This window comes from Mauremys reevesii, linkage group 6, assembly GCF_016161935.1.
Source record: "Mauremys reevesii isolate NIE-2019 linkage group 6, ASM1616193v1, whole genome shotgun sequence".
Classification (NCBI taxonomy): domain Eukaryota; kingdom Metazoa; phylum Chordata; order Testudines; family Geoemydidae; genus Mauremys; species Mauremys reevesii.
The window spans coordinates 60403326-60475414 of NC_052628.1; the positions used below are offsets into that span (position 1 = coordinate 60403326).

At 44.7% G+C, this 72089-nt stretch overlaps 1 long non-coding RNA gene across 1 annotated transcript; it reads left to right on the forward strand.

Annotated features, from left to right (window-relative positions):
- Positions 1-10400: 10400 nt before the first annotated feature.
- Positions 10401-57114, forward strand: LOC120407252. Its single transcript, XR_005599862.1, has 3 exons — positions 10401-10528; positions 25288-25381; positions 56993-57114. It is a non-coding gene; the product is annotated as an uncharacterized LOC120407252 (long non-coding RNA).
- The last annotated feature ends 14975 nt before the right edge of the window (positions 57115-72089 follow it).

The window sequence follows — 72089 nt, forward strand, 5'->3', positions numbered from 1 at the left end:
AACTAAGTGATTGGGCAACAAAATGGCAAATGAAATTTAATGTGGATAAATGTAAAGTAATGCACATTGGAAAAAATAACCCCAACTATACATACAACATGATGGGGGCTAATTTAGCTACAACGAGTCAGGAAAAAGATCTTGGAGTTATCGTGGATAGTTCTCTGAAGATGTCCACGCAGTGTGCAGAGGCGGTCAAAAAAGCAAACAGGATGTTAGGAATCATTAAAAAGGGGATAGAGAATAAGACTGAGAATATATTATTGCCCTTATATAAATCCATGGTACGCCCACATCTCGAATACTGTGTACAGATGTGGTCTCCTCACCTCAAAAAAGATATTCTAGCACTAGAAAAGGTTCAGAAAAGAGCAACTAAAATGATTAGGGGTTTAGAGAAGGTCCCATATGAGGAAAGATTAAAGAGGCTAGGACTCTTCAGTTTGGAAAAGAGAAGACTAAGGGGGGACATGATAGAGGTATATAAAATCATGAGTGATGTTGAGAAAGTGGATAAGGGAAAGTTATTTACTTATTCACATAATACAAGAACTAGGGGTCACCAAATGAAATTAATAGGCAGCAGGTTTAAAACAAATAAAAGGAAGTTCTTCTTCACGCAGCGCACAGTCAACTTGTGGAACTCCTTACCTGAGGAGGTTGTGAAGGCTAGGACTATAACAATGTTTAAAAGGGGACTGGATAAATTCATGGTGGCTAAGTCCATAAATGGCTATTAGCCAGGATGGGTAAGAATGGTGTCCCTAGCCTCCGTTCGTCAGAGGATGGAGATGGATGGCAGGAGAGAGATCATTTGATCATTGCCTGTTAGGTTCACTCCCTCAGGGGCACCTGGCATTGGCCACTGTCGGTAGACAGATACTGGGCTAGATGGACCTTTGGTCTGACCCGGTACGGCCTTTCTTATGTTCTTATGTTATGTTCTTATGTTCTTATGAACAACTACAGTATTCCTGTATCTTCATTTGTCCTGATGGGATAGTTGGCTCCTTTAATTTATCTTCCTTTTCTAATCTGAACCCCTGGAGGTATTTTAGCAGCTAAGAAGAATAACTTGTGCTGTCATTTATAAGCCTTTATGAAATTTTCTTTAGTCATGGCTTTTTTACTTTCATCTGAAGTTTCCTGGGTGGAATGGAAATTGCTCATACAATATTTTTATGAAAATTGCACTTGACAATATTTGTAACTTGACCAGTATTTGAGTGGTGCAGAACATGCATATATCTGCACTTGTTTTGAAACATCCTAGGCATCTTATTAAATAAATGAATGCATATTCAGCCTCCAGTGTTTCAATGTGTAATGAGAAGCTGTTTTCAAAAGTTACCTCAAAGTGTGTAACAATACATTTTAACAGTCTAATACAAAGATGTATAATGTAGTAATAATAATAGTGAGCATTATTACCAGCATGGGTGCGTTTTTGTTCTGTGCTTGTTTGAATTGAAGTTAAACAATGCAAACACTGCCCTATCAGAATAAACATTGCAACTGGCCTCCATCTGCTCTTGATTACTCCAGTTGGTTAAATAGAGTTATAGGGCCAGAGTGTACCCTCCTGCAGAAAAACTGATTAAAATGGGCCAGACTAGTAGTAAGCTCTACAACAAAAACCAAACAAACCTGTATACGTGGAGCAGAAACTATTCTACAAGAGGAGAGAGAATACTTTAGGACCCAATTGGGACTTTGCCATGCAACCTAATTTATCTGGGAAATGATTGGCTATTAGAGGGTTAGGCACTACTGAAAGTCCCTAAGAATCTTAGTTAACTTTGTCAGGGAAGGAAGGGAGGGAACCAAGTGGGTTTCCTTGCCAAGAACAGGAGGATCATGAGCATCCACTTGAGGCACAAGCCATTCACACTAGTTCTCGGGCCCTCCATCAAAACCGCACTAATCTGTCTGTGGTTGCCCCTGGAAGCACCCAGAAGGAGATTGCAAATTGTGGGAGAAACTCTTCAGGAAAATTTAATACATGCCCAGAATATTGTTCTTCCTAAGTATTCTCCACAGCTAATGAGGAGATGATGCATGACTCCCCACTGGTGGGAGCCACCTGGCCTGCTTGGGGGTCTCTGGCTCTCCGTTCTGTGGGAGCAGGGCACTGGCTCCCTGAGCTGGCCACCTCTGCATGACCAGGCATTCTCCAGGCAGGGTGAATGACACAGCTCTAAGCTGCACCTCTGACACACTTTTGCCTCTGCCCTGAAGGACCCTGGCATTGGCCAGCGACATACCTTAGAGCTGATATGAGATGCTCCCCAAGGTGTTCCCTGCACTACTCATCTGCCTTGGGCACCTGCTTCTCAGCAGCCCAGTCACATGTTGGTTGCTGCCTGGGGATCTTCTATTGCAACCTGGCCACTCTCTCCACACTCCCTGTGTGCAGAGCAGAACCATTTCTTACTCCCCTGGATGCCCTGTCCCAGCCCCACAGTTGCCAGGTTCAGGGTTCTACATCCTGGGTGAGTATTCTGCTATTTGGTTAAAGGGGGACAAAGCAGCACCAGTTCCTCATTTTTTCTGTGAGAAAGGCTGCTAAGCCAGCTCAGCCTAACTACAGGTTGCTGGGTTCAGCCAGAAGACAGAAGCTGCATTGCCGCGGACAGCTGAACATAGAAGCTGCCACCAAATTGCTGCCGCTGCGGAAGCGCGTGTGCCGCCCTAACAGCGCACAGACTGCCCCGGCTGTCCGCGGCAGCAATTCGGCACACTGCTTGGGGGCAAAACACACAGACTGCCGCCCCTTGCAGATTGCCACCCCAAGCACCTGCTTGGAATGCTGGTGCCTGGAGCTGACCCTGACAATTACGCAGTCCGTGCTCTGAGCTCAACCATGTGAGCACAGTGCCCAGCCCAGGCACTGGGATAGGTGGCTGCTGTCAGGGTGGACACGTGCCTGCCAGCTCTGGAAACCAAGGCTGTGAGAACAGAGTAACCCCTAGGGTTACCAGATTTAAAATTCCCAAATAGAGGACACTGCCAGAGGAGGAGCTGGCGGAGCTATTTTGGGGGCTGGGGAGGGTGTCTGTGTACTGGGAGGGATATTTTGTGGGTATTGGAGGGTGCTGGAGGGGGGTACCTGCAGCAGGGGCACCCCCTAGAGGTGGGCTACCAGTGCTGGGGAAGGGGGTGGCCTGGCTTAATGGGGGAGCCCCAGCTCCTGCTGTTGAGGGAATGTTGCATGTGGGGCTCCTGCTACCCCCCTTGCCTCTGCATTCCCCTATCCTCTTATCTTCTCCCTGCCCTATCACATCCCCCATCCTTCCCCACTGCCTCTACCCTCCCCCCCACCCCCCACACACACTTTCATACCTTCCTTATCCTGCCCCCTCCATGGGCACTCACCATTGTACATAAAACAGGATGATGTGCATACAGGGTTCCCAGCACACTAGAAGGGGAAGTTGACCAGCACTAGGACCCAGGAGGCGGTGTCCCACTGCAGAGGCACAGAGAACCCAGCAGGAGAAGCTGCTCCACACCATCCCTTCAGCTCCTAGTCCAGGCCTCTGTTAGACTCCAGCTGATGCTGCTGGGCCCCATCCTGCACTGTCCCATTTTTGTGCCCTCGCTGACTCTACACCTTTGTCAGCTACCTCTCGCACCCCAGCATCTTTATGGCCCTGTTAGTGACTAAAGACAAGCACTGAGAAGGGAGCTTATAACCTACAGTACCCAACAGTACAGCAATCCCAAATGAAAAACGAGTGGCAAATATGTGCATTCTGAAACTCATTTTCTGTTCTACAGTGAATTAACTTTTCACAGCCAATTAGAAATTCCTCTTCTCAGTCAATATCCAATTTTCTTTCTGTGATATTCTCAGAAGCATTATTTGTTTTTCATTACGTTGACTGGTATGTGTTTCTAGTAGAGCTGAAATAAGCAAGATGCATACATCTGGTATGCAGGCAGAAGTGTGGCTTTTATGACGAATGAGATTACATCAAGCACATGTAATTCTATTTATCTGAGAGGAAGAAAGACTTACTGGGTGAGATTCTGTGCAGCAGCTACATGAGATTCAGCAGAGAACTCTCAGTCCAGGGGAAGAAGGGGACTATGGTGGCTTTAAGACACCTTTGCATCCTCCTGATCCTAGGTTGCTCAAGGGGCTGAAAAGACCAGTGTAACTTTAGACAGGCTCTCAGGACTGTCCTATGGGCTGCAGCACAGCCGAGAACCTCTGTAGTATCACGTGTCCTGCCCCGATACCTCCCTCTGTCTGGCATGCCATGGCTTGCAAGATAATCTTTGGAACGCAGTCTTATTGCTATCTTCTGGAGTGGAGAATTTTCCCCTGGCTGGAACTGGGGCTTTTAGAGCCCTCTATGACAATCTGGTCCCTTTACCTGGCATAAAGGTGTCAGAAGGGGTGAGGATCTCACCAATTTTTATACCAGGATTATTGCCTTGCTCTGAAATGACATGTCACTGCTTAAATGACTTCAGGTGTGCAAAGCTAAATTTTGTAGCTGAAAGAAAGTAATCAAAGTCCTGATAAAGTTGGCTTATTTTACCTTCTTCACTGATTTTTAATTAACACCACAAAAGAGCAGGATGCTTTGAATATAACTAATCTTTCTACCAGGGAATACTACTACTCAATATATGAGAAACATTATCATATAACACACATAGAAGCAGGTAAGCATACCAGGCCAGATTCTGTGCATACATCTATATCACAAATGAAGTTGTGACTGCAGTGGAGGTAGGCTTACCCATGCTAGCTTTAATCTAGCTGTCAGGACCAGGTGGTGGGCAGTCTGACTTTCTGGTCAGAGAAGGGGTGGTTAGAGCCAGAGTGCAAGACAGGGTTTCAGAGCCAGAATCAGAAACCAGGGATCAGGAAAAGCCAATTTCAGTGCTGCACCAGTCAGGCAATGCCTCCTTCTGGTTTAAACAGCCTGATCTGGCCAATCGGTAGGGACTGTAGTCCTCCCCCAATCAGTATCCTCCTCTGCAGTAGCTCCAAGAGGGATCAGAATGCCACTAGCCCTTCACTTTTAGGCAGTCTAGCAGTGGTGGCCAGGCTGTGAAGGCTTCCTGGGAAAACAGGGTTCTGGGTTTGAGACCCTGTGGACCCTTACAGCAGTAAAGACAAGGCAGCGTGATCAGCAACCCCACTACATATCCATATCCTCCAGTGGACTTGTACTGAGTTAGCAAACCTGTACTGAAGCCACCGTGTCCTCATTACCACTGTTACCCAAGCTAGCCACATTAAAGCCTACCTGTGCTGCACTTATGCCTTCCTTTGTAGTGTAAATGTACCTGCTCAGGCCCCTTTGCACCACTTCAGTGTGATTAAACTCTGGCTTTAATTTTTGGTCAGAGGAGAAACTGTGGAATAAAGCAAGGACCTGTAATCCAGTTCCCACCACATAATAGGGAGTGTTCTGGGGAAGAGAGTTGACACTGAAAAGGCATGGTCTAGCTCTACTGTGCCATTCCTCCACTTGCAAGGGGACCTTACCTTAGAGGCACATGTTAGACTAGCCTCACTGCTGATCTAAATCATTCCACAGTGGGCCTGGTGCATAACAGGTACCTTCTTCTGCTGATTTATCTTACACTCACCCTGAGTAGGAGCTCTGAAATGGGATAATGAAGCCCACCATGTACATTAAGGTCAATTTATTTTGTTTCAGTTTAACGTATAAAAATAGTTACAATATAGAATCATAGAATATCAGGGTTGGAAGGGACCTCAGGAGGTCATCTAGTCCAACCCCTGCTCAAAGCAGGACCAATTCCCAACTAAATCATCCCATCTGTACTACTTTTGTTCTGAGTACATTCAAGTACTCAGAAAAAACAATTTATGCAAAACATAACTCCCCTGAGCACAGAAGCTAGACAAAGCGGTGAAATAAACTCCAGTATGTAAATTCCAGAAATAGTGCATCAGGGTTTCCCCCTTCGCCAGCCCACCCCCCTCAAGCACCATATCAAATCAAAAACAAATTTAACTTAATTTCAAAAGTAAATGTCTCTCCCATTTCTCAGGGAGAAGGGCCCAATCTTCACTGATTGATTGCCCCAAAGTGAGTTATTTACTCAGAGGCCATCATGTTGAACATTCATCCAACTCTAGATGACTAACAGGAGTGTTATAACATCTTCAATTATCCTTCAAATCTTCTGCCTAAAAAGTCACTTTTATTTGTTTAATTACTCAGTATAGGGTCCCCACTTTCCCTTTCTGCCCTGTTTGGTTTACTGTTTCCCTGGGGCTATAGAAACCATAACAATCATTCTTCAGGGAAAGAGGATACTAAGAATTATGATTAGTGGAAAAAAACAGGCCACAAATGACAGACATGCATTAATGCTAGAAATAACTACACTCATCATGATAGCCTGCAACGAAGCTAGACAAGAAACATTCAGGTAGCCAGACAACACTGCAACAGTAATCCAAGCCAAACCCTGGTTTCTAAGCTTTATAGCTGCCAACTACTTTGTGATTCTATGATATTGGCTATGTAGTAGTATTAACGGTGGTTATTGAACAGTGATAGGAATCATGAATATCTAGGCCAAGAAAAAGCGAGTTTCTTTTAAAGACTAAAACTGCATCAAGAAAGACTTAATTAGTGTTTGGAATACTGAGGTACTAGGACTACCCTCAATCTTCCTCTTTCCTTGTGACAAAAAAAGGCAGTGATTTCCTCCAAGGAATCTAATCCCTGATTTACACAACAATTTACCTTAGGCTGCAGAACATAGATGTAGTGATGCACCAGTATTTTTTCTGCAAGAAGTACAACTCCATCCAGTCCTGACAGTAGTGATGTATTTCATCACCACAATGAGGTAAAGAACAGTGTGCAGCTGCAGTTTTTTGACCAGATGAGCATTTTTTAGTCTCTGTGCTGTAGGAAATGAAAGTGGAGAAGTTGTCAACCGAGCATCTCCCTGAGATCTTGGACCTGCTCTGCCGACGGAGCTTCAGTAGTGATTCTGCCATTGGGGAAGTTCACCTGGGAACTCTGCCCATTCCAGAAAAAATGAGAAAATAAAGTCAGAAAAAAATAAATTCAGCATCATTCCAATCCTATGCTTCATTCACTGCTGTTAGTCAATCAGAATAGCAGTCCAGGTGCAGGGGCAGCAGACTCAATCACCTAGACCACATCGGACCCAGAGCTTAGTCCTGCACAGTGATGAGAGTTTTGGCCCCAGTCAAAAATTGAGGCACTCATTTAACTTTAACACTTTAGTTGTCCCACTGAAGTTAATGGGACTTGAAGGCATTCAGCAGTTTTCAGGAGATGCCCAGCACCTGCCAAGATTAAGCACTTAAACCAATGGGAAGCAATGAATACTGGGCAGGTCCATTACTGTGGAATTTTTAACCTTGACAGAACTTGGATGCATTTAAAAATCTCATGGGAGAGCTTGTTCTTGAGATATTGCCATGCTGCTTTCCAATCTAAGTAAGCTTTGGAGAAGCCACCAAACTGTCTTTACTTATCCAAATGTTCTGTTTCATCCATACCTGCTTATGATTCTCTGACAGAGTTCTTCTCCCGGCTGGCATGTGGCAAACTCTGTAGTTAGCTTCTAATCAGCAGACATATTGATCAACTGGCATCATGGAGTTCTAGCACATATCGGCTAGCTGGCCAAACAGCAACCAGGTCTTTTAGTCACTCATGACTATTTCATGGAAAGAGAGTCAATTGCCCACTGTCATTAATTGTCCTCCATAACCACAAACTCATTTTCTACCCAAAGCTACTACGCTCACTTTCTCAGCTGAATGTCTTATGGAAAATTCTTTACTTGTTAGATTTACTGAAAATTCAGCTCTTTGCCTTTTATCACTGTCCTGTGTCAAACAGGAAGAAGGAAGTAGTGGGGGGTTAGGGGGAGAAGCATTTGTTCCTGATCGTCAACGTTAATGGTTTGTCTCAAATTTGTGATCAGCAGCATATTTCCATGGATGTACTAGCCACACATGGTGCTGAGTGCGAACATAGAATCACAGCTTTTGGGTGCTCTGCCTTTTTGTGCAAGGACAGCAAATAACCTCACACTTAGCTGTCATAGTGAAGTAGAAAAATCCACTCATCAGGTAATGGTCACATACGGTTGGAACTTTTTGGCATAAGTGGTCTTATTCAGAACACACAGGAGCCCACTTCTGCTTTCTTCCACATTTGAATTGTGGAGGGAAAAAATATTCCATCCTTCTTAATGTATCACTCTTCAGATTCACAAGTATTGCATTATCCGTATGTGGACCTTCTGTGCAACATTTTGTCATCAGCAGCTGGATTTAGTAATGTCTTCGTATTAAATCCTCAGGAGCACATTTCACAGTACAATATTTAACTGCTAAAGTTTAGTTATGGCCAGTGTTGCTGGTGCTATTGCATGTGAGTTTGTAGTAAGAAATAGCAAATCAAGTGTAGGGATGGGTGAACTTGTTCTGCCTGATTTTAAACCTGCTTTCAGATTATGGAATTAAAAGATGCCCTCAAAGTTGAACATTATCAGGTTTGCACTCCACTGAAGATAAGCTGTAAGGAAAACTATGGGGTTAAAAATCTAGCAGGGATAATAAAGAACACATGTAGAAGGCCAAAAAAAGAAAAAACTGAGACAGGAAGAGAGAAATTTTAAATAAATAGTAACCATCATATTTATACCATATAGAGGCCACACACTTTTGCCATTCTCACTGTTGGGAGAGTGTTTTTCTATCCCAAATACATAATATAGGCTTTGTCTTTAGTTAGAAAAACAGTTGTTTTAACCTGAATCTCCATCGGAAGGGGAGGGGGGCTAGGGGGAATTACAAACCCAAAAAAGTCTGATATAAGTTTCTAGTGTAGACCATGCCTGAAAGTTTTACAAAAACCTAGTACTTCAGGAAGGTCACCTGTTCCAAACTTTAGCTTTTATTATCTCTACTGAACTCTGCTTGGTCTGTTCACTCAGTGGCAAGGAAAGGGACAGGCTGTTATTGTTGATGCCCAAAGTTCATTATGCTTTTTTAATGGGCAATACTCCAGCGGCAATGTTTAGAGCCGCAAACGCAGGAAGGGTAGGAACGGTGTTTCTATTTCAACTTTGGTTTATGAACCAGAAGACCTAGCCAGTCATAGGACACTGGGACTCATACTTATGTCAATTAATTTCAAGTTCGATTTCCCTGGTGACTGGGCAGAGCCTATCTCAACAGGTCAGTTATGAGTAAAAGTTACTATCTGATGGCTCTTCAAGAGCTTTCATGAAATAACAGTTATGGTTTCAGAGCATAATGAAAACCACCATCAAACTTGGCAGCTCACTTGGTAGTCTCAGTAAAGAGACCCGGGATTCAGCAGGCTTTAGAAAATGAACCGTCTTTCCTATAAATGGCCCCTCTAGCTCAGATCTGAAGTACATTAACAAAAGCAGCATGGGGAAAGCTAGTATTTGTGCTGTCTATTTTGTACCTGGTTTATGTGTAAAGGATTTAAGTCTCTACAGCTGTCAATCTTGAACCTTTCACATGCAAATAATCCACTCAGATGATGATAAAGGAAAGGAAGCACTTGTAAGAGGTTGAGCCATTTCCAGTTGAGACAAACTTATTGGTCACTGTTCCTAGCATATTCAATCCCTGGGGACTTGCAGCATTAGCATTTTTGTTTGGTTCTCTTTTATGAAATGGGCTTTTTTTTAGGCAAATGGAAGGAGTGCTCGCAGACCTCTGTTTGCCGGCAAAAGGGATAGCTGTTAGAAAAGACCAAATGCCACCCTGAGAATATGAAGCCTTTTTACATTGAAATGATCTCAAATGTAGTTGAACTATCAAAGTGCACAGCAATAGGAAAAACCTGTCCCTAGTGACTGTATATCTGACCAAGCTGAAGACAGTTTCATTGATCTTGCCATGTCATTCCTGAATCTGTCATGAACGTGGCTATTCACCACTGCTAGTAGAAATGCCAGGGATATTTCAGCTGCTCCTGTCATTCAATATGAAGTCAGATTGCTTTTAGTGATTTGCTGCATATACAATGTATGGAATTATACTTCTCCCCTCATATTTATTTTCTATCTTCCCTCTTGTGTTTAAGCCTATCTTTGCTTTAGGTAAAAATCAAATGCTGTCTGTACCCACTGATTAGAAGACTAAGCTTTTGTATAAAATAAAAGCCTGTGGAAAAATATATTTTATTATGTAGACTGCAATAGTGCTCAACATATGCTAGATACTTTAGACACAGAGAAAGGCACAATCCTTGCCCCAAACTATACTTCTAAGACATTTTATCTAAATGTAGAATGAAAAATAGACATGTGTATTAGTCACAGCCATCCAGTGTTTATTTTTTATTTCATAAACTCTTCCTCGCAGGAAAAGACTCCAGCAGTGGGGAAAGATTTTGACAGGGAGGAGGCAGTGAGGAAAGCCTCTGCCAGCTCCTTGCTGCTGGAACCATTCGCTGCCACAGGTAAAGACTACGACAGTGGAGAAAGGACCCTGCTGCAGGTAAAGGGCAAACTTTAAATTAAAGGAGTTAGTTAGGGAAGTGGACTGGACTGAAGAACTCGAGGATCTGAATGTGGAGGAGGCTTGGGATTACATTGCCAGAGTTCCAGGAACTATCTGCAGCCTGCATCCCAAGCCAGGGAATAAATTCGTAGGGAAGGGTTCCAGACCGAGCATCTCAAACAGGTGATTAAGAGAAAGCAGAAAGCCTACAAGGAATGGAAGGTAGAATGGATCATGAAGAGAAACTACTTATTGGAGGTCAGAAAGTGTAGGGATCAAATGAGAACTACCAAAAGCCAAGCAGAGTTGGACCTTGCAAAGGAAATTAAAACCAGTAGTAAAAGGTTCTATAGCCATAAAAATAAGGAAAGAAGAAGTGGTATCACTGAGGATGGGATTGAGATTAAAGAGAATCTAGGTATGACCCAACACTTTGCCTCAGTTTCTAATTAGGCTAATGAAGAGTTTAAGGGTAGTGGCAGGGTGGCTAATGAGGATATGGAAGTAGAAATTACCAGATCTGAGCTGGAAATCAAACTAAGTTTAATGGGACTAAATTGGGGGGCCTCAATAATCTCCATTGAAGAATACTAAAGGAACTGGTACATAAGAACAGCCATACTAGGTCAGACCAAAGGTCCATCCTGTCCTCTGACAGTGGCCAATGGCAGGTGCCCCAAAGGGAATGAACAGACAGGTTATCATCAAGTGATCCATGCCCAGTCACGCAATCCCAGCTTCTGGCAAACAGAGGCTAGGGACACAATCTCTGCCCATCCTGGCTAATAGCCATTGATAGACCTATCTTCCATGAATCTATCTAGCTCCCCTTTGAACTCCATTGTAATATTGGCCTTCACAACACCCTTTGGCAAGGAGTTCCAGAGGTTGACAGTGCATTGCATGAAAAAACACTTTCTTGTGTTTGTTTTAAACCTGCTACCTATCAATTTCATTTGGTGGCCCCTAGTTCTTGTATTATGAGAGAGTAAACAACACTTCCTTATTTACTTTCTCTATACCAGCGGTTCTCAAACTTGGGGTCGGGACCCCTCAGGGGGTCGCAAGCTGTCAATCTCCACCCCCAGTCCCGCTTTGCCTCCAGCAGTTATAATGGTGTTAAATATATAAAAGTGTTTTTAATTTATAAGGCGGGGGGGTCGCACTCAGAGGCTTGCTATGTGAAAGGGGTCACCAGTAAAAAAAAAGTTTGAGAGGCACTGCTCAATACCACTCATGATTTTATAGACCTCTATCATATCCCCCCTTAGTCACCTCTTTTCCAAGCTGAAAAGTCCCAGTTTTATTAATCTCTCCTCATACAGAAGCCGTTTTATACCCCTACATGAAATTGCCAGCCTAACAGCAAGGATTTTGAATATATCTGTAAAGTCAGGGTTTGTACCCTAAGACTGGAGAATTGTTAATGCAATTCCTATTTGTAAGAAAGGGGGAAAAGTGACCCAGGAAACTACAGAGCTGTTAGTTTGACCTCCATTGCATGCAAGGTCTTGGAACAACTTTGGAAAGAGAAAGTAGTTAAGGAACTAGAGGTAAATGGTAATTGGGATAAAATACAACATGATTTTACAAAAGGTAGATCAGGTCAGGCCAGCCTGGTCTCCTTTGATTTTTTTAGACAGAGGAACTGCATTAGAACTAATCTACCTGGATTTCAGTAAGGCATTTCATACAGGCCCACGTGGGAAATTAGTTAAATTGGAAAAGATGGGGATTAATATGAGAATTGAAAGATGGACAGTGAACTGGTTAAAGGGGAAACTACAATGGGTTGTACTGAAAGGTGAACTGTCAGGCTGGAGGAAGGTTACTAGTGGAGTTCCTCAGAGATCAGACTTGGGACCAATCATATTTAACATTTTTATTAATAATCTTGGCAAAAAAATAACAGTGTGCTAATCAAATCTGTGAATGACTCAAAATTGGGAGGTATTGTCAATACAGAGAAGGACTGGAATATCATACAAGAAGATCTGGAGGACCTTAAAAACTGGAGTAATAGAAATGGGATGAAATGTAATAGTGCAAAGTTCAAGATTATGCATTTAGGGACTAACAATAATTTTTTATATAAGCTGGAATGTATCGTTGGAAGAGACAGAGGAGGCAAAAGACCTAGGTGTATTGGTTGATCACATAACGATGTGATCTGTAGCTGGGGAGGCTGCAGCCATGCGCCGCCCACCCTCCAGGCACTCCTTTGGCGCTGGGGGGCTAGCCTGGGGAGGAACTGGGCTGATGGCCAGGGGGCCGGAAGGGGCAGGCCTGGGGCAGGACTGGGGGCTAGCCTCCCCCTGCAGGCAGTTTACACACAACCCAGGGGTTCGGGGTCTATTACAGGATTTGTAGGAGAGGTTCTGTGCTTGCAAAGTGCAGGAGGTCAGACTAGGGGTAGGCAACCTATGGCGTGTGTGCTGAAGGTGGAATGCGAGCTGATTTTCAGTGGCACTCACACTGCCCGGGTCCTGGCCACCAGTCCAGGGGGCTCTGCATTTTAATTTAATTTTAAATTAAGCTTCTTAAACGTTTTTAAAACGTTATTTACTTTACATACAACAATAGTTTAGTTATATATTATAGACTTATGGAAAGAGAACTTCTAAAAACCTTTAAATGTATTACTGGCACGCGAAACCTTAAATTAGAGTGAATAAATGAAGACTCGGTACAGCACTTCTGAAAGGTTGCTGATCCCTGGACTAGATGATCATGACAGTCCCTTCTAGTCTTAAAGTCTGAGTCTATGAGCTCCCTGCTATTGGAGCTCTTCACTGCCACAGGCAAGGACTCCCGCAGTAGGGGAAATGCTGCAGTAGCTCCTCACTTTACAGGAGGCTTCACTTGCTGAAGGGAAAGACTCTGGCAGCTGAGAAAGGCTGAGCCATTCCCTGCTGCCTTCCCCCTGCCAGATCCTCTCCTCACTGCAGAGAAAGGCCCTGACAGTGGGGAGCTGCTGAAGCTTTTCCCTACAGCCTCCGTCTTCCCCGCTCAGCCAGAGCTTTTCACTGACTCATGTACCCAGAGCTGTCCTCAGGCATACGGGCACCTGAAACCTTGAGGCACCCCAGGGTCTTAGTGTCCACTTCCCTGGTTTTTCCTATCTCTGTTCTGACCCTTCCTGCTGCAGCTTGGTGAGTCTTCCTCTGGAGGGGATCTAGTACTTAAAAGTGAAAAGTCTTCCAGCCTGCCAGACCTATTAGCACAACACTGAAATTGTTAAAGAGCCATTCAAGTGGTAATGAAGCCATTTAACAGGGATTTGCCAACCTCCAGGTATATACTGTCAGTTTCTGAATTTACTGACAAAAACAGTTGTGCATTACTGTAATATTTACTCAGAACATGTTAGCCTACAGGACCTTAGTTTAAAATTTGCTTTAAAAATATGTCATTAGTGTGTTGCTGAAGATTATAAAATCACATCTCTAAAAAAATCCTTGCATAGAGTTTTAGATGCACAATCTGAGTAATCATCATTAGCCTTACATGCTTGGATCTTCAGACACATAGTTTTTTTTTAATACATCTTTCAAAAGACCACCCTTATCTAAAATACACATGTGAGCCCAGGCTGCCTTCAAGCATAGGGGCACCAGTTTAATAATATTGCATAGGGCCCCATAAATCCTAAGAATGTCCCTGTATGTATCTACATTTAGCATAAGTAGCCTCTGAAGTCAAGAGGGACTACTCACATGTTTAAAGTTAGGCATGGGTTTTAATACCTTGCTGAAATAGGGCCTTAGAGAGCAAAATAGTAGGACAAGTAAAAAAAAGGGATTACAAGGAGTAGTGACTGAATCCCAGGAGTCTTCTGGCATCCCACCACAGCTTTACAAAAGATAAGAAATATTTCAGTTAAAATTATATTGGTCTTTCTGCATTCCTTTGGTGGAGGGGAAGATAAATAACAGGTAGAAAAAGAGCAATACATAGTGTGACAAAGCTCTGTCCTGGTCTCAGTGGGCCCTACACTTCCTGGCAGATTTCACTAGCCTCAGAGGCTCGCTGTGACCCTCCATGTAGCCCTTCTCGCTCTAGAGGCAAGGGTCACAGCCTACGGAGTCTTTTTCATCATAAGCCAGCAAGGGAGGTGAGGAAAAGCAACCCTCCCTCACACAGTCTCTGCAATTAATTAGGGAAGGCAGAATCCAGGCCCGCCCATAGGCGGCAGGTTTGTATAATTTTTGGTGGGGCCCAAAATGGTGGTGCCCCCCCGCTCCTGCCCTGTAAGCCGATATAAAATGAAGCTACAACGCGTCAGTGCCACAAGATTACAAGGGTCAATTAAAAGTGGAAAGTCAGAAGCAGCACTTGCCTACTTCAATATACAGTATTATATTTTGTTGCATCTGTTGTGATGAAGTGGGAATGTTCTTAATATTTTCTCTGAATACTGTGTGGGTGCCTCAGTTTCCCCTGCAAGATGCCAACTGAAGGTGTTAGGGACAAAGAGATCAGGTGGCCTCCTTGTCCAGAAGAGACACAGAGGCCAGAGGAGGGAGTGTCAGTTTGGAGCTGGCTGGGGAAATTGGGAGAGACCCAGAACTTGGTTCTGGGCTCCCCACCCCCCAAGATGGACCTGACAGAGGGGTTCTGTTTTCTGTACCAACAAGCTCTGTTTAAACTGTGTTCCCGTCATTTAATAAACCTTCTGTTTTACTGTCTGGCTGAGAGTCACATCTGACTGCAGAGTTGGGGTGCAGCGACCTCTGGCAGACTCACTTTGGAAAGTGCATGACGTGGAAGGGCATGCTGAATGCTCCGAGGTCAGACCCAGGAAGGTGTAAGCTTCTTGCCCTGGAGACAGTATGCTCCGAGAGAGGAGGCTCCCCCAGAGTCCTGACTGGCTTTGTATGGAGATGTTCCAAAGCATCACAGCATCCCCTTCCACACCGTGCACTTCCCAGAAGTCCGCACAGGCACTGACACTCCCTCCTCCGGCCTTTGTCTCTTTTCCAGGCATTAGGAGGCCACCTGATCTCTCTGTTCTCCAACACCTTCAGTTGGCACCTTGCAGGGGAAACTGATTTGGGAGAAATGAAGTAAAATTGCCCAAACCGAGCTTGAGCACTCCTGAATTTTGAGGTGTTCAAATCTGGAAGGCAGGTGCTGGGGGTGGGAGAGGGCTGTGGGCTCCATGGGGAGCATGGCAGCAACTGTCTGGAGCTGCATGGAGCCAGATACGCTGGTCTGAGTGGCACAGTAAGCAGTTTGGGGTTGGAGAAGAGGTAGGGAGTTCCGGGGCAGTCAAGGGACAAGGAGCAGGGGAGTTGGATGGGGCAGAGGTTCAAGGGGCAGTCAGGGACAGGCAGCAATTGGATAGGCATGGGAGTCTAAGAGGTTTATCAGGGGACAGGTAGGGGGTGCGGTCCTGGGGGGGGAAGTTGGGTGGGGTCTCAGGAGGGGGCAGTTGGGGACAAGGAGAAGGGAGGCTTAGATAGGGGCTGAGGTCCCAAGGGGCAGTTAGGGGCAGGGGTCTCGGGAGGGGGTAATTGGGGAACAAGGACCAGTGGGGCTTAGATAGGGGGTGGAGGTTCTGGGGGGCCGTTGGGGCAGGGGTCTGGGGAGGGGGCAATCAGCGGACAGAGGCTGGGATTCAAAGGGCTCTGGGCTGCTGGCAGCCGGGGATCCCAGAGCCCTTTAAATCCCAGCCGCGGCCGGGAATCAGAGGGCTCTGGGCTGTCCGCCGCGGCGGGCAGCCCAGAGCCTTTTAAATCCCAGCCGCAGCCGGGAATCAGAGGGCTCTGGGCGTCCAGCTGCAGCAGGCAGCAGAGCCCCCTCTGATTCCCGCGGCTGGGATTTAAAGGGCTCTGGGCTGCCTGCAACCGCGGGGAGCGCAGAGCATTTTAAATCCCAGCCGCAGCCGGGAATCAGAGGGCTCTGGGCTGCCTGCAACCGCGGGGAGCCCAGAGCCTTTTAAATCCCAGCCGCCGCCGGGAATCAGAGGGCTCTGGGCTTCCCGCTGCAGCAGGCAGCCCAGAGCCCTCTGATTCCCGGCCGCGGCTGGGATTTAAAGGGCTCTGGGCTGCCTGCAAACGCGGGGAGCCCAGAGCCTTTTAAATCCCAGCCGCGGCCGGGAATCAGAGGGCTCTGGGCTTCCCGCTGCAGCAGGCAGCCCAGAGCCCTCTGATTCCCGGCCGCGGCTGGGATTTAAAGGGCTCTGGGCTGCCTGCAAACGCGGGGAGCCCAGAGCCTTTTAAATCCCAGCCGCGGCCGGGAATCAGAGGGCTCTGGGCTTCCCGCTGCAGCCGTCAGTCCAGAGCCCTCTGATTCCGGGCCACGGCTGGGATTTAAAGGGCTCTGGGCAGCCCTGGCGGCGGCGCGCAGCGGCGCCAAGCAGGAGAAAAATATTGGTGGGGCAGAGCCCCTGCCTGGGATTTATTCATGGGGCTAAAGCCCCAGAGCCCCATATAAGTCGGCGCCTATGGGCCCGCCCTCTACTCCAGGCTCCAGCCCAGGGACCCTAATAGTTGCAGCTATGGTAGCTGACTTTTTGGAAATAGGACATGTACAATTCCCTGTGCCACTTCCCCACAGCAGCCCTCACTCAATATCTCTTTCACCATTACCTCCGGGCCTCCTTCCTTGCATCTGATATGGATTTGTACTGGTTAGTTCCTCCAACTGCACAGCTCCCTCCTAGAGCTCCTGACACACATGCCCAACTGACTAACTGGGAGGCTTTAAACTAGTTTCAGCCAGCCCCTAATTGGCTTCAGGTGTCCCAATCAACCTAGCTATCTTCCCTGCCTTCTAGAAAGATCTTAATTGGCCCCACGTGTCTTAATTGACCTAGAGTAGCTGCCTTGTAGTTATCCTGGTAACAGGGATTTGTTTAGCCTGGGGCTAATATATCTGTCTCCCACTACTTTTCTATATCCCCGGTGGGCTAGCTTATACTCCACCCTGATTCCAAAGCCCGCCGGGGATATCAGTTGGCGGTCCTTCACGGGGCCGTGAGCACGGGCATGTACTTGGCACGGTTTACCCCTATCCCAAACACCTGCCCCTTTTGCGGCATGAAGGAAACCCTGGCACACATTTATCTAGATTGCGCCAGGTTGCAGCCCCTATTCCGGCTCCTCTTAGATCGCTTATTATGTTTTTGGTTGCACTTTTCCCCTCACCTGTTCAGCTATGCACTCCCCATCCGTGGCCCCACAAAGTCACGGGATCTCCTTATCAACCTCCTTTTAGCCCTGGCCACACTAGCCATCTACAAAACCAGGGAGAGGAGGTTGGCCGACGGGATTTCCTGAGACTGTGGGGCCTATTTCTGTTCCTCCATCTGTTCACGCATCCAGGCAGAGTTCCTCTGGGCCGTGTCCGCTGCCTCCCTTGACGCCTTCGAGGAGCAGTGGGCGCTGTCCAGGGTTCTCTGCTCGGTATCCCCATCAAGTTCCCTTCGTTTAGCCCTATGACCTCACTCCCGATCCTGTTTTTTTCATTTTTTCACTAGTTGTGCCATGTATTTATTTGGTATCACAGACCTGTGGATCCTTCCCTTAGGCTGCGGGGGAGGTCCTTTAGCAGTGGATACCAACTTCCTGGATACCAACAGGACTACTTTTCTATAGCCATCTGGCCTTGCCCCATCACAATAGTTACTGCTTGATCCCCAGGGAGCATGAATCTTCAATGCACACATTGTTTTTTTTTTGGGGGGGGGGAGCATTTACTTTGAGTTGTGATGGTTGTTACTGTTTGTAAAGGCATTTATAACATTTGAGAACTTTCCTGATTATCATAAGATCTATCTCCCTTCATCAGAAAAAGAATAATCTGCTATCAGTCTCCATTGTACATAAATCAGGGATTCTATAAAAAAAGAGAGAGAGAGAGAAAGTGAAACATGAAATAATGCTTGAGAAAGAAGATCGAAAAGACAGCACCATGTAGTTTTCTAGACAAACTAGGCAGACTATCAAAATTATCACTGCAGAGAACTGTCAGGATTAAATTTAAATAAAGACAAATGCTACAATTTTGAAGATCATTTATTTTCATTTTCCCTTAGTCAAATAGAAATGTTATAGCTTCTCACTTTCACTCAGGTTATCCCAGTTATGACAGAATCATAACTTTAAAATGTTTGTTTGTAATCAGCTCTTAGGAGTTATTCTGGAGAAAATAAAAAATCTATAAATATAGCAAAGCTTAAAAAAAGGCAAAGCAAAATATGGCGCACGCAGTTTGCTAAAGAGTTTTAAAATGAAATTAAGAAACCAGCCTTGGACTTTAGCTTTATTTACATAAAGAGGTTTGGAGTTTTGAATCAGTTTGAATGTTTTTCTCAAGATAGTGGACCAGATTCTCTGGTCTTTAGGGCAATTTTGAACAGATTTTGGCTAGTCCTGGCAGATGTGGCCAATGAAAGATGCCATTTTCTTGGAGTACCCTTAAGTCATAAGAAACCACCATAGCATCTCCACCACCCACACTCCCAGTCCCTAGTTTAAAATGTGTCTAGGAAAAGGGGGATGTGACCAGAACACTCCTGGATCCAGCGATCCATAGCTGCCCTCAGGGGGTTGGAGGAGGGAGGTAGCTGTTGGCAACCAACCAGAGAAGCCTTCAAGCTGTTCTGATCTGGGTCAGGAGATCATTCCATCACTGATCTGGCTCATGATCAAGGAGGGGAAGGGGAAGGGGAAAAAGATAAAATAGTGGCTGTAATAGTGGTTTAAGCCCACTTTGACCCTCTAGTCTTGTGTCAGGCACAGCTCAGCCAATGAGTGAGTCTGCAAAATTTGGTTAGAAAAATCACAAGAAAAATCTTTCCAGTCTTGCTCAAAATATCAAAAATGGGTTTTTCAAAATTCGTTTCCATACCTTAGACAAAGGCTGTAAGTACGGGACAACATACCAGGGGGAGGAGAAAGTTAACTGAACTTTTTTAAACATCAGATTTGAAGCAAAGGTTTGGAAAGTTCCAAAGGCTATTTTTATTTTAACTGAATCAGTTTCTCTAGTTGTACCTTTACATATAATATACTATATTTATGCTAGTACTGTAATTTATGTAGTAGGCAAATTGTCAGTCATATGCAAATCTGTCACATTATGTAATATAGCAATAGTGCCCTGCTTATGAAGAGTGAAAGCCTCCCTTGTGCAAAGGGCCAGCATTGGGGCTATGCAACCCTAAAGTCCTGTTTTGTTAGTGTCACACTTACAAACCCAAGTCATTAAGGTGTGTGCTCCTGCAAAGTGCTAAGGCCCCAGTTCAGCACATACTTAATTTTGTACTTAAGCACATACTTAATTTTGAGCACGAGTAATATCATTCTGATCCAGCAACACCTTTAGGCATGTGCTTAACTCATGAGTAATTCCTACCCTATTCTGAAAAGCACTCAAAACAAAGTTTCAGAGCTCTGCTGAATGAGGATGAGATTACTTATGGCCTTGAAATTAAGCATGCACTTACATGCTCTCTGAATCAAGGCCTTAGATTTTGCATTTCAAGTTTCAGCTCAAACAGAATTTTTATCCCTGCATTATAAACCCCTAAAATAGAGGACTTACATGCTAAAAAAAACTGAACAGACCATTCACTGTAACAGTACTGCAGAGTACCACTATAATAAATTCTTCTGTTACACTCCAAGTTTGCACAGCCAAATGCTGGCAGAAATCCATCAAACATTTATTTGCTGAGACTACTTTTAGTATTATCCATTTTTCTTTAGGTACTTCATAAAATAAATTCTAAAATCTATGTATGATTAATTATGTATCCCCCCGCCCCCCAGTTTCTACAGCGAGACATAAAACAGGAGTTATTTCTTCTTTGTAATGATCCTGTTTTTGCAGATAAATTGGGAATTCTTTGAAAGTGGATACAGAATTATAATATGAATGGATAAATAAATTACCAAAATTGCAGCATTGTGGATTCAGTAGAGGTTTTATTGTTTGTTTCTTGAGCAGTTTGCCCAAGTTTTTTGCTGTCTTTAGAATAATAAGTTAGAGATGGGAAAGACTACTTAGGTCATCTGGTCCACCTCCCAGGTTTGTTCTTTATTTTGTATTCTTGAGTGCTTTGTCCAGTCTAGTTTTAAATTACTCAAGCAATGGAGCTTCCAGGCTATCCCTGGGAAATTATTCTATAGACTCAGAGTCCAACTAATCACCCATTTAAATAAATAGAGATGTTCTTATTAACTTCAAGAGCAGTTGGATTGGGTTCATAGCCCACAGTTAGAGAATATTTTCTGACAATCATCATAAATTTTGCTTTTTTAAAACTATTATACCATTACTTCTAGTTAGATTCCCATTGATCACCCTCAACAACTAAGAACCCGATTCTCCTCCTACAGAAGTCAAAGGGAGTTCTGCCCTAAAAGCCCTGTTTACTTTTCTCCTTGTGCAATCTCTCTTTGCTGCCTCTACTTTTCTATATAGCTATAATTGAATCCATTCTTCTTTGTTTCAGTCTTTTAAAATATCCTTTACAGGTTCTTTTTTTGCCACTTGATCCTTAAGCAGTTCCTGGTGAAGCAAAACTGGATCTTTTGTTACATAAGTATTGTCATCTAGGTCAAACCAGTAGTCCTTCCAGGCAAGGGTCCTGCTTCCAATTGTTATCAATGCCACAACTTTTAGAAAGAGGCTCAAGAAAGCCTATTAAGAACAAATATGTAAAAAAAAAATCCTAAGGGAAGTTTCTTCCTATCTCCAGGCTGTTAATGGTTGACTCATGCTCTCAAGCTTGAAGTGCGAATGTGGTCGCGCGCTGGGAGAGAGCTCTCCCGGTGCTGCAGGTACTCCACCTCCCCGTGGGGATTAGCTTACAGTGTTTACACTGGTGCTTTGCAGCGCTGTAACTTGCTGTGCTCAGGGGTGTGTTTTTTCACATCCCTGAGCGAGAAAGTTGCAGCGCTGTAAAGCACCAGTGTAACCAAGGTGTCAGTGAGGATGCTTGAGTCTCTCACAGCTCCTAGTGCTCCCCACAGGGGTCCATCCCCTTACAGCTCCAATGTGAGACTGGACTGTGTGCATGCATCATTGTGACAGAGCTTGCTATATTCCCAGGGCCTGGGATACCTGAGCAAGGAGACTGAGAGCTGTAGGAGGTAGGCTGGGACTGACTGGGCAAGGAGACCGAAACTGAGAACTGGGGATAATGGTGACTGAGAATGGTTATTTAAGGAGGCTGGGACAGGAAGCAAATGAGGGAAAAGGAGAGGGGACTGGGAGCTAGGGGTTGAGAGGAGAACACTGAGATTGGATGGGAAGCTCGGGGAGGGGGAGACTAGGCCTAGGAAGCGAATGTGGGATTGGAAGAGGGGTAGGAGAGACAGACCTGTCAAGGAGCTGGGGCATGGGGGAGAACTGACTCCATAAGGAAACTGGGACTGGGTGCAGGAAACAACAGATACTGGCAGTTGGGCAGTAAATTGAGACTTGGACAGCGAGCCCAGAGGAACCACTAGCATTGACTGGACACAGCAAATGGGATGAAAAGCCTGAGGATTGGAGAATGAAACTTGGTAGGCAATGAGAATAAGACCAGGACCAGGAGGCAGGGGTGGGAAGGAAACAGGATTAGGATAGGGACAGGGAAGAAGTAATCAAGCATGGGAAAAATAGGCAGAAGAGTCTGTGTTCCCTAGAGCATACTTCTTTCCTGAACCAGGAATGGGAACCCAAGGTTCCCGAGTCTCACCATTTCTCTGCTATCAGCAAATATCATTGAAACCCACTCGCAAACTGAGGGTATGTCTAGACTACCCGCCGTATCGGCGGGTAGCGATCGATTTCTCAGGGATCGATATATCGCGTCTCATCTAGACGCGATATATCGATCCCTGAACGTACTCCCTTCGACTCCGGAACTCCACCAGCGCGAACGGCGGTAGCGGAGTCGACAGGGGGAGCCGCGGACATCGATCCCATGCCATGAGGACGAGAGGTAAATTGATCTAAGATACTTCAACTTCAGCTACGCTATTCACATAGCTGAAGTTGCGTATCTTAGATCGATTTCCAACCCCCCAGTGTAGACCAGTCCTGTGTGTGTCTTACCTCGCTCCAGTTCAGGACCACATGCAGGATGACAACGTACTATTATTATCCATTATTTGTGTGGAAAGGCACATCCTTTGCCTCACCAGGCTCAGCATTTCCCTGTCTAGAATGGGGGGACCTGGAGTAAATCAGTCCCATTCCAGAAAGTTTTTATTCCACACTAGTTTTCCTTTTCCAATATTTATATGGCAGGCCTCAGGGTAGGCCCAAGGAGTACTCTTCAGCCAAACCAAATTAAAATTAATTACACACACAACAAAGGAATGCCTGGGGTGTTGCCTTGTTATGCAGGACCTGGGGTTCCAATCCTTCCCCAAACGGGCAGGTAGCTTGGTTGCATCCCCTCTAGAGAGGGAAGCAGACTTTCACCCTGGAGAAGCCTATTCTCCCTGTTACCAGTAGCCCTGCTGCATCCTGTCTCACCTTCTCTCTCATTAGAGAGTGGTTTTTAAAGATTACAGGTTGCCTTTAATTGGATCAGGTGTACCTAGTTGACCTGCGGTAACTTCTTTTCAGCTCCTGGGCAAAAGGGCCTTTACCATTCTACGGCTGACATACCTGCCTTCCACCATGCTCTTAGATCTAGGAGCAGTGTGCACTGTCCGGGGTTCTGTGCTCAGTGTCCCCTTCAGGTTTACTATTTTTGACTCTTTGACCTTCACACTTGTCCTTGTTTTTTCCTTTGTTGTCCCCCATATTCATTTGAGTCCTGGGCTCAGTGGCTCCTCCTCATAGGCTGGGGAAGGGGCCTTTAGTCATGGGTGGGCTTGTGTCTGTCCACTTCCTGGAACCCAATAGGATCAGTCTCTTAGATTGAGAAGCAGTGGGCACTGTCCGGGGTTCTCTGCTCGGTGTCCCCTTCAGATTCTCTGCTTCTGACCCTTTGACCCTCACACCTGTTCTTGTTTTTTCTTCTGTTGTCCCCCATATTTATTTGAGTCCCAGGCTCACTAGCTCCTTCCCCAAGGCTGAGGGAGGGGCCTTTAGATGTGGGCAGGCTTGTACCCGCCCACTTCCTGGAACCCAACAGGACCACTCTCTTAGAGTTATCCGGTCTGATTTTTGTCACACTCCATTAGCTCAAGTAGTAGAAGCCTATGTGGTGGATCTAAAGGTTCCAGTCTTGATGATGACACATGTGGGTGTGAATATGATGCCACATGATGGAATTTCTGTTTTGTAGTTTCCTTTTTTAAAAATCTAGGAAGTAACCCTCAAAAACCGCTATGTTTAAAAGAACATTATTAGATTGCAAAGTCGAGTACTTGAACATTAATTTGGGCTCCTTGTGCTTATGCATAAATATATTGTCTTCAGTTACATGACAGTATACTATTCTTCCCACAGGACCCTGGCTCATTCAGTGAAAAGGGATGGGCTGTTTTGGGGATGAATCAGAGTTTTCTAGTAAAGAGAACTCTTGCTTCAATTGTTGCAGAAGTTGTAAGGTGTATGATGAATGAGACAGTGGATTGCAGGAAGAGAAAGGGCAGTCTCATGATTAAGACAGGTGAATGCTACCCTGGATAAGTGGAATGTATCCTTGCCTCTGCCACAGAGTTCCTCTGTGATGCTAAGCAAGTCTCTTAAACCAAACTTTTTATAGGTCTCTTTTTACTAAATGTGTGTGCCTCATTTTCTGGGAGCCCAAGATGAGGCCCTGGAGTCTGATTTACGGAAGTGCTGAGCACTCACAGCTGCAATGGGAGCTGTGCTTTGAGCAAATAAAATACTACATAATGCTAAATACTCTGAAAAATCAGGTACTAGGTGTCTGAAATCAGGCACCCCAAATTTGTGGCTATTTTGACCTTCATCTCTATGGTCTTGCTCCCTATCTGTTCAATGAGGATAATTCCAACCGCTCATCACATAAAGGTTTTGTGAAGATGAATTAATTTATGTTTGTGAAGCACTTGGATACTATAGTGACAAGTGCCATGGAAAAGCCCACGAGGAAATGACTCTGTCTTCAGAGCAGGGTTTCATTAGTGTGCAGAAAATAAGGCCTTCGGCCACACACTGAACAATAAGTTTAAACACAATATTGAATAGCTGCTGTTTTAGTGAGTACGCTCCACTCTGTGTGCTGAATGAGGCAGGGATCCTGTGGGAAAAATAGTATGTGATCATATAATTAAAGTCTGTATATAATGTATACACTATGTATATACACATAATGGTTATGCATTAGGGGACCAAATAAGGTTCTACAGGCAATCTTAATTCTGGCATTTTCTAACTTTTGCCTCCCTGACTTTTCAACCTTATTTATGCTCTTTTAATGTGGGGTTTTTGCTGTGTAAATACATAGATTGAGGATGGCTTTTCTTCTAGCTACAGTCTCTACTTTCTGGATCATGGCATTGCCCACCAGAAAACTTTTTAATGATAAATTTTCAATTGTATGTGTCACCCAATAGTTGTTTCAATAGTTAAAGTCCCTCATGAGTGTTACTAGGAAGCTAAATGTGAAAAAATATCATGGATTCATTCATGTATATAAAGTAATTTGTTGCATAGCTGGACTGGTTTACAGATGCCCAGAAACTTGGTAAGTAGGTGGCCACCTACTGCAGTGTAAGTTAATTAGGCAAACCTAGGAATCTCTTAGGTACTAATAATGTCCAGGAAATATATTAACAAGGTATGGTGGAAAGTAGTTATACAGCTAGTGTTTGCTGTATCTATTACAGGGAATCATCAATTGTATCAAAAGGCATTGGTATGTGTATCTCCCCCTGCTTCTTCACCCCAAGATGAGACTGTTTTGGGGAACCCTCAAGAAAGGTGAATGTTATATTTTTTGGCTATACCCTTGGCTGGATTAAAAATATCAAAATGATGTTACTGCTTTATTCTAAATTGTCAGAGATTAAACTGGAAATCTGTGAGTAAACCTCTAAAATGATGACAGTGTTGTGACATGTGCAGATGAGGCCTTAATGTGGCTGTCAGGTAAGCAGCAGTTGGTTTTCATTTTGAAAAATGTATTTTGAAAAGCAGATTTGATATTGTGCAAAGTCAGTGACCTTGCCATAAAATATTGTGAACAATCAAAATAACCGTAATACCATTTGAGTTCCATTAAATTCTGAACTGATTCAGCCTTGAAAATAGTTTGACATATGTAATGACAGTGCAGTAGGCAATTAACAAAGAGGTTACAGACATTATAGTGTGATTAAGTAAAAGTGCGGTTAAGTATCAGAAATAATTTTGTAGTTAAATGACAGTATATCTGGCTGTGGAAAAAAAAGTCAAGCCAATTCAAATTTCAAAGCTGGTCATCTAGTACAAAAACATAGCAGTTCTATATTACTGTCTTTCACTTAAGCATATTAGGTTAAAAATTTTAAATGGAAAAACCTTGTCTGTTAGATGGTAATAATCTTATCCATCGCCTATATTGTTACATTCTGGAGTGCTTTCTTCAGTCCAGCTTTAATGCAAGAGATGTGGGCTTTCACCACTTTCCTTGAATGTTTTGCATTTATTTCCACAGGCATAATAGCTTGCACTTTTAAAGATGAATCTCATTCTAATATAGTTGGGCGAATATTGCAAAAAGTAATCCCAAGAACATTTGTCTGAATTTTTAAACAAATTGGCTTTGATTCTGATCACTTCCCATTTGAGTTTGCTTTTTACACAAACAATCTAGTGACTGAGTTCACTAGCAATAATGTTTGTTCAGAAGATCAAATTTCAAGAAAATATTGGAGAATATTTGCAGAAAGCCAATTTGATTTTGTGAGTATTCACACTGGCAACCTGATCCTAAAAGTTAGTCATCCAAGCAAAATAGAAACTTACCAGGTCTTGTGTTTCCAATTAAAATTAATGTGGAGAGCTTAAATTTTGAATACCAAATACCTTCAATCAATTACTCTTCCAATTTACCAACTACAAATAATTCTCAGAAATTATTTAGTGAATATATTAATCAAGCAAGCAATAAATTCAATTTGATCAAATCAGAAGCTTCTCTTGGACCATTTGTAAACAGAAACACAGATTGTCAATTAAATAAATTATTCTTGGAATTATTAGGTCAGCTTTAGTTTCCACTTCCTCACTGGTTTGGACTAACCTACATGGTGGTTTCCTGGGAGGCTGCAGGATTTGAAGGCATCTCTCTCCCCTATAGTCATCCATGCAGTAGCAAACTAAACACAAATCCTATTGATCTATGGTTTTGAGACCTGGCAGGTGGGAGCCTAGGGCCTAACTGAGCTTTGATTCACATATCCATCTGAGAGTTACCATTGCAGAAGAGTAGGGACAGGAGGTGGGGATATGAACAAGGACCATCTTCTTTAAATGTAGCATGCTACCATGTTATGTATTATGACATGATCTGCGACACTTTGTTACTATGTTGTGCATAATATGCTAAATTCAGACTTAAGACAGAAATGGCAGGAGGGCGTTTCATATTGCAAGCCAACCACCGAGGCAGTGCTTGGGAGAATCAAAAGGAAGAAAACATTATTCCTATTGTTCTGGGAGCTAGCAGTGGCATGAGATAAACACAGCATGATCCACAACTGCCCACATCACACCCTTGGAGGCCCCTAATCTCTTTTCTTCCTCATCCCACCAGCCTGATGTTGACCTTTCTAGGTCCCTTTGTGATTTTTCTCTTGCCTCACTGGCTTTTGTGATATCTCTCAATTTAGTATCACTGGCAAATTTGTTTTATGCACTGCCTATCCATTTAATCAGGTCATTAATAAAGATGTTAAGCAAAACTATGTCTGCAACTGAATCCTGCTGCACTGTACTTCCCCCCATTCATATGCACACCTCTGTAGCTTGCTATCTCACTTTGTGTGTGTGTGTGTGTGCATGTGTGTGTAATTCCAGACATAACCCATTCTTCATCATTTAATTCATGAGCTGTTTAATTCTTGTTTATAGACACATGCATGCACTGTAGCTGTGCAATAAAGTTGACCAAAACCCAGGGGCTTTTAGGCATTCTTTTCCACAAATCACTTTTCTGGGTACCAGAGACATGCATGAGGGATTACGGCATAAAGTACTACTGGATATCAATGAGGGTTGCAAGATCTGACCTGTAGTAGGCAACAATGTGCTATACAATGTATTTGTCTTCTTTAGGTAAAATTCAGGGGATGAAGAAGTTTAACTATGAAACTATCAAACATTTACCAGTCTCTAGGACAGCAAATTTTCAATATTACTTGGTGTTATACTTAATCTGTAGTTGGTAGAGTAAGAATGATTTATAGAGAACTTTTCATACAAATTACTGTACTAATTCTGTTTATGTGCAATACATGAAGTAGCATAGAGTATTATACAATATTGCACAAGGGTATCTGAAGATATAGGAGAAATTTATTATTTTATTTTGTATTTGAGAAATAGTATATGAAATCAAATGGCTTGCTTGCTCAGCAAGTTACTTCTCAACATGAGAATGAGTGACTGATGCAGAATCTAAAGTATTATAACATGTACATCTTTTACACCAAAATCTAAAGGCCAGATTTTCAAAGATATACGACTCCCAACAATAAAGAGAGATGCCTGGTCAAAAGCACTTAAGCAGGTTAGGCACCTAACCTGACTTGATTTTAGTGGAAATTAGATGCCTAACCTACCCAGGCACTCTCAGAAAATTTCAGTAGGCACCTATCTGCATTCCTAGGAGCTTATATACCTTGAAAATATTAGCTCAGTAAAGATACACTGGATCATTATGACAATGAAGCACACAAGAATGAAAAAAATTACAAGATGCTATATGTGTCTCTAAAATTGTAACTAAAAAGACTGATGTTATATTGTAGCATTTGACATAGGGAGAGATCAGGTTAAATACAAATGATGGGTCAACTCCTGGACACCACTGCAGTCCATTTCCAGTGGATTGTAAAGCTCGCTTAACTAGCCAATTGAGGATTCCCCTGGCATGAGGAAACCCCAAGGTAGCATAGCCATAGTATAGAGCACGTTGAGACATAGCCAAAGCACTACTGTGTCCCACAACCCACAGCTGATGGAACAGTACATTGGAGACCATTACCTGCTGGTGCAAGTGGGAACAGACCTCAGGCTGTTCAAGTTTGCACCAAAGTTAAACTGGGCCTCGGTAAATGTGGTATAAATCCATTTTTCTCTTTGAATTCCCTTTGTTTTTTACTCAGGCACGCCTTGGTCAGACACAAGGATCAAGTTCTGTTTCCAGCAAAGTATTTAAGCATGTGCTTATCTCTTATGCAGCTGAGTAGTCCATTGACTTCAATTATTTCAAAGGGACTACTCAGAAGCTTAAAGATAAGTATGTGCTTATGTGATGGATCTAAGTCAAAATGCATATACACAAGGAGTTTTCATCAAGATTGCCTATATGCTGACTCTGGCTTTTCTTGACCTTTGATTACCAAACTATGGAACCAGTGTTCTCTTAAACTACTGGGTTGATTTATTTTGTTAATATTTTAAAGAAAAAAAATGGGAAACAGAATTTCTACAATGTGGGATTATTTGTCTGCACACCAGTAGAATGTCCAATCCCAGGTACTTTATAAGGCCTTCAGGAGGGAGCCCCTCTTCCGCATGCCTTAGGAATTGTGTAGGAAACAGCCTCTCTCCTGCAAACTTTAGCAACTGGGCAGCTTTTAACTTGCAAGATTCATAGTGAACGAATCTTCTGTAGATTCCTTCATAAAACTTTGAACTATGCAGCTGAGTTAGCCATACACCAAGTGCACAAGGGCCTCTTTAAGCTGCACTATTTACAAGCCTGACAAGGAAACTCCATGAAAAATACACCATGTACTTGCAGAGTGTAATTTTCAATGAGTCATACCTGAGTCTAACTGAAAACAATGTTCAGCAATGCATAGAAGTCTCTTATCTCTAACGAGAGCTATTATCATACTACATTCCAATTTTCCAGTTCCCTTTATTTTGGCACTAGACCAGTTAAAATAAAATTGCAAGATTTTCCTATATACATACATTCATGTGTTCATGCACGCACACACACACATATATACAATTTAAAAAAAACATCTTCCCTCTTTCAAAAACAGGTGCATCTCTTTTTTGCTCCCATTGGAGAGAGACCACACAGCAAGTGTGAAAAATCAGGATGGGGTGGGGGGCAATAGGCACCTATATAAGACAAAGCCCCAAATATCAGGACTGTCCCTATAAAATCTGGACACCTGGTCACCCTAAAAACATTGGAAATGTAAACCAGAAAAGTAAGTTTAAAAAATGCCACTAAAACTAGGGTACAAGAGTAGAAGTGGTTTTACAAAATGAGTTCTAGATTTTTAAAGGTATTTAGGTGCCCAAAAATCCAGATAAGCACCTTGTGGGATTTTCAGAAGCATATAGGCACTTAACTCCTACTAAAATAAATTTGTTAGTCAGCTAGGCTCCTTTGAAAGCTCCACTAGGCACCTATCTGCATCTTTAGGCACCTAAATCTGTTCCTAAATGCTTTGCAACGTTGTGACTTGAGTCTCCATCTCTTTCACCATTGCTGTATTGCCAAAGATGTAATAAACATACGGACCTTGGCTGGACTCCTCCTGGTTTAAATGGGAGGAGGCTGTACATAGGACTTATTTTTTTTATGAAGGACCTCAACTTTGAAACTTGCTGACCCCAGCTATGTTAACTTCCCAGGCATGCAGTAAAACTTCCTCTGTCCCCAGGAGTTTGAAAAATTGACAGGCTGATGAACTAAAATATGGGATGATGTTATACTATGATCATTTGATAGCCACATGCTAATACAATAACTCCTCACTTAAAGTCCCAGTTAATGTTGTTTCGTTGTTATGTTGCTGATCAATTAGGGAACATGCTTGTTTAAAGTTGTGTAATGCTCCCTTCTAACTTTGTTTGGCAGCTGCCTGCTTTGTCTACTGCTTGCAGGAAGAGCAGCCCGTTGCAGCTAGCTGGTGGGGGCTTGGAGCCAGGGCCGGCTTTAGGTCGATTCCCCCGAATCGGGCCCCACACCTAAGAGGGCCCCTGCGCCTAAAAGGGCCCTGTTCCCTAAAGAAGAGTGCCTAATTTAGGCGCCTTTTTAATTTTTACTCACCCAGCGGCGCTCTGGGTCTTCAGAGGCATTTTGGCGACGGGTCCTTCAGTTTCCCTTAGTGGTAAGGGAAATATCCCGCCTTCTGACTCCTCCACCTCAACCAAGCTTCACAATCATCATCACTGTGTACCAGTATTAAATTGTTTGCTTAAAACTTATACTCTGTGTGTGTGTGTATATATATGTATAATATAGTCTTTTGTCTGGTGAAGAAAAAATTCCCTGGAACCTAACCCCCTCATTTACATCAATTCTTATAGGGAAATTGGATTCGCTTAACATCATTTTGCTTAAAGTCGCATTTTTCAGGAACATAACTACAACGTTAAGTGAGGAGTTACTGTATTGGAATGAACAGTTTAATTCATATGCTAAAGATTTTATTTTATTATTGAATATTGTTCTTTTAATATATATAAATTGCCCAGCAATAATTTATTTAGCCTTTTAACCACAATGATTGTGATGAGAATTCTATAATACTACAGTGGTGGCATTTTGTCTGAAGTTGCTTGAATAAAGAAATTTTTACTGGATTTATTTTAGTCAAAATACAAGCAGCAGACAATATTACATTCTTGATGTCTGCTCTGTACCTCAGAAAGATCACCTGAAAGGTGAATTCTCCGCAGCACAGAGAGCAGATAGAACAGGAAAGTTTGAGGCTGTCTGTTTGAGATTTTTCTCATGACTAGCAAAACAAATCAAATGTATATTAAAATAGGTTTTCTGTAAATACTATTTGATTTACTGGCTCAGCAAACTTGGTCATTATCAGTAACATTCTATCAAGTGGAGTGGTTCTGCAGTGATAAAGTTTCTTTCAGTACAATCACTGCATACTAGTTTATCATCCCTTTTTCAGAATGACCTCATAATGGATGTAAACCCATTCATAGACCATTTTATCTTGCAGGATCTGCTGCAAAATGTACACAGAATACTATAGATGGTTGCTAAACTTGCTTTACAAAATAGACTGTTTATAACATTACAAAGACCTGTTTAGTCTTCACAGAATCAGTTGTTTTTGTGTGGAAGCTAAGATAATCCATTATTCATTGCCTGCCTAAAGGATGTTTGTTTCTTTTTGTCCTCTGGTGATCTGCCATGAAGAGTGAGCTGAGAATCCAAGTTCTTAAGAACCCAAGTCATAAAAATATCCAAATTTCTGCTTTTAAAACACACTTCAGACAGAAACAAAAATAGCATTAAAAGGGCAATGTCAAGGCTGGAATCTGGAAATTTACTCAGCTTTCCTTTTCATTTAATTAAAAAAAAAACCTTTTGAAGAGATAACATAAGGGCAAAAATCCTCATTCTTCTCAGATAAGGGTTATCATTTGTAACAATCCCAACTTCCTCAAATCATCAGTATGCCAAAGGACAGTAGAAAATCATACTGTTTTTACCCATCCTCAAAGCTCTCTCATTTCCACCCCCTTAGACTGTCCTTTTTTCTGTCTAGCTTCCCTCCCTTCACCAACCCAATTCTCCTGAAAACTTTAAGTCATATTGGATGTCTTTGTACGCTTTAGTTCAACCTCACATTATTGGACTGGATTCAGGAATTACTGGGTGAAATTCTATGGCTGGTGTTATGCAGTGGTTACACAAAATGATCTTGATAGGCTTTCCTGGCCTTGGAATCTTTGAATCTATGTATTCACCCTTGAGCCAGAATGTAGTTTTAAGCTATAGGCCACTTTGGAGAGGTGTGAGGAGAGAACAGATTCTCTCAAGAAATTCTCACTGATTCATCCAGAATTCCTCTTGAGACTACTAGGGAATGCCTGCTGGAGTGACATCTCTGGCAATCTTTTGCAAAGGCACAATGAGTGCTTTCCTCCGATGCTGGTGCAGCTCTGAGAACAAAATAATGGCCAGGATCTTCACTGACTCCTTGGGGTGGCTAGTACCGTAAATAGAGCTATGGTCAGAGAGCACAAAGTTGCTGTCCTTTCTGCAACTCACTCAGTTGCTGGGCTGGGTACAATCTAACCTTCTATCCTCTCTCCTGTTCCTCTCCCTACTCTCCTAACAGTAGTTCCAACTTCCTTTTTCAATCTGTCCTGCTAAACCTCTATGTCGCCTTCCCTTCTTAAATTTATCCTTTTCCCTTTTTCTCCCACAATTACATAACAACTTAATACTCATTCAAAGATGTTGCACATCAGAGTGAGTGTCTTCTCCTTTTTAATATTGAAAGTGGCCTAGTCAGCTCCTTAGCTAATTGTTCTAATCAGTGTCCTGTGTCCCTAGCATGTGCAGTGCAGGGAACAGAACACTAATTACAACTAGTGTTTTAGGAGCAAACCCAGTGATGGAACATATGGAAAGCTCAAATAAAAAGCAGCATATGCAGGACAGCAGAGAAGGCATTTACTATTGACACATAGCACTTCTGGAAGAATAAATGATAAAGCACAAGACCTCACCCACCTATATCCCTTACAGCATTCTCTGTCTCTCCATCAATGTGGTCGTAACACAAGTATTTATCTGTGTAACAGAGTTTAGATTCCCTCCGTTACCAGATTTGCCTGTTACTTGGGGGTATGCTCATTTATTAGGGTTACTCTTCTGGGGGGTGGGAGTGATTCTGTAATTCTATCAATGTACTGCTTGTGTCGTGTGTTTTCATATGGAGCTCTATTTCTCCCTTATGCAAGTCCCCTCCCAATGGAGCTATCCTGCAGGACCTATGGTCCCCAGGGCTGGGTTCCTCCAGAACTGGATGAACACACACACACACACATATATATATTAACAGAGCAAGTCTGAGCAGACCAGGTCAATCAGCACTTTCAAGCTGACCCCTTATATGTCCCTGGACTCAATGGACTGGGTCAAGCAGCACTTTCAAGCTGCCATCCTTATGTGTCCCTGGGCTCGTAGGCTGGGCCAAGCAGCACTTTCAAGCTGCCACCTTTATGTGCCAAAGGTACCACACGGGAATAGAGTAAGCCTGAGCAGGCTGGGTAAAACAGCACTTCCAGGCTGCCACCCTTATATGCCCCTGTACTCAGCGGATTAGGTCAAGCAGCACTTCCAAGCTGCCACCTTTGTATGTCACAGGTTCAGCACATCCCTATCCCCACTTTCACATTACAATTGTACTGGTAGTAACCCACTTGGTGAGCAAACCCCACAGTATTTCTGGGCACTACAGGGATCTTTAGCTTAGATAAAAGAAGCGTTGCTGCAGAGTAAATGGGAAGCTAAAAACACAAAAGAGTAAAGTTCAAAGAGAGAGAGAGACAATCAGCTTAACCATAAAAGTTATTTATTGAATAATAGTGATAACTGCACAAGAAGAGGCTAAACCCACATAAGTTCCATTATTAAAGGTTAATACCCAAGGTAGAAAAGAAAACAGAGAGAGAGAAGGATCTCACTGCTCCCTAAAGCTTGAACTGGTTGGGGTTCCCAGGTGATGGTAGCTCAGGGTCCTGAGTGCTGGAGACAGGCAGAGCCCCCAGCACGATCAGTCAGGAGATGGAGTCCCAATGGAACTGATGCATAGTTTGGATCCAAGCATCAGAACACTTAGTTGGGCATAGGTAGGGGGTTTTGTAGAGAAAATACAATGGTTCAAGAGAGAACACTAGGTTTATTTATGGGTAAGCTGATGACTCAAGGGTTTTCTTTAGGCTGGACAATAGGAGCTGATCACTCTTGGCTATGGGTGGTGTTTTCTTCCAGGGAGCTCACAGTGCAATCAGGCTGCTTCAGTATTTTGGATATCAATCAAGGATTCATTACTAGAATTGGTCTGATAATTGCTGAGCTGGGTGTGTGCAAGGATACGTTCATTAACATCTGGAGCAGAGATCTCCTATAATGCAGTGCTTCCCTGCTTTTCTGGTCCCAGAGTTCAGTGCGGTTCTCTGTTCTCCATTCTGTATGCTAATGGAGATGTCTTAGGGCTAGTCTACACTTACAAGCAGGGTCGACACGGTGAGTTCGACTTCTCGGAGTTCGAACTATCGCATCTAATCTGGACGCGATAGTTCGAACTCCGGAAGCGATAGTTCGAACTCCGGTACTCCACCACTGCAAAAGGCAGTGGCAGAGTCGACCTTGGAGCCGCGGACTTCGATTCCGCGGCGTCTGGACGGGTGAGTAGTTCGAACTAGGGTACTTCGAATTCAGCTACGCTATTCACGTAGCTGAATTTGCGTACCCTAGTTCGACCCCGCTGCTTAGTGTGGACCAGCCCTTAATCTTTTCACCCTTGTCAGGAGGGGCCTAGGTGTGTCTCCCAATGCTCTCCACTGCTCTCTGCAAGCCTTTTCTCTGATTGGTTTTGGTTCAAGCAGAGGCTGGTGGTGTTGGGGAGGGTGTCTTTCATGAGTCAGACAGGCTCGATACACTGCTCTGGTTCCCCAAGAACACAGAGCTGACTGGTATCACTCCCCCACCCCCCGAGTTCACAGCTAGGAGGAATCCAGTGTCTGCTTAGGCACACACAACATGAATCCTTGAATGTGGTGTTATGCTTATAACATGATTACTTTCATTGTAAAACAAAAGTTCAGTTTTCAGGGAAAATGTTTCAGGACATTGATGTGCATTGTTGAAAGCAGTGGTCCCTTTGGGAAAAATAATCCTTTTTCACTTTCACATATAATTTAATGGTAACATAATATTTAAAATGTTACATGGGTATGTCAGTTCTCTTCCCTGGGTATCTGAATTGTTATGCCGATGCCACTCTGAGAGGAGGGGAGTTTGGTCTATAGCTTATTCTTCTAATTAAACAAGGAGACTCTTTTTAGCTTTTTACTCTGCTTGCAATATTCCCAGTTTTCCCCATCCCCTTTTCTGTTTGGAAATTGTTCACACAAAGGTTTGAAAGTTTTCAGACATGCTGCTATTCTAAATTATTCACGTATTCCTTCAGGGAATAATTCTTGGTCTCCAGACCATTCATTGTAATTTGCAATTCATGCTGTGTTTGATGAGTTATGCATATGCCACATGGTATTTTTTCTGTTTTCTGATTGGATTATGTCTATATAGCTGATTAATAAAAGATAAGTTTCAAAACTCCAAATTTTATAATCAAATATACAATTTGAATATCATTTAAAGTGAATATTCAAGCTCAACATTCTCCTTTTGTGCATATTCATGCTTGTAAAGTTCAAGCACTCAAACATTCATGGCTAGTGACCACAAAAGGGTTGTGAATACAGTCAAATTGAAGTTTGCTTTTACATTGGAATGAATATTTATGGACAGTGTGCTGAGCTTACACCACCACGATATTACATTGCTTAGTGAAGAAAATAACTTAGCCTATCATGAAAATGTCAGTAGGTTTATTATTTAGTGTCAGCCACTGTATTCTTCTGAAGAAGCTGAAGGGAAAGAAATGAAGGTAGAGAGATGGAGATATATCTGCTGCTTCTCCAAAGGAACACATCTGGTAGGAATGGAAGAATATATAATAATAAAATATATCTTGTATATGAGCTGAACATTTGCACAGTTAGCTCAGCACACAGTGAACATTTATCACAACACAAAAGCAGAGGGTGTAGCTAAGATTTCTTTCAGGACCATATCAGTCCACTAGGTCTAATATCAAGGATGAAATGCTGTTAGATCTGGTACCTGTTACAGCCTATGAGGACTACATCCTAATGGTTCTGCCTCCTATATCAGTGTACTCCCATGCAGAAGGGTGGCAAGTGGACTCCTCTTGAGTATACAATTTGTGTATTTCAAACACCATCAGAACAGACAACATCTTAACACCTTTTTAACACTTATTTTTATGTATTTTCCCCTAATTTTGCAAATAAATTCTGCTCATAGAAATACAAATATAAAATGTCAGATAATACAGTAGTAATTTTTTTAAAAATGTTGAATATACAGCTGCCTAAAATTGAAAAAGAAAAAGCTTCAAGAATCAAATCTTGCATATCAGTAAAAGAGTACAGAATGTATCCCCTATATGTATTTTAAATGATGTTTACATTCACAATAATGTGAGTCATATAGTTGAATTCCCATGCAGTCAATGAAAAATCTATCCCTCGGTGGCAAATTAAATGCCCATGTATATAGAACATCCGTATACAAAGTACCAAATGTTGTGATCCTTCATGTGCCCATTACCAGTGACCTGGACATTACAGGGCTGATCTGCTAGCACAGGTTCCTTACATGTTAGTGCTTTGTGTAACAATAGTCTAATGGGGTGCCTTATCCTGTGTAACCTCATATCAACAACTGTCTGTATGTGTGTGTGTGTACACTTAACAGAGGTGATTCTGTCTGCATTCAAGTCCATTTACAATTTGTGGTTCTCAAGGAAGGATTTGTGTATATTGCATTCAAACCATCCTTTCAGCAAATTCTTGAAAGACTGTGTTCAAACTCGCAAGATAATTTATTCCCATTGGTTCTTTAGTATACCATATGTCTCTGTGTCGGACCATATCAGGGAATTTCTGTATTAGAACCATAAAGTGTATGTGTATAACAAGTCTGAGGCCAAGAGAGACAAGGGGTAAGATTGAATTCCCTACAGCTTAAATTTCAAGATATTGGTAACAGAACAGTACTCTTGCTTTTTCATTTCTGTGTCTCTCCCTCTCTGTGAGAAACACGCAAGGCCAAACTGCTAATTGTGTTAACACATCCTAAGAAAGTCTGTTCTCTAAGAGCTTGGCTACACTTGCAAGTTGCAGCGCTGGTGGAGGCTTTCCAGCGCTGCAATTATTCTCCGTCCACACTTGCAAGGCACATCCAGCGCTGCAACTCCCTGGCTGCAGCGCTGGCTGTGCACCCGTTCGGGTTGGGGTATAAGGAATGCAGCGTTGGTGATCCAGCACAGCTCATCAGGTATGGACACACACCAGCGCTTTAATTGGCCTCCAGGGAATAAGGAGATATCCCAGAAATCCTGTTCAGCCACTCTGCTCATCAGTTTGCACTCCACTGCTCTGGCCTCAGGTGACCCGCCCTTTAAATGCCCCGGGAATTTTAAAAATCCCCTTCCTGTTTGCTGCAGCCAGGTGTGGAGTGCAATCAGTTAATCTTTACAGGTGACCATGCCTCCACGCGGCAAACGAGCCCCAGCATGGAGCAATGGCGAGTTGCTGGACCTCATTAGTGTTTGGGGGGAGGAAGCTGTGCAGTCCCAGCTGCGCTCCAGCCGTAGGAATTATGATATCTTTGAGCAGGTATCAAGGTCCATGCTGGATAGGGGCCATGATTGGGACATGCTGCAATGCAGGGTTAAAGTAAAGGAGCTGCGGAGTGCCTATTATAAAGCCCGTGAGGGAAACCGCCGGTTCGGCGCTGCCCCCATGACCTGCCGTTTTTACAGGGAGATGGACACGATACTTGGGGGTGACCCCACTGCCAATCCTAGGACCACGATGGACACTTCTGAGCAGGGTGGGGGACAGGAGGAGGCGGCGGTGGGGGGGGAGAGGAAACCGCGAGTGAAGCTACTGGGATGGGGGAAGACACCCCAGAGTCCCAGGAGGCATGCAGCCAGGAGCTCTTCTCAAGCCAGGAGGAAGGAAGCCAATCGCAGCACCCAGCAGTTGCTGAAGGATAAGCAGAGGAGCGAGTTACCGGTAAGCGGCTTTTATTTTCAGGGTGGAAATGTTTTGGGAGAGGAGGGGGGGTTAGGGCTGCATGCATGCATGCCTAGATGTGGAATAGCCCATTGATGTGGTCTATCACATCGCGGTAATTGGCTGCAGTAATCTCCTCAAAAGTTTCAGCCAGAGCGTGGGCAATGTGCCTGCACAGGTTTATAGGGAGACCCACTGTGGTCCTTGTCCCAGTCAGGCTAACGCGTCCGCACCACTGTGCCGCGAGGGGTGGGGGGACCATTGCTGCACACAGGCAAGCTGCATAGGGGCCAGGGCGGAATCTGCATTGCTGTAGAAGACCTTCCCGCTCTTCCCTGGTGAACCGCAGCAGGGAGATATCTTCCAGGAGTAACTCCTGTGGAAAATGTTGGGAGACTGTTTAGTGCAGATCCCCCATGCAGCTGTTTGCTGTCCCCAATGCACAGAAACCCCTGCACAGCCCTGAAGCAATCAGTAACCCTTACTCCATTTTGTGGCCGCTGTTGTGTTATGTGTGTGCTCTTATTTGTTATGTGAAAAATATGCTAAAGTGAAGACTGTAAACTCCTTCAGTGTGTGGGAATTACTGTTTGGATGAGATAATGAACAATGCTACCCTGTTAACTGTTGCAATTTTTGCCTTCCAAAAGCGACCTTGACTGCTGGACTGCCAATCTCCACCACAGCACAGAGACTACAGAATCTGAGGAGAAAGCCACGAAAAACCAAGGAAGACATGCTGAAAACAGTTATTGATCACTCTGCTAGAGAGAGTAAACACCTGCAGGAGTGGAGAGAAAGTGAAAGCAGGATCCGCCAGATACATTGGCGGAGAAACGCTGTGGCAAAGAGGAAAAGCACAGACCAGCTGCTAGGCATCCTGGCGCGCCAAGCGGACTCTTTCCAGGCACTCGTAGCCATGCAGGCAGAGCAGTCCCGTGCTGCCCCACAGCCCACCCCGTCCCAAAATTTATTCTCTTCTGCCCCAATGTCAGCTCCAAACCCCCTTCCCCAGCATCCAGGTTCTTACCACCACCAGCTGCCTCCAACACCTGTACGTTCACCAACCAGCCCTGAGAACTACGACCCTTACCCTCTGCACTCAACCCCCATCACCATGCAGTATATGCACCCTGAAGTGCAGCAGCCATTGCACAGCACTGCAGACAGGACATATGCAAACTTGTGACTGTACAGTTCACCAACCCACCCCCCTGCCCTAGGTTCCTGAAATGTTGTGTGTCTGTCAATGAAGTATTTTTCTTTTCAATAAAATAAATCTTGGCTTTGAAAACAGTCTTTATTATTGCAGATAGTGAAAGATACCTTATCCCAGTAAAGAAACAGTCACTGGAAATCATGTTAGGGATAATAGAATCCTAACAGTGTAACCACTGCACTTCACTCCCATGCAAGGCAGCAAACATTACTGTTGGCTTTCAGCCTCAAATTCTTCCCTCAAGGCATCCCTAATCCTTGTAGACCTGTGCTGGGCCTCTCTAGTAGCCATGCTCTCTGGCTGTGCAAATTCAGCCTCCAGGACTTGAACCTCGCTGGTCCATGCCTGACTGAATGTTTCACCCTTCCCTTCACAAATATTATGGAGGGTACAGCATGCGGATATAACCGCGGGGATGCTGCTTTCCCCCAAGTCTAGCTTCCCATACAGGGACCTCCAGCGGGCTTTTAAACGCCCAAAAGCACACTCCACAGTCATTCGGCACTGGCTCAGCCTGTAGTTGAACCGGTCCTTGCTCCTGTCAAGCTTCCCTGTATAGGGTTTCATGAGCCAAGGCAGTAATGGATAAGCGGGGTCTCCAAGGATCACAATGGGCATTTCGACGTCCCCTACTGTGATCTTCCTGTCTGGGAAATAAGTCCCTGCCTGCATCTTCCTGAACAGGCCACTGTTCCGAAAGATGCGTGCATCATGCACCTTTCCAGGCCAGCCTGTGTAAATGTCAATGAAACGCCCACGGTGATCCACAAGCGCCTGGAGAACCATAGAGAAATACCCCTTCCGATTAACGTACTCTGATGCTAGGTGGGGGGGTGCCAGAATAGGAATATGCGTCCCATCTATCGCCCCTCCACAGTTAGGGAAACCCATTTGTGCAAAGCCATCCACAATGTCCTGCACGTTCCCCAGAGTCACGGTCCTTCTTAGCAGGATGCGATTAATTGCCCTGCAAACTTGCATCAACACGATTCCAACGGTTGACTTTCCCACTCCAAATGGGTTCCCGACCGACCAGTAGCTGTCTGGAGTTGCCTGCTTCCAGATAGCAATAGCCACCCGCTTTTCCACCATCAGGGCAGCTCTCAATCTTGTGTCCTTGTGCCGCAGGGTGGGGGCGAGCTCAGCACACAGTCCCATGAAAGTGGCTTTTCTCATATGAAAGTTCTGCAGCCACTGCTTGTCATCCCAGACTTCCATGACGATGTGATCCCACCACTCAGTGCTTGTTTCCCAAGCCCAAAAGCGGCATTCAATGGTGTTGAGCATTTCCGTGAATGCCACAAGCACTGTAGTGTCACACGCGGCAGGCGACTCGATATCATCGATATCATCGTCGGACTCCTCACTGTCACTTTGGAGCTGAAGGAATAGCTCAACTGCCAAACGTGTTGTGCTGACGACACTCATCATCACAGACCTCAGCAGCTCGGGCTCCATTTCCCACAGAAATCGCGATTCACAGACAGAGAGTAAAAAACAGCAAGCGACTCACAATGGCGCCAAACGTGGCTGGAAAAACTGTGAATGCTGGGATGCGACGCGATGCACCACGGGGCGTTGGGACAGGAAGCGGAATGACCCACACCCTTCCGTCCCCTTCCCACAACCCACAGAGCAAAAATGGGACGAGGTGCTCTGTGGGATAGCTGCCCACAATGCACCTCTCAATACAGCACTGCAAATGCTGCAAGTGTGGCCACACTGCAGCGCTGGTAGCTGTCAGTGTGGCCACACTCCAGCGCTGGCCCTGCACAGCTGGACGACCAGCGCTGCAAACTACCAGCGCTGCAACTTGCCAGTGTAGCCAAGCCCTAAGGCTATGGCTACACTTGCACTTCAAAGCGCTGCCGCGGCAGCGCTTTGAAGCGCTAAGTGTAGTCAAAGCGCCAGCGCTGGGAGAGAGCTCTCCCAGCGCTGTCCGTACTCCACCTCCCTGTGGGGAATAACGTACAGCGCTGGGAGCTGCGCTCCCAGCGCTGGGGCTTTGACCACACTGGCGCTTTGCAGCGCCGCAATTTGCAGCGCTGGAGAGGGTGTGTTTTCACACCCTGCTGCAGCGCTGCAAATTTGCAAGTGTAGCCAAGGCCTAAGAGTAATAAGGCTTTGTAAAAACAACTGTGGTGGACTTGGTCTTGCAGAAATCACCTCCCCCTCCCCCTTTGTTTATTATCCTGCTTGTTTTCTGCTATTGTATTAAAAAGGTTAAATAGACTGATGAAAGTCTGTCACATCTGGAAAATAGAACTGTAAAACAAGAATGTCAAAGAAGAGGAGGTAGTAAAACAAAAGTGTAAGATGTGACTTAAAGATAAAGGATGAATGTGAATGAATGTGTGTGATGCAAATAAATAATTAGCAAATCAAAGGTGCCAACCTAAGAGTTATAACTGTGATCTCCCGTGGCCGGAGAATGTGTAGCACAGAGATACCTGGATGGCCCCGCAGGGCAAACCGGAATCCAACCAAGTGCCCCTCCCCGCCCAGGATGGAGGGCTGAAGACGCTGAAGAACAAGACAATACTCAAGCCGTCAGTGATGTGCCACCTTCTGACTGACAATCACTTCAAACAAACATCAGCATGATGAAGTGATTCCCATAGACAAAATCCTATAAGAACAGAACCAAAAACTCAGGGACTTTGAGTCTGGTTCTGCAGCCACCTTCCAGGAGCATCGGATGCGCATCTGACAAGGACTCGGCTCCACCCTCGTGTGCAGGCTACCTGGCCAGTCCTCTGCCACGAGCAACCTCTAGGCTGGTAACTATAGCAACTCTGCAGAACTTGTATGAATGAGTGTGTGAATGAATAAGGAATAGTAGTGAAATAATATTGAACAGCATATCCTGATTTCTCTCTCTTTCTCTGTATTTACAATAAATACGGCATTTTGTCTTATCCCTCTTATAAGATCCTGTTGGTATTATTTTATTAGTGTAACATCTGTTCTAAAGTAAACATGAGGGGATATTTTTATGCAAACAAAATGCTTTAGCAGCTTGAGGAATAATTGAGAATAAGTGTAGTTTAATATGCTAAAATCAACCTTCAGCACAGAAGTCCTATTACCCCTGATGCTTTGTTCTATTGTGGCATGATCAATATATTGAACTAATACTGTTATTGATTGAAAAGGGATCAACAATAATCAACTGCTTCTACAGTAACTGTAGTTCATTAGCAGGTCCTTTGAGAGAGTACCTGAACATCTCTTAGTACTTATTGTCAGGGCTCTTTTTCATATGCAAGAAGCAAAGATTGGATACATTTTGTCAAGCCAAACACATTGAGCCAGTTCCCTTCAATGAAGCTATGGAGTTAAGTTAAAATCACAGAACTTGTGGTGCTCCAGCTCCTAGAGAGAACTAGAATGTGTTGTTTAGAGCACTTCTAGCTTATCTTCATTACGCCTGTTGTAGAAGTACTTAGTTTCTGCCAGCACCATAACACTACAAGAGCTATTCTCATTTACCCCAGCTGATAATTTGGCCCATTGACTCTATACCCCCTCTACACCAGTCTCCAAAGCAAGCTGAGCCTGTGGGGCAATAGGGTACGGGGAAATTCCTTCTATCTGCCCCATCCCATTCACTATGGGTACAGGGGCTCTATTTCTTGTTACAGTATATTGATGCAGCAAATGCATATGGCTGTCTTTCCTGAATAAAGCATGCATCAGAACTTAAAGTGGTTAATAATGAAGCTGGCTAAGTTAAATCGTAATATTGCAAAACTGGTAGATGTTTGTTTTATCAGAATCATCAATTAAACCACATTTCCTCAACATATGTCCAACATAGCACTGAGTATCTGCTGTCTGTTAGTTACTACAAGTCTCTATGCTTGTTAAGTGGCTGAATGACTATTTATAACTTAGAGCTGAAATATGTGTTCTTGTTGTTGTCCTTGTGAAGGAAGGTCACTTGCTGAATACATATCAATGAGTCAATGTCTTATTGGTGCCAAGTTTGAACAATAGGATTTCCATTAGGATCACTTTGATAGTCTCAGGTGCCTTGGTACTTGCCTCACCAAATCTTTCAGACCACCCTAAAGTGATTTTTGGTATTAATACACGGGGCCTGATTCTGGTCACTTACACTGGAGTAAACCAGGTGTCACTCTCCTGAAAGTTATGGAGCTACCAGATCAGATTCTCAGCTGGTGTACATCAGCATAGCTCTATTGAAATCAATGAAATGACACTGATTTCTACCAGCTGAGGATCTGGCCCACCCTGTATAAAACCAGCAAAGGTGAAACTAAAAGCATGTCCAAAATATTTCTTTTTGTCAAAGCGAGCATTTCTCAGTATTATATTTGCTGATGTGACAATAAGTATCTCTTCTTGGCATGTCTTGTGCAACAAGAACTTTGAAATGCCAATGTGACCAGGGTCCCAGAGGAGCCACACTGAAGTTACTTAACTAGGGCAAACTTCAAAGAATGGGGCACACAATCCCCAAAGCTGGTGGTCATTCCAGTACTTAGATACATCAAGCTAGCCTCAAATACCTTCTATAATATCTTAATGGTTATCCAGTAGCCAAAACACAGGTCCCTTAAAGCAAGGATGGCCAATCTGTGACTCCAGAGCCACATGCTGCTCTTCAGAAGTTAATATGCGGCTCCGTGTATAGGCACCGACTTCGGGGTGGAGCTACAAGTGCCAGCTATCCAGTGTGCCACGGGGTGTTCACTGCTCAACCCCTGGCTCTGCAACAGCCCCTACCCCCACTCTACCCCTTCCCCCTCCCACAGAGTTGGTCACGCGGGGGGCGTGGAGCTGATGTGGGGGCTGCTGATCTATTACTGTGACTCTTTGGTAAATTCTGGCTCCTTCTCAGGCTCAGGTTGGCCACCCCTGCCTTAAAGCAACCCAGCTTTACGCCTCCACCTCGACACCCAAGTCAAATATGATGAGGATTACTGAAAATCTTATTCATTATATCAGAAAGTTCTACCAATCCCAAAGGTAGAATGAATAGTTCAGGTTAATGAATATTTCAGATCTTACCCAAATACACACTTGCAGCCAATCCTTAGTAACTAAACTAACATTTATTAAAAAAGAGAAGAGAGCGAGTATTGGTTAAAAGATCGGTATACATACAGACATGAATACAGTTCTGAGATTAGTTTCATAGTAGAGATGGTGAAATTTGTAGTTGCAAAGCTTTCAGAACTAGTCCATAGGTTATAGTCCAATGTTCATATTCAGGATGATCCAGATGGGACTGAAGATCTCAGTCTTACAACTTAAGCTTCCCCCTGCATGAAGCATCAAGCAGATCTGAGATAAAAAGGATCAGGACCCAAGACACCCTTATACAGTTCCAGGCCTTCTCTTGACAGCTCGGAGTCCTTAGGCGAACAATAGGCAATCATGGAGACTTTGAAGTAGACCTATTTCCTAAGCATCACCGGTAATTAGCTACAGGGATTAACATAAGGCAATTGCCATTTTCCACCATTTGCAGGTGATTTGTTATACATTTCAAAGAGAGATGAATACAGTGATATCACCATATTTACAGTTCATTTAAATGTTAATATTTCCTTTTGATATCTGAATTAACAGAATACAGCATAGACAGGAACTGTTTGATTATATTGTTAATCTCTAACAATATATATGCAAACACACAAAACCACAAACATTATCTACCAATATGTCCCTTAAGGTTGAACTTGGGTCATTTATCCTGCAGGATGCTTAACCCTTTCTGGCCATATGTCACAGTCAAATAAAATTTGACATAGGGAACCTGCTTCTCTATTGCCTTATACCTAGTGACGTCATTTATATCTATGTAAAAGAGGCATAAAATAGTTTTTTTTACACATTCAGGAAATGGTTCACTATACACTGTATCAGGGTCATATCCAATCCAGAGTCTTGTTGCCTCAGTTTCCCCTCCTGGGGGTTCTCAGAACTGTATCCAGACTCTTTTAGGTCAAATAACACCCTGTATTGAGTCTGATTCAAAAGAAAGAAGTCCTGAGGAGGACCTGAAGTCCTTTAAAACCAACCAGAGCATCCATGCAATAGATGGGTGACCATCTGGTATGCTAGTCATACATATAAGCTGTTTATTGCTTTTAAGGTACGTTTTCTCTTAAATGTTTTTGTTCTGAATGAATAGTATTTAGTTTTATGGAAGATGGCTGGTCACTGAATAACTGCCATTGCAGCTGAAAGATTAGAACAGCAGGTGCATAAATGAAGTCAGATCTGCTGAGGTGATCAAAGTGAATTGCTGGAGTCTGCAGCCTAAGCCCCAGTCTGGAGGAAAAGGATTATGGGATCCTGCCACAATAAAGTTGATGGTTAGATGTCTGAGACTTAAGTAAGAGGGGGTCAAAGGGACAGTTAACTCAGGAACTCTGACAGTCACCATCACAAGCTTGTTCAGAAGCTTCAGCAACTATCTTGTCAAAGATTAGAGCATTTAATATTTTACTGTTTCCTTTCATGTCTGGGAACTGGTTCCGTATATATAATTTTGGTCTGATGGATAGTTTATTTCCTGATTGTTTTATTCTTGAAACATAAATATGGGTAAGATCAGTAAGCTTGAAGTCCAGAGCTAAGGTTTCCCCAATGTGTGTTTCTTGTAGATACACCACAAACTGAATTCAATGTGCTCTACAAATGCTTCACTCATGTCAATGTTATGCTTAGCTGCTAAGACTGAGGCAACATGTAATCCTTTGAGACAAGCTGAAACTCAAGTTCTTGGTCATTTGATATATATATTGTAAGTCTTTGATGTGATGTACTTGGAAACTCCTTGTTTACTTGCACTTTCACAGTCCTCCTCTTCATTATCTTGACAAATTCTCTTCTCAGCACTTTGCAGCTTAGCATTATTATATTTGTTTGCATGTTTTATGCCAACAAACCTTGTGTGCAAGCACTGCAACCTCACTTCCCTGACCTTCATTGATTCTGCTCACTTGCATTGTTTTTGGAAGTTTTCCCAATTTGCTAATTTAGACGAGGTTAGCCGGAGACTTTGACTCTCTTCCCATGCTTTGCTGTTTCTATTATATTGGACATTGCAAATGTTCAGTTATTTTTCTTGATATAGAAAACAAAGCTCCCAACTGGTTTGGTTTAATGATTGTTCTGTATTGCGCAATGTAATATCCGTGACCTTGAATCACTCTGACATGGTGAAATGACTAATAATATTTGACTGTATAACTCCACCAAGAAATGCTAGTGGCTTCTACAGTGGCAGAAATGCCACGTTGTCAGGTTGTGGAATCTAAAATATAAGTTGATATTCATAACCCGTATTCTGTATCTGTGAACCCAAAAAAATGACATGATAGTCATGAGGGCATGGGCATAAAATGGTCTCACTGTCATCAAGGGCAGTAGGATACACATCAGAATAAACTTAAACACTTACATAAAATGTAGCAGTCATCATTTGGTAGTTCAGTCTTTTAAGATGAATTGACTGAACACAGGGCTAAGCTAAGTTTCCTGAGTGAATTAGGATGAGGTGAACATTTTATAGGGATCCACGCAAATAATTTAATCATTTTGATATTATGATTTATCTTAATATTATACTATTAGCTTATAATTATAAAAAAATCAAGAGTTTCATGTAAAAGGAAAGGATATTGATATACTGACATTACATGGTGACCTTTCAAACAAACACACATTGTCTTAGCAAAATGACATCCCTAGTTTTGCTGAGTGCCCCATAGCTAAGAGCTCCCACCCCATTCCAAAATTCTATCCTTATTTCAAAGGATTTTAATGAAGCTTTCTTGCAAAACATGTGTAAGTAAGCATGGTGCACATTTGCACCTTTAAGTACAAATACATCATTGTACTTGCAATTACCCATTTCTCTTGGGCAATCATTTGTTAGCACATGTATGTTTTGCAGGTGCAACTTACAAGGCTATTTTCTAAAATGTGGACCTATGTGCTAATTTTAGGATGGCTTCAAGCTCAAATTAAACCTCAAAATCATTCTATGTCTTTCTAAAGATATTAAGACAGATCTTCAGCAGATGTAAATTGGCTAGCAGCTAACAGCAGAGTTTCTATGGGAGTTTGGCATGAAATCAGAGTGGTGATTTTGTGTTCTGAGAGTGTGGTGGTTGTGTGGCTTGATTTTGTGCTTGCTGGTGTCTCTTAATGAGGGGGAACTGCTGACCTAGTTTGGAGCAGCAAGAAGTTAAGGTCTAAATGTGGAGTTTCTGTGGGAGTTTGGGGATTTTTTTTCCTCTTCCCATTCTTTTTTCCCCCAGGTATACAGTATAGGAAGAGAAGACAGTTGTGGCTACTGAGACAGCACTAGAAGTGAAATGAAGAAAGGAGACAAAAGAAGATGGTCACATGCAGAAGCTGTGGGAAGTACATCATCATTGAATAGATATCTGATAGAAGCTACTTATTCTTGAAATGTTGCCCGATAGAGCTCATGGCAGAGAAGATCAAAGGACAACAGATACAGCTGGAGACAGTGATGGAATTCAGAAGGGGATTTGAAGGTATAATGCAGAAAAAGAGAGAGGAGGTGGTGCAAACAACTCAAGTTTTGCAAACACCTGCCTAACAAAAGGACTGGGAGAGCAAACTGTCAGAAGAGGAAGGTGATCTATAAAAGAATGTGATCATGATGTGAACCATGAAATTGAGTTGAGTAGCTGATTTGCAGCACTGGGGAATGAGGAGCAGGAGGCAGGGCAGAAGATGGAGTGGCAAGGAAGAAAAGAAGGGAAGCCAGTCCCTGCAGAAGAGGGGAAGAGATGATGGAGATAGTCAGGGACCAGCATCTAAGAGGAAAATGAGGATCATGTACGAGTGGTATGAGAGAGAACATAAAACAGATGCATACCAATGCCAGGAAGGCACAGGTCTATGTGATCAGGGGCTCTATACTCAGAAGAATTAACAGGCCTATCACTAGAGCAGATCCAGAGAACAGAAGTTTGCTGTCTGACAGGAGCAGGGCCATGACATGTGGATGTGAGGCTGAAAAGGATCCTGACTGGATTAAGAGAAAAATCACTGATAGTATTGCATGTCAGGATGAATGATATTGTGGATTCCAATTGGAATGGATCAAGAACAGCTACACATGGCTGGGTAAGATGCTTAAAGAAGTGGAAGCTCAGGTGACCTTCAGTGGAATACTTCCGGTTCCTAGAGAAGGAGGGTGAAGGTGTGACAGATGACTTAAGGACAAGGACTATGAGGAAGGTTTGGGGATGATTGACTGTTAGGAGGCATTCACAAAAAAAGACTCTTCTCGACTGATGGACACCACTTGAGTACTTAGGGCATTAACCTTCTAGAATCAAGATTGGCATGATTGATAAGAAGGGCTTCAAACTGGGAGAGGAGGGAAGGTTTGTGTGACACCTTCCAGGATACCCTGGGTTGTGAGACACCTCACTACCAACTGCCCTTAGCATGAATAAGTCTTTCCTGTGCCTGGTATGGCTCAGCTCCCCAAGACCACCAGCTACTGGCAACACAAGCACTTATCTCTAGGCCTAGGTGATCCCGTTGTCATTCTATAGGTTAGCAATAGCTAGATAGCCCTTGAATGTGCTGAGCATCTCTCTGGAGTGTCCAGCCCCTTGTCCACTGGACACTAACAGTGTTCATAGATTCACTGCTTCCAAAGAAGCAATATGCCCCAACTTATTCGTTCCACCTTCTATCACTGCTCTGCTTAACTCACAGCACTTAGATTTGTTTATAGTGAAATCAAATATAAGTTTATTTATAGAGATTCAAGTAGTAGCAAGTAGATGTATTGGAAACAAATGGTTATGTATCAAATAAAATCATAGCATGCATTCTAGAGCCTATACTTAATTAACAAGATACTTTTGTGTCTATTAATATATTGCTCACACAAAATCCTTTCACCTCTTTACAACCCAGCTTGCTGTGACTCTCCTTTCATAAGACATGCACTCTGCAACTTTGCCTCCTAAGTGAAAGATTCTGTGTGTCTGTTTGCACTCCAAGATATACCAGGCCAATCCTTTGTCTTTATTTGTAAAGACACCCCCTGCTGTTGTTTTATCCTATAGATTTCCTCTCTTCCAGATTTCACACCTCTTAATTCTTTCTTACTCTTAATTCACACCTGGCTTAGTATGCAAATAGGCATGCAGTGTGAGGCATACAATACACAAATGGAGAGGCATGCTGATAAGTATCAGTTACCTCCTGCCTGAAAGGAACATCTAGAAGATATGTCACCTTTTGGACACCTGCCTTAATTTCAAGACCCTAACAGCATAATTTTGGTATAAATACATATTTCCTTAAATATTATCTGCATATACATTTCACAATGATTAAGATGCCTAGTGGGTTACTGGCTCTCAGTAGAGACCTCACATGCCATCTTTCGGTGAACTATATATAGTAAGCAAAGAGCCTATGGGGAATGGAAAAAGCACTTGATCAGCAAAGAAAGCTACAATGCGAAGGTTAGAATATGTAAGAATTAAGTGAGAACTTCTAAAAGTCAAGATACCAAGGAATTAAAATTAATAAAAGTGTTTAGTTATATAAATAACGAGAATAAGGAAGCACAAAGTTGGGCCACTATGCAGCCTGTTTGGGAGAGAGATTAAAGATAATCTAGGTATGGCCCCAAAACTAAATGACTACTTTGCCTCAGTTTTCAATTGGATAATAATATGGAACAAGAACATGAAGGCAGTACAGCTGATGGAAATGAGGGTGACCAGGTGTCCAGTTTTCGACTGGACTACCTGGTCAAAAAGGGAGCCTGGTGGCTCTGGTCAGCACTGCTGACTGGACCGTTAAAGGTACGGTCAGTGATGCTGCGGTGCTAAGGCAGGCTACTCTCTACCTATCCTGGGGCACCACGCTGCGCCCCGGAAGCAGCCAGCACGTCCGGCTCGTAGGTGTGGGGACCTCGGGGCTCCACACGCTGCCCCTACCCAAGCACCAGCTCCGCATTCCCATTGTCCAGTTCCTGACCAATGGAAGCTGAGGGGGCGGTGCAGCGTGTGCAGAGCATCCTTCCCACTCCTCCCCCCGGCCTACTAGCACCAGACCTGCTGGCCACTTCTGGTACTCATGTAACATGGTGTCAGGACAGGCAGGCAGCCTGCCTTAGCCCCCTCTGCTACTCCACTGATCAGGAGGCGCACAAGGTAAGCCTGCACCCCAACCCCCTGCCCCAGCTCTCAGTTCCCCCAAACCTGCAGCCCCCTCCTGCACCCCAAACTCTTCATCCCCAGCTCCAGCCCAAAGCCCGCACCCCCAGCCCAGAGCCCTCACTCCCTCCCACAGCCCAACTGCCTGCTGAACCCGCAGCCCCCTCCCACACTCCGAATCCCTTGGACCCCTCTCCCCAGCCTGGAGATCTAATATATTTTGATGTCAGAAAAATAGTAGAAAGCATCATGTGCAAAATCAATATTAAATTAGGGAAGATGAGGATCAGTAGAAGAACTGAAAGGTGGGTAAGGAACTGGCTGAACGGAATGGGTTATACTAAAAGGTGAATTATCAATTTGGAAGAAGGCGATTACAACTGTTCCCCAAGGATCAGTTTTGGTAATTGACCTTATTCAGTATTTTTGTTAATGATTTTAGCACTAAAAGTAGGAATATGCTAATGAAATATGCTCATGATACAATATTGGGAGGCATCATCAATACAAAGGAGGACTCTAATATTATTCAGGAAGATTTGGATGACCTTGAAGACTGGAGTGACAGAAACGGGTTGAAATTCAATAATACAAAGGCAGGGGTGGCTCTAGGCATTTTGCCGCCCCAAGCACGGCAGGCAGGCTGCCTTTGCCGGCTTGCCTGCAGAGGGTCCGCTGGTCCCGCGGCTTTGGCAGACCTCCCTCAGGCGTGCCTGCGGGAGGTCCTCCGAAGCCGCGGGACCAGCGGACCCTCCGCAGGCAAGCCGCTGAAGGCAGCCTGCCTGCTGCCCTCGTGGCGCTGGCAGAGTGCACCCTGCGGCTTGCCGCCCCAAGCACACGCTTAGCGTGCTGGGGCCTGGAGCTGCCCCTGTACAAAGGGCAAGGTCAGATACGTAGAGTCTAATAATAAGAATTTCTGCTACAAGGTAGGGGCTTATCAGTTGGAAGCAACAGAGGAAGAGAGAGACTTGGCAATGTGGGTCAATCACAGGATGACTATAAGACACCAATGTGCTGCAGCTATGAAAAAGGCAAATGTGATCCTAGGATGTAACAGGCAAGAAATTTCCACTAGAGATGGAGAAGTATTAATGCCTTGGTACAAGGCACTGACAAGACCTCTTTGGAATACTGTGCACAGTTCTGGTGACCCATGTTCAAGAAAGATTGATTCAAACTGGAACAAGTGCAGAGAAGAGCTACTAGAACGGTTAGTGCAGTGGTTCTCAAACGTTTTTGATAAGGCCCCCCCTTCTTTGTGTTTATAGTTGTTTATGCATCACCCCACCAAGTACATATACCACCACCTAGCTCTGAAGGAAGAGCGAAGACCAGCAACTGCTGGCTGGGTGCCTAGCTCTGAAGGAAGTGGTGTGCCAGCAGCAGCACAGAAGTAAGCTTGGCAATGTGAAAAGTGATATTTGTGAATATCACTTTTCACAGCAGCCTTAGTGCCTCATTGCCACCCTTACTTCTGCATGGTGGCTGCTGCTACCCTGGGCTGACAGTCAGAGCCCCACAGCCTCTAGGTGAGGGATTGGGTCGGGGGGAAGGAGAGCCTGAGCCTGGGCCACTTTCTAGTGAGGGATTGGGAGGGGGTAAGAAGAGCTCAGGTAGAGGGGCTATGGCTGTCTCCTTTATCCCGGGTGTGCATGGCCCTTCTGCACAAACCCCAGTCACTCAGGGCTGACAGCCAGAGTGCTTAAAAAAAAGAAAAAAAGCACACAGCTCGCACCTTGCTTGACATAGTCCTGTGATTCCTGTGGCTCCTGTGGGAGGCCAGCTCCATGGTTTCAGAACTGCTGGATTAGATGAATGGAGGCCCTATCTTATGAGAAGAGACTAGAAGAGCTTGGCTTGTTCAGTCTAATAAAAAGAAGGCTGAGAGGGGTTATGATTGCCCTCTAGAAATACATCAGAGGGGGAAATACCAGAGAGGGTGACAAGATATTTAAGCTAAATGACAGTGTTGTCACAAGAGCAAGGAGGTATAAAGTTTCCATCAATAAATTCTGGTTGGAAATAGAAGAAAGTTTCTAATAATCAGATGGGTGAGGTTCTGCAACGGCCTCCCCGTAGCAGCTGTGGAGGCAAACTACTTAATTAGCTTTAAGAGACAAATTTAGGTGTGGCATTATATAATGAAGTTGCTTGTGATGGTGGGGAGCAGGGCTCAGCTGCCCTGGTGCTCACTTCTGGTTTATGCATTATGTTCTCAAGATGATCTGGTGGTCATGGACTTAAACTGTACACCATCACTTAAGTCAATGTAACTTATGTCACTCAGGGCTGTGGAAAAAAAAAACTCCCCCCCAAGCAACACAAGTTACAGTGACCTATCACTGTCCACACTGGTGCTGTGTCAGCAGGAGACGCTCTCCCGCGTACATAGCTTCCGCCTCTCGCACAGGTGGAGTAATTATGCCAATGGGAGAAGACTCTCCCATTGGTATAGCGTGTCTTCACCATATGCACTACAGCAGTGCAGATGCAGTAGTGCAAATGCACCTCTGTAGTGCTGTATTGTAAACTTGACCTTAGGCTCTGTTGAAATCACTGGAGCTATGCCCATTCACAACAGCTAAGGATGGAGCCTATAATCTCTTTAGTGACACCGCTATCTGACAGTTTTGCTCAGCCCCAGACACATTGATATGCCACTTTAGCACCCCCAGATATTTATTAAAAACAGAAATTAAGAAATAAATATTTCATGTATCTTTCTGACAATATCAAGTTTTTTCTGTCTGTCTGTATCTTCCCCCTACCACCATAATGGTTTGTCAGCTGTGCTCCAGTTATTAGAATGTACCAGATTAGCAACTGCCCTTGCAAACCTTTCCTCATAGAAATAATCTTTATGCACATGAGTAGTTCAACTGAAGCCAGTTAGTTATTAAATATTTTTAAACCATTTAAATATTTGAAGATGGAAAGAGAAATTGCTGCTGCAGACTGATTGCAGCAGAGAAGTCTATAATCAAATCATTGTTCCAGGGGAAAAAAATATAGTTCTGAAACTGTGTGGTTTTTGGTTTTTTGTTTAGAAAGGACAGCTACAGCTGCATGCATGGTGGGGTTGAAAAAAACCAAAAATTTAATTAGCAATATTGTTGCTGGTGAGACAGATTGGGACATTAAAAAAAAGAAGTGTGTTTGAAGGGAAATAAGTTGTTCTGGTCTCATTTTGATAAAAGGAAGGGTTAGCAGTTTTCGTTTTGCTTTGCAAAAAAAGAGCTGCTGCATTATCTCCTTCCATCAGCTTCCAGTAGTAAAGATGCCTATGCAGCATTCATTGAAAATGGATTTTCAAACAGGAAGAAAGTTTTAGAAAGGTTTGCATAAAATGAAAGCACTGTGTTATTAGACTGGCCTAATCAACAATGCCACAGTATGAGGTAAAATACTACTTTCATGCCAAGAGCTGTATATGACACGTGAAATGCTAAGCTTGTTAGTCTTACCTTGTTGTTTAAAGGCAATTCAAACTTTCAGTTTTTGTTCTCCCTCTACCCCCACCACAGATATGACAGTGGTGTTGGACTGGCTACAATTTAAAGATTTATTCGGGATGCTTAATTAAAATTCATTCAAACTTATCTGAACCCCATGAGTTCTCTTATCTCCGACCTTCTTGTTCTCTGGCTCTTATTTATCTTCCTCTCTCCCCTAACTAAAGACATTGTGTCTCAAGTCTCCCCAAACCCATCCTTAAGTATCTAAGGGTTTATTTACATGTCAACACTCCAGAAAGTTAAGGTGAATCAACTAAAGATGTGAAGTCAAAACACATTAAGCCCCTTCCCCCATGTGGATGCTCTCATTCAGGTGTAAAGTATCCTTAGATCTAGTCCACATTACTCCTGAATCAAATTAGCCACATGGGGGAGAGAAGAGAGGTTAATACATTCTGACTTCACACTTTTAGTTGATTCACATTCATTTTCTTGAGGCCTGGTCTACGCTGAAAATTTAGGTTGAAAAATCCACATTCCTGAGCACCATAGCTATGCTGAGCTAACCCCAGGTATAAACGCCGCTAGCTACCATCACTCAGGGAGGTGATTTTCCTACAGTGATGGAAAAAGTCCTTTGGTTACTGTAGCCTGTGTCAACACTATGGGGTTATACTGGATATGCACCAAAGTTATGCTTCTATAATCCCTGTAGTGTAGACATGGCTGGAGTTTTTCACATGTAGATAAGACCTTACTCTCTGTGTATCTGCAAGGACCCTTATCACCACAGTCGCTGAGGACCTTCCAATCATTTAAAATTAGGAATAACAATATATCGCTCTCTTCTTCTTTCCCAGTCTGATAAAAATTATCGCTTGATTGAGGTTGAGAGAAGGTTGTGGGGAGTTGATGCTTATTTGGTGAAGTTTTTATTGAGGGAAAGTCAAGGCAAAGAGGCAAGTTTTGCGCTTAATGTATTGCACTGTCAGTCTTATCTCTTGCTGGAATGAGCTGAAAAGTCTAGGACCAGCTTCTCCTAGTCCATCTCCTGTACCTGTGAACTTCCCTTTACTGGCTGACAGTTTCATAGTTCCAGTACAACATAGCTGTTGTGGGAGGTCATGGGTTCAGAGAATGGAGTAATCGCTCATGTAGCTAAATCCAATCCCATAGAGGGCTTTGAATATCAAGACCTTGAATTAGAAAAGAAAACTGAGGTGGTGTGATCAGAAACCTGTGTTGTCAAGCAGTTGGACCCTCTGTGCTTTCTATTGGTTGGAGCTTTTTCCGAATGGGTAGCTTTGTTCACAGATCTGACTTTTGACAGTGGTTAAAGCAGTTCGCCAGAGGAGTGGGAGTTTTCACCATAGCACCCAAGGAATCGAAGAAACTCTCAGTCTGTGCTCTAGCAGAGAAGGTGGAACTTGTGATGCGCAAAGTCCCCCTAATTTTAACCCCTAAATTGTAATAATCAGATCTTGCCAGAACCTCCAGTATGCCCTGTTGTAGCTCTTTGTAGTCTTTAATGAGTGGGCCTTTGCAATGAAAGTTTCTAAAAATATTTCTGCACTTTCAGAGGTCAAAAATAAACTGCTTTTAGTGAAGTCCTACGTTATAATCAGTGAGAGTTACAGAAGGACTAAAGAATTACTCTTTGACCTTCAAAGGATTACAAATGGCCCAAATTATTTATTTAATCAAATTAATCCCTAGTGTAAAGGAACTGACTTCAGTGCAGTTTATGTAAGGGATGAATTAGCTCCCTTGTTTGAGAATGGCCAATTGAAGGTAGTCCAAGGTAGTCCAAGTTTCCAGACAATCTGGCCTGGAGAAAAGTGTACAGTGGATGCTGTACATATTAGAAGTTAGAGAATGTTCTACGTAATCAGATACCATCTCCTACTTATATTGATTTTGAGCAGGAAATAAAGATGATTTGATTATACAGGACTATATGAACTTAATTAAAAACTCAAAAGTTTTTTAGATATGATAAGTTGAAACTTGTGTGTGATGACTTATTAAATGAAAGTATTCGTTATCCAGTGGAGAAAAAGAATGTGTTTAAGGTGTCAGCCTTGGACTCAGGGGACATTCAATTCCCTGTTCTGCTACAGACTTGCTGTGTGACTTTAGGCAAGTCACTTAGTCTCTCTCTATCCCACTTCCCCAGCTGTAAAATGAGGATAATAATATTTTCTTACCTCAGAGAGGTGTTGTGAGGATAAATACATCAGAAAAAATTGTGATGTGCTCAGTTGCTATGGTAATGGGTGCCAGATAAGTACTTAAAATAGGTAGTATACCAAAGGGAATTTGAATGTTTTGATATTCCTGGTTTTAAGACTAGCACATAATGTATGGAGAATGCAGGCAGGTAATAAAATAGACACCAATTTGTGCCATTTAGGCTCTGGTCTGGATTGGGGACAGGAGGGTTGCGGCACTGTGCTGCCCGAGAAAAAATTCTGAGAGGAATTATGCCTTCTGAGGTGGCACTTTCAGTTTTTTGGTGTCCCAGGTTATCATGCACACTACACCAACACTTTGTGGCAGCCTTCTCCATCTAGAGAGAAGACAGTCCTCCAGGCCCTTCAGTGTGGCCAAGCAAGTTTCCTCTCACAACAAAATCACATAATGCATTAGGGCCCTGGTAGATGGATCAATCCTCTGGAGAGGGGGGAGGAGGGAGAAAGCAGATAATGAGCAGGTACTGAAGCTCCAAGGGGCAGTAAATGGGATTTACTTGGTGGTAAGGAGTTGAGGTAGATTTGCTGTAACCTTTAACTAACACCACTTGTTCTGTTCCTTTTTTTCACAGTGAAGGACTGTGTGAGGCAATGGACACCCCTCAGAAAAGGAAGCACTTTTAAGGGGGGGGAGGGTAGAGGGTGTTTACATGCATGCACCAATGTACAATAGTGACTTCACTTCTCTCCTGTGTATTTTTTTCTGATCCCCATCAGATAGTAACAAAAATAGTTTTGTTTTTTATTTTATCTTTGTGTATGATTCATTTATTAGTCACCTCTCTCAGGAGTTAGGTATACTGAGTGCACCACCTTAGCTGCTCTTAGGGCTGTTTTGAATAGCGGGGCCCACAGTGCCAAGACTGGTGGAATATTGCCTTGGCTGCTGTCAAAGCTCTATGAAAGCTGGATGAATAACTTAGTGACAGCACCAACTCTCTGAGCTTTGCACTGAAGAGTGGGCAGGAACCAAGTGCAATCACAATGGTGGTGAGAACACCTGTTCACATTTGTACACCTCTGTGTGCAGTCATAAGAGGTATTATGAGCATAGAAGAAACTTTCAATGCCCAAACCCTTTAGTACAGACAAGTCTAATCCAGGAGTTGAAAGCAATGTAAATTCAAGTGATAATACATTTGACATGCTAAATAAACATGTAGATGTGAGATGAGAAAGTGATGTAGGGGACCAGGACATAGAACTATATAGAGACTTTGCAGACTTTAAAATGTAATTTTCTATGGGACAGAACTGAAGCTTTGAAAAATATTGTTAGAAATGCAATCTAATGAAGCATAAAATAACTTGATGGAGAGCAAACTCTTAGGTTTTTTTCATAAATTCACAGATTTTAAAACCAGAGGGACCAATATGATAATCTAATCTGGCCTCCTGCATAACACAGGCCATAGAATCTCACCTGGTAATTTCTGAATCAAATCCATAACTTCTAGTTGAGCCATAGCATAACTTTTTTTAGCAAGATATCCAGTCTTCATTTGAAGATTTCACATGACGGACAATCTACAACATCCCTAGGTTAAGTTATTCCACTAGCTAATTACTCTCGTTGTTAAACTTGTCTCGTGTAGATTCTGTCTAAGAAATGCTATAACAAGACAGCAAGGAACTTTTTATGAGGTAGGTAGAGTTCACAGAGTCTCAACAGCCAAACTCCAAAATATAAGATCCCATCCCCTGAATGGTAGTATTCAAGCATCTGAGATTTCACAGTGACGAGATTCAAGAACTATGGTAAAGATAATTGTCTTTGAAAGTGTGGGGCTCCACCAGTGCAGAGTAGCCTTAAAATCCATCTGGGGCTCTGTAGTGCATTTTCTGGGTATCCAGCCCAACTGTGTGTACTTTGGCAGCTGCCTCTAGGCACCCCAACCCCTGTAGGAGTTACAAGTGGCTTGCACAGCTGTAAACCCACCTTGAGGACGACTTTCTGCACCCAGGTACCTGCAGTCTGGGTTTAACTGCAAGGATAATATCTCTTTATAATGCCAATCATTTTCCATCATAGGCTGCTCTAAACAGAGGCAATTTTTCATGGAAAAACATGGGAATTTTCTGTAGTATTGTATGATGTGTATGTGAGCCTCAGTTTCCTCTATACATTGCATTATTACTATGCAGTAGAAAAAGGATTGTTTTGGTCTCAGGGCAGCAGTGGCACTGGAACACTTTTAACAGTGGGGGTGTTGTAAGCCAGCCACTTTACCCCTGTCTGTGCTCATCCCCCCAGAGCTGGGGCCAGGAGCAGGGCTATGTCCTGGGAGGGGGGGGGACTCAGACAGGGTTAAGGGGGCTGAGACTGGGGCCAGCAGCTGGGATGTGGGGCCGGCAGCTGGGACCCCAGGAGCGGAGCTGGCAGCTGGCCCCTGGGCTGATGGCATGGGGCTGGCAGCTAGGAGCCCCAAGAGCAGGGCTGGTAGCCAGGACCCCACAGGAGCAGAACCCAGGTGCAGAGCCGGCAGCCAGGACCTCTCATGGCGGGGCCAGGAGCAGAGCCCCCTGTGAAACTGAACCCTTAGTTCCCACACCTATGCATGGCAAGCTCAGAGACATAGAGAGGGGTGTTTATGTGAAAGCCAGCTGACCTTCCTGTGTGGGTGTAATGAATAGAGTCATTAAGGAACTGGCTGAAACTGACATAGATCAACAAGGGGGCCAGAGAGACAATGCTAGCTCCAATGACTCATGAATTGACACTGTCAGCAGGGATGCTGAGCAGTGACCCCAGCTTGAAAACCAAGGACTGAGCAGTGAGGGGCTTGAAATGCATGGGAGTGATGGGTGTACAGCACCTTTGAAAATCAGGGCTACGTATTTAGGTGTGCAACTGGGGTCCCAGGGAGCCATGCTGTAGTTACTCAGTTAGGGTCAACTGCAAAGAATGGGGTAGACAATTCCCAAAGCTGGTGGATATTCCAACACTTAAATGTACTAAGAAAGCACAAAACACTTTCTATCATATTTTACTGGTTACTTAGAAACCAGCAAAACAGTCCCTTTAAAGCAACCCAGCCTTAGGCTTCCACCCAGACACCCAAATCAAATATGATGAGGATTACTGAAAATCTTATTCATCATATAAGAAAGTCCTACCAATCCCAAAGGATCAGATACATTACCTCCCAGGTTAATGAATATTTCAGATTTTACCCAAATACACGCTTACAGCCAATGCTTATTAACTAAACTAAAAAAAATTAAAAAACAAAAGAGAGTGAGTATTGGTTAAAAGATCAGTATACATACAGACATGAGTACAGTTCTGAGATCAGATTCATAGTAGAGATGGTGAATGGTGAGCTTTGTAATTGCAAAGTGTTCTTTCAGAATTAGTCCATCGGTTATTGTCCAATGCTCATATTCAGTGTGATCCAGCTAGGACAGGAGATCTCAGTCTTACAACTTAACCTTCTCCTGCATGTAGAATCAAGCAGATCTGAGATAAAAAATATCAGGACCCAAGGGGTTTTATACAGTTCCAGGCCTTCTTTTGACAGCTCGGAGTCCTTAGGCGAACAATAGGCACTCATGGAGACTTTGAAGTAGACCTGTTCTTCTTCGAGTGATTGCTCCTATCCATTCCATGTAGGTGTGCGCGCCGCGCGTGCACGGCTCTCCGGAACATTTTTACCCTAGCAACTCCGGCGGGCCGGCTGGCGCCCCCTGGAGTGGCGCCGCCATGGCGGCGTATATATACCCCAGCCGGCCCGTCCGCTCCTCAGTTCCTTCTTCCCGCCCGTGACGGCCAGTTGGAACAGTGGAGTGCTCCCTTACCTCCACAACCCTAGTGTTTCTCCATAGTTCTAGTGTAGATAGTTTTAGTAGTTAGTTCAGTTCTTGTTGTAGTTGTATATATATTTAGTGTTAATAGTGTTAATAGTTACGGAATTAGAGGGGTTGCCCCTCTTCTTCCGCCCCGGTGCGGGCTTATGCCCGGAGCACCGGGTTTCAAGCCCTGTGCGGCTTGCCAGCGGCCTATGCCGGTTAGCGACCAAGACGACTCTTGCCTCCGCTGCCTCGAGAGTCGCACCGGCCAGATAAGTGCTCTATTTGTATAGCCTTTAAGCCTCGTACGAGGAAAGAGAGAGACTCTAGGCTGAAGCACTTACTGATGGAGTCTGCGCTCCAACCTCCGGCGCCAGCTCCAGCGGCACCGAAAACCGCCTCGACGAGCAGCGCTCCGGCTGCACCGAGCCGCTCCGGCACCGAGCCGGCACCAAAGACCCGGCACCGCTCCCTCTCCCCGGGGAGGAAGCACAAGGCGCCGAAGACGGCCGCCGCAAAACAGCAGCGAAAGCCGTCCGCCCAGCCGCCTCCGACGAAAACGGTGCAGGCTGAGGCAATGCACGCTAAGTGCACCGCACCGTTGACTCCGGCGCCGCCTGGCCCGTCGAGTCCGGTTCTGCCCAGCTCCCCGGTGCCCACCGAGGAGGAGCTGAGGATCCCGTCGACGCCGGAGGCGTTCGCGACGGCAAGAGAGCTGATCGAAGCGACGGGCCCGTCATATCAGCCGCCGGCACCACCGGTGCGGACATTCAAGTCCCTCGGCAAGCCAGCGATGGTGCGCCCCTCATCTCCGGGCGACCGTGGCGACCGCGGCTCCAGATTCCGGTCTCGATCCCGGTCTATCTCCCGGCGACGGTCACCGAGGCACCGCTCCCCATCCCGCCGAAAATCGCCATCGCGACGCCGCTCAGCGTCCCGGCACCGGTCGCAGTCCCGGCACCGCTCTCCATCGCGGTGCCGGTCGTACTTCCCGGCGCGCCTAGGTCCTGGTCACGGTCACCGGCACCGCAGCAGGTCCGCGTCCAGGCACCGTGGACATCGGGACTCGCGCAGCCGTTCGAGGCGCCGCAGATCCCGCTCGAGGTCCGGTTCCCGGCACCGCCGGTCGAGCTCCCGCCGCCGCCGGTCGAGCTCCCGCCGCCGCCGCTCCCCTTCTCGGCACCGGAGATCCAGCTCCCGACGCCGTAGATCGGGCTCCCGGCACCGGAGATCCGGCTCCCGGCACCATGTGCAGCACAGGTCCCGCTCGCCACTGGACCCCCGAGATGCCCGGCACCGACCCTCGGCACCGGAGCATCGTCTCACGCCGGCGCTGGACGCCCGCCCAGGCGCCGCCACGGCTCCACCCTGGCCCTCCAGGGAACCCTCTGTAGCCTCACCCCAAGGCAGTGCGGTGGATTTCAGAGCCGGTTCCGTTCCCCCGGATCATGGACCCCAGTATTGGGGACATTGGGTGCCCTGGGCGCAATATGAACAGGGGCCTCCCCTGCCACCCAGGCAACCGGGCTCGGCACCATCGGTACCGGTGGCCACCGTCAGTCGAGCCCCCCCGTCCCCACCGCCGCAAGCCGCCGCCCACGGCCCTTCTTTGGGCCAGGACTCGCTGCCGCCAAATCGCCAGGGGGGTGAGCACCAACAGGAGGAGGTGCTGCCGGGCCACTCCTCATCGTCCTCTCCAGATGAGGCGGTAGCGGGGGCCTCGCCATCAGGGCCCCCGCCCATTGACCTCAGGGCACATCAGGACCTTCTCCGAAGGGTGGCAAAGGCCATTAACTTGCCCATAGAGGAGGTGCAAGAAGTCGAGGACCCGATTACGGACGTTGTGGGAGATGACGCCCCTGTCAGAGTGGCGCTCCCGTTCATTCGCACCATTCAGAAGAACAGTGCCACTATCTGGCAGTCGCCCTCCTCCGTTGCCCCCACGGCGCGAGGCGTCGAAAGGAAGTATTCCGTCCCGCCCCAGGGCTACGAATACTTGTACGTCCACCCCACCCCGGACTCGCTGGTGGTCCAATCGGTCAATGACCGCGAACGACACGGTCAACCTGCCGCTGCGCCAAGGCGGGACGCCAGCGCATGGACTTATTAGGCGAAAAATCTATTCGGCGGAGGCCTCCAACTCCGTATCGCCAACCAGATGGCCCTCTTATCCAGATACACTTTTAATATCTTGGGGTGCCTTGCGAAGTTCACAGAGCTAACCCCTCAGGAATCCCGCCCTGAATTCTCAGCGCTGCTGGAGGAGGGCAAGTTAGCCTCAGAACTCTGATCAAGGCGGCCGTGGACGCAGCAGACTCAGGGGCTCGAACGGTAGCATCCGGGGTGACGATGCGCCGCATTGCGTGGCTACAATCTTCCACCCTCCCACCTGAGGTCCAGTACACCCTCCAGGACCTCCCGTTTGACACGCAGGGGCTGTTTTCTGAGAAAACGGATGCCAGAATCCAGTCCCTAAAGGATGGGAGGGTCGCGATACGAACTCTGGGTATGCACACGCCGGCCACGCAGAGGCGTTCGTTCCGCCAGCAGCCCTACCGCCCCTTCAACCAGGCCAGGTCTCGGCCGTTTAACAACCGCCGAACGGCCCCCTTCCGCCGTAGACCGTCAGGAGGGCGGCGCAACCAGGCGCAGAACTCGTCCAAGGCTCCGCAAGGCCAAAAGCCGGCCTTTTGACGGGACGCCCGAGGACGGCCCATCACTCTCCCCCCAGGATCCATCCCTTTTGTTTTCCAATCGCCTTGCCCGCTTCCTTCCGGCGTGGTCTGCTATAACATCGGACAGCTGGGTCCTCAGCACCATCCAGCACGGCTACCGCCTACAGTTTCTTTCGCCCCCCCCCTCCCACCCACCCTCCCCGTCCCTCATCAGGGACCCCTCTCACGAGCAAGTCCTCATACAGGAGGTGCAGGCTCTGTTGAGCGTGGGTGCTATCGAGGAGGTGCCTCCCTGCAGGCGGGGCAGGGGATTCTACTCCAGATATTTCCTCATCCCCAAGGCGAAAGGAGGTCTTCGTCCCATCTTGGACCTCCGGGAGCTGAACAGATATCTCTGCAAGCTCAAGTTTCGGATGGTAACCTTGGGGTCCATTATCCCTTCCTTGGATCCGGGAGATTGGTTTGCCGCCCTCGACATGAAGGATGCTTACTTTCATGTGGCGATTTACCCCCCCCACAGACGCTTCCTGCGCTTCACGGTCAACGAGACCCACTACCAGTTTGCGGTGTTACCCTTCGGCCTCTCCACTGCCCCGAGGGTGTTCACCAAGTGCATGGCGGTCGTGGCCGCAGCTCTCCGTCGTCGCAGAATCCACGTATACCCCTATCTCGACGACTGGCTGATCCGTGGGCGCTCTCACGAGCTGGTGACAGCTCAGGTGTCAGAGATACTGCACCTGTTCCGGTCTCTCGGCCTCCTCGTCAATGCCGAGAAGTCCCAGTTACTGCCGACACAGCGATTGGAGTTCATAGGAGCGGTCCTCGACTCCACCCTCGCCAGGGCCTGCCTCCCTCGTTCTCGACACGAGACGATGGCCTCGCTCATTCGCACCTTGCAAGCCTTCCCTTCCACGACGGCCCGGTCCTGCCTTCGCCTGCTGGGCCACATGGCTGCGTGCACCTTTGTGACCGCGAACGCGAGGCTGAGGCTCCGTCCGTTCCAGATGTGGCTGACTTCGGTGTACCGGCCCCACCGCGACCCCCTAGATCTGGTGGTCACGGTCTCAGACCCCACTCTCCAGACGCTCACCTGGTGGCTGCATCAGGAGGTGGTCTGCGCCGGGGTTCCGTTTCGCCCCCCTCGCCCGTCGGTCACCCTGACCACAGACGCCTCGGCGCTTGGATGGGGGGCTCACATGGGAGACCTGCACACTCAGGGCCTCTGGTCGGCCCAGGAGCTCTCCCTGCACATCAACGTCAGGGAATTGAGAGCGATCCGCCTGGCTTGTCTCGCCTTTCTTGCACACCTCCGGGACCGCTGCGTAGCGGTGTACACGGACAACACGGCAGCCATGTTCTATCTGAACAAACAGGGCGGGGCCCGATCCTCCCCGCTGTGCAAGGAGGCGATGCTCCTATGGGACCTGTGTGTAACCCACTCGATTCGCCTCGAAGCGTTCTTTCTGCCAGGGGTGCAGAACACGCTGGCCGACCGTCTCAGCCGGTCCTTCGCTTCCCACGAGTGGTCCCTTCGCCCCGACGTGGCCCACCATCTTCCAAAGGTGGGATTTCCCCAAATAGACCTGTTTGCCTCCAGGACCAACAGGAAGTGCCACAGGTTCTGTTCGTACCAGGGTCGGGCTCCGGACTCCATCTCCGATGCGTTCCTCATGTCCTGGACGGGTCCCCTTCTATACGCCTTCCCGCCGTTCCCGCTAGTCCACCGAGTACTGCTCAAGCTACGGAGGGACAAGGCCCGCGTCATTCTCGTCGCTCCGGCCTGGCCGAGGCAGCACTGGTATACCCTGCTCCTCGAGCTATCGATCCGGGATCCCATTCCCCTACCGTTATGGCCGGATCTCATCTCCCAGGACCTCGGCAGGCTTTGTCACCCGAACCTGCAGTCGCTGCATCTTACAGCCTGGTTCCTGAGTGGTTGACCGACGCGGAGAGGACCTGTTCCGCGGCGGTACAGCAAGTTCTCCTTGAAAGCAGGAAACCGTCCACACGCTCTACCTACCTGGCAAAGTGGAAACGCTTTGCCCTTTGGTGCGATCAGCAAGGTCTTAACCCCTTCTCGTCCCCGATCCAGACGGTCCTCGACTACCTCTGGTACCTGAAAGGCCAAGGTCTCGCGATCTCGTCCCTGAGGGTACACCTGGCGGCGCTTTCGGCCTTCCGGCCTGCTGTAGATGGTCGCTCCGTGTTTTCCAACCCCATGGTCGCCCGCTTCCTCAAGGGGTTGGACCGCCTCTACCCGCAAGTGCGTCCGCCGGCTCCTACGTGGGATCTGAACCTGGCTCTCACCCAGCTGATGCGCCCGCCCTTCGAGCCCATGGCCTCCTGCTCCCTCGTCCATCTCACCTGGAAGACGGCCTTCCTCGTGGCAATCACATCCGCCAGACGAGTATCCGAACTCCGCGCCCTGACGGCGGGTCCCCCATATACCGTCTTCCACGCGGACAAAGTGCAGCTTCGGCCACATCCGGCCTTCCTCCCAAAGGTGGTGTCGGCCTTTCATCTTAATCAGGAGATCTTCCTCCCGGTCTTCTTTCCAAAGCCGCACGCCTCACCTCGTGAGCAGCAGCTCCACACCCTCGACGTCCGTAGGGCCCTCGCCTTTTACATTGACCGAACTAAGTCCTTCCGGCGTTCCTCCCAGCTCTTTGTCGCAATTGCGGAGCGCATGAAAGGCGAGCCTGTTTCATCTCAACGGATTTCTTCCTGGGTGACATCCTGCATACGGGCGTGCTACGAACTTGCTCGCGTCCCCCCGTGCCGACTTACCGCACACTCGACAAGAGCGCACGCCTCGTCAGCCGCCTTCCTGGCCCACGTTCCCATCCAGGACATCTGTCGAGCGGCCACCTGGTCTTCAGTCCATACCTTCGCTTCCCACTACGCGTTGGTGCAGCAGTCTAGAGACGACGCAGCCTTCGGCTCTGCGGTATTACACTCCGCCACGTCTCATTCCGACCCCACCGCCTAGGTAAGGCTTGGGAATCACCTACATGGAATGGATAGGAGCAATCACTCGAAGAAGAAAAGACGGTTACTCACCTGTAGTAACTGGTGTTCTTCGAGATGTGTTGCTCCTATCCATTCCAAACCCGCCCTCCTTCCCCACTGTCGGAATAGCCGGCAAGAAGGAACTGAGGAGCGGACGGGCCGGCTGGGGTATATATACGCCGCCATGGCGGCGCCACTCCAGGGGGCGCCAGCCGGCCCGCCGGAGTTGCTAGGGTAAAAATGTTCCGGAGAGCCGTGCACGCGCGGCGCGCACACCTACATGGAATGGATAGGAGCAACACATCTCGAAGAACACCAGTTACTACAGGTGAGTAACCGTCTTTTTCCTAAGCATCACCAGTAATTAGCTACAGGGATTAACATTAGGCAATTGCCTGTTTTCCACCATTTGCAGGTGATTTGCTTTACATTTCAAAAAGAGATTAATACAATGATATCACTATGTTTACAGTTCATTTAAATGGTAATATTTCCTTTTGATCTCTGAATTAACAGAATACAGCATAGACAGGGACTGCTTGATTATTGGAGTTACATTAGCTATCTTCCAGTCATTGAGTACAGAAGCTGATTTAAAGGACAGGTTACATACAATACAATGGGGGCTAATTTAGCTACAACTAATCAGGAAAGAGATCTTGAAGTCATCATGGATAGTGGCATTAGAAAAGGTACTGAGAAGGGCAACTAAAATGATTAGGGGTCATCATGAGGAGAGATTAAAGAGGCTAGGACTTTTCAGCTTGGAAAAGAGGAGACTAAGGGGGGATATGATAGAGGTATATAAAATCATGAGTGATGTGGAGAAAGTGAATAAGGAAAAGTTATTTACTTGTTCCCATAATATAAGAACTAGGGGCCCCCAAATGAAATTAATGGGCAGCAGGTTTAAAACAAATAAAAGGAAATTTGTCTACACACAGTGCACAGTCAACTTGTGGAACTTGTTGCCTGAGGAGGTTGTGAAGGCTAGGACTATAACACGGTTTAACAGAGAACTGGATAAATTCATGGAGGTTAAGTCCATTAATGGCTATTAGCCAGGATGGGTAAGAAATGGTGTCCCTAGCCTCTGTTTGTCAGAGGGTGGTGATGCACAGCAGGAAAGAGAGAGAAATTACATTGTTAACTTCTAACAATATATATGTAAACACACAAAACCACAAACATTAGCTACCAATATGTCCCTGAAGGTTGAATCTGGGTCAATTAGCCTGCAAGCTGCTTATCCCTTTCTGGCCATGTGTCACAAGGTGCCTACGCCATAAGTAGCTATAAGAACATCAGAAAGGCTATACTGGGTCAGACCAAAGGTCCATCTAGCCCAGTATCCTGTCTTCTGACAGTAGCCATGCCAGGGGCCCCAGAGGGAATGAACAGAACAGGTAATCATCAAGTGATCCATCCCCTGTTCCCCATTCCCAGCTTCTGGCAAACAGAGGCTAGGGACACCATCCCTGCCCATCCTGGCTAATAGCCAGTGATGGACCTATCTTCCATGAATTTATCTAGATCTTTTTGGAATCCTGTTATTGTCTTGGACTTCACAACATCCTCTGGCAAGGAGTTCCACAGGTTGACTGTGTGTTGTGTGAAAAAAATACTTCCTTTTATTTGTTTTAAACCTGCTGCCTATTAATTTCATTTGGTGACCCCCTAGGTCTTATGTTATGAGAAGGAGTAAATCACACGTCCTTATTTACTTTCTCCACACCAATCATGGTTTTATAGACCTCTATCATATCTTCTCCTTAGTTGTCTCTTCTCCAAACTGAAAAGAGGTGAATTATTTCACCAAAATGACTTCTTTGGATTTAGATGGCCTAAATAACCCTATTTTAGAAAAACACTTTAGAAGAATGAGACAATAGCCATAAAATAGCAGCATGGGAACATTTAACCTTCACTTTTAAAGACATTTCTACTCTGAAAAAGAGCAGATGCTCCAATACTGTAATACCTCATTTAAAAAGAACATGACATCTCAGTACAGCTCAAATGCTTATTAACAATAAGATTATTCCATTACAAACAACAAAAGAAAGAGCTGCTATACTAACTGATATCTTTCAATTACTTAAACTAAAATATTGTATGAATAAGCCTTCATTTTACCAGAACTGGGGGAGAGAAAAAAATAAAAAGCTGGTTTGGAGAACAGTCATGAGAGAGATTTAATCTTTAGAATTTATATTGCATTTTCCAAAAATAAATTGAATACATTCAGTTCTGGTAAAGAGAAAGAAAAATACATTCAAAACTTAATGAAAAGGGCTGTAAGAATATATGGCTTTATATGACTAAGTGTTCTATTTCTTATCTGGCAAAAGAATCACAAGTAAAATTTGTAATGAGGTTGTATTAGTAAAACAAAAAGTCCTCCTGACAAAATCCATAATATACATTTTAACACTTCTGATCTTTGTAGAAAACATATAATGTTCATTCAACTGTGAGGTTTTATGAGGAAAATAAAGCCCATGATCCTGCAAATATTTGTTTGCTTAACTTTAAACACCTGAGCATTCCCTTCAATTAAAAAAAAATAATTACACTCTTTAATATCATGGGGTGATATATTCCAACAGCAATATTTTGCAGTCTATAACAGCTTCCCCTGCCCCGACCCTTTTTGTCTTTGGACATTTGAACATCATTGTATCAGAGTGTCTGAGTACATAACCATTTTCCACATGAAGGAAAACACAGGTAAGATATTTAGGTGTTTCCTTAGTCATGTATTCTAAACAGAAAAATAATCAAAGGTTCTATAAAGTTTTAAGAGGCAGCCATCTGATTTTTGGCATGCAATGATGGATACATCAAGTACTAATTAATCTGTGTTCTGACTACAGCTGAGCAAATAGTGGAAAAAATTGTGAATATTTATTCAAAAGTGAATTTCAGTTCAACCATATTAATGACCTTTCACAATCACTTTCCATGAACATTTGAGTCTTGAGATTTATTGATGTGAATACACATTAAATTCCAGTTTTAAGCTTGGATGCTTGAATATTCATAGAAAGCAAATTCTGAGTGATATGTTGGCTTGTGGAATTCTTGCTTCACAGCTCATGTGTGAGGGCCCTGACCAACAAGGTGCTGAGCACAGAACTGGTTCTGACCACCCTCAACTCCTATTAAAATCATTGGGAATTAGGGTGCTCAGCACTTTCCTGAAGGCACTCAACCCCTTGGAGGACTGGATCTTGAGTTAGTTGCATAGGTCTTCTAGTCAGGGAACAGAAACAATACACATGACTTATTGGTATGTAACTAATCAACAGAGCACAAATACCCAGCGGTTAAATTCTCAGTTCTTAGTTTGTTCTGTGTTGATTGGATGATTTATGTTACTAATCAGAGAACAGACACAATACTAGATGATTTATATAATCAACCAATCCAGTGGAAAATGAAAATATTTGCAGTGTACTGCAAACTAAGAATCATTTGCTGAATAACTTTGTGCTTTATTTTGAAAAACAAGTAAATTCAAGGATTTTTTAGACTATCTAACAATTCAGTAAAACGGTGACATTTATTGAATAAATTATGTTTTGCAAGTTGTTGGACTAGGGTTGAAAATACTTCCTAAGTGAGACAAATTCTCACTCTACAGAGAGATGTAAATTTCATATGTAAAGTACATTTATAGTATCCAAAAATAATTAAGAACATTCTACAACAAATTTAGGCAAATTAACATCAGGTGTCATCAGAGACAGGAATAGCTAAACAGAAGGGCAGTGACAGGCAGCAGTGCCAGCTGAAGAATTACTGCTGTCTTGGGTAGCCACATGCCATTTATTCAGTGCATTAGGGGCTATGGAGGAAATGTAATTTAATTGTGTGCAGTAATATGTCAAAATTCACAGCAGTTTGGAGAGATGGAAAATATTTCCTATATGTAAAGGCCCATAAATCTCAAACATCATTCTGAATAAAATAGTTCTGTTAGCATTTATTTTCCCCGTTACTCCTTTTATTACTTCCATGGATAATATTACACAGAAATTGGAGAGGGGAAGGACTGATATCCCCTAATCTCACCTTCCTGAATTGCAAGAAATTAATTTGGGATACACTCCACTGACAAACCCACCATGTCCTCTGAGAATACCTTTGTTCAGTGTTTCAGAGAAAAGTGAACTGCCCAACCTCTACTCCTCCTCACTGAGACCCATGTCAATGTGCCATGGGAAGCAATTCCATCCTGCCACCAAACTAGGTTATCTGTTCAACACTGCATTTGAACAAAGATCACCACAGTTAAACCTGAGTTCCATATGTAGCCTGAGATGTCATTGGCATCTAAGTAATATCCTTGTTTTCTTCAGATGAAATAATCTTGTTAGAAAACATAGATGCTATTCAAGAAAAAGACCCAACAGATGATCTAGTTCATCTCTCTGCTACTTTCCTGAAAGATTCAGCCTGTATTTTCTGAGTCAAAGAATTCCAGATACAGTAGAACCTCAGAGTTATGAACACCTCCGAAATGGACACTGTTTGTAACTCTGAAATGTTTCAGAGTAGTAGCCGTGTTAGTCTGTATCAGCAAAAAGAACAAGGAGTACTTGTGGCACCCTAGAGACTAACAAATTTATTTGGGCATAAGCTTTTGTGGGCTAAAACCCACTTCATCAGATGCATGCAGTGGAAAATACAGTAAGAAGATATATATACACAGAGAACATGAAAAAATGGGTGTTGCCATACCAACTATAATGACACTAATCAATTAAGGTGGGCTATTATCAGCAGGAGAAAAAAAGCATTTGTAGTGATAATCAGGATGGCCCATTTCCAACAGTTGACAAGAAGGTGTGAGTAACAGTTTGGGGGAAAATTAGCCCCCCAACCTGAAGCAAATACTCAACAGCAACCACACACCACACAACAAAAACACTAACACAGGAACCTGTCCTTGCAAGAACGCCCATTGCCAACTCTGTCCACATATCTATTCAAGGGACACCATCACAGGACCTAATCACATCAGCCACACCATCAGAGGCTTGTTCACCTGCACATCTACCAATGTGATATATGCCATCATGTGCCAGCAATGCCCCTTTGCCATGTACATTGGCCAAACTAGACAGTCTCTAGGCAAAAGAATAAATGGACACAAATCAGACATCAAGAATTATAACATTCAAAAACCACTTGGAGAACACTTCAACCTCCCTGGTAACTCAGTTACAGATGTAAAAGTCGCAATTCTCCAACAAAAAAACTTCAAAAACAGACTCCAACAAGAAACTGCAGAATTGGAATTAATTTGCAAACTGGACACCATTAAATTAGGATTGATTAAAGACTGGGAGTGGATAGGTCATTACACAAAGTAAAAACTATTTCTCCATGTTAATTTTTCCCCTACTGTTACTCACACCTTCTTGTCAACTGTTGGAAATGGGCCATCCTGATTATCACTACAAAAGTTTTTTTTCTCCTGCTGATAATAGCCCACCTTAATTGATTAGTGTAGTTATAGTTGGTATGGCAACACCCATTTTTTCATGTTCTCTGTGTATATATATCTTCCTACTGTATTTTCCACTGCATGCATTCAATAAAGTGTGGTTTAGCCCATGAAAGCTTATGCCCAAATAAATGTGTTAGTCTCTAAGGTGCCACAGGTACTCCTCATTCTGAAATATTTGTACCTCTGAACAAAACATTATGATTGTTCTTTCAAAAGTTTACAGCTGAACATTGACTTAATAGAGCTTTGAAATGGTACAATGCAGAAGAAAAATGATGCTTTCCCTTTATTTTTAATGGCTTATGTTTAACACACTATTGTACTGTATTTGCCTTTTTTTTTTTTTTGTCTCTGCTGCTGCTTGATTGTGTATTTCCAGTTCCAAATGAAGTGTGTGTTTAACTGGTCAGTTCCTAACTCTGGTGTTCGTAATTCTGAAGTTCTACTGTATTGATCACCCAGAGGGTAGAAAGTCTACATTTATTTAACCTGACCATCATTTTGCAATATAGACCAATAAGAAGTTTTTTTAGTTGTGGAACAGTATACAGCAGCTTGATAGACCTTAGAATTTTTGCACAGATCTACACACATATCCATCCACACCCCCATGTGCAAATATAGGCACACTCACAAATCTTGTTATTTTGAATTCTAATGCTGGATCTATCCTTTAAT